At 40.4% G+C, this 72,089-nt stretch overlaps 3 protein-coding genes across 5 annotated transcripts in view; 2 read left to right on the forward strand and 1 right to left on the reverse strand.

Moving 5' to 3' along the window:
• Positions 1 to 351: 351 nt before the first annotated feature.
• CPT1C (carnitine palmitoyltransferase 1C) lies at positions 352 to 46,152 on the forward strand. Of its 3 annotated transcripts, none has more exons than XM_087713663.1 (21): positions 352 to 556; positions 3,817 to 3,983; positions 5,780 to 5,859; positions 16,289 to 16,453; positions 18,563 to 18,702; positions 19,371 to 19,542; positions 21,460 to 21,561; positions 23,954 to 24,091; positions 24,216 to 24,293; positions 24,408 to 24,515; positions 32,907 to 32,994; positions 34,973 to 35,168; positions 36,497 to 36,685; positions 37,107 to 37,212; positions 37,386 to 37,502; positions 38,634 to 38,798; positions 40,124 to 40,258; positions 43,103 to 43,255; positions 44,330 to 44,443; positions 44,635 to 44,727; positions 46,015 to 46,152. In XM_087713663.1, the coding sequence occupies exons 4-21, from the start codon at positions 16,313 to 16,315 to the stop codon at positions 46,111 to 46,113; spliced, it is 2,334 nt and encodes a 777-aa protein (XP_087569789.1). In that variant the 5' UTR covers positions 352 to 556; positions 3,817 to 3,983; positions 5,780 to 5,859; positions 16,289 to 16,312; the 3' UTR covers positions 46,114 to 46,152. The 3 variants fall into 3 exon arrangements, with proteins under 3 accessions (XP_087569789.1, XP_013921123.2, XP_013921130.2); XM_014065648.2 differs by lacking the exon at positions 32,907 to 32,994 and adding an exon at positions 33,639 to 33,723 and having other exon boundaries at positions 354 to 556; XM_014065655.2 differs by lacking the exons at positions 5,780 to 5,859; positions 32,907 to 32,994 and adding an exon at positions 33,639 to 33,723 and having other exon boundaries at positions 354 to 556.
• A 3,627-nt stretch (positions 46,153 to 49,779) lies between these two features.
• LOC148046021 (testis-specific serine kinase substrate-like) lies at positions 49,780 to 62,849 on the reverse strand. Its single transcript, XM_087711888.1, is given in 9 exon segments — positions 49,780 to 50,591; positions 53,919 to 54,056; positions 55,268 to 55,426; positions 55,515 to 55,623; positions 55,626 to 55,824; positions 57,153 to 57,236; positions 59,246 to 59,341; positions 60,683 to 60,917; positions 62,683 to 62,849. Coding segments are annotated over 9 exon segments (1,329 nt in total). The 3' UTR covers positions 49,780 to 50,449.
• Positions 62,850 to 66,287: 3,438 nt separating this feature from the next.
• Positions 66,288 to 72,089, forward strand: part of LOC148046022 (testis-specific serine kinase substrate-like) — a 9,016-nt gene continuing 3,214 nt past the window's right edge. The window contains exons 1-5 of the mRNA XM_087714444.1: positions 66,288 to 66,433; positions 69,662 to 69,896; positions 70,977 to 71,060; positions 71,357 to 71,406; positions 71,645 to 71,803. Of these exons, the coding sequence (XP_087570570.1) occupies positions 66,288 to 66,433; positions 69,662 to 69,896; positions 70,977 to 71,060; positions 71,357 to 71,406; positions 71,645 to 71,803 (674 nt within the window). The remainder of the gene's footprint in view (positions 66,434 to 69,661; positions 69,897 to 70,976; positions 71,061 to 71,356; positions 71,407 to 71,644; positions 71,804 to 72,089) is intronic.

Raw genomic sequence — 72,089 nt, forward strand, 5'->3', positions numbered from 1 at the left:
CTTCGTGCATACAGAAAGCTGGAAATCCAGGGACTGGCTTTAACAATCAGACATCACGCCGCGTCGAAATCCGGGAATCCAGCTGTCCATTTCCAAGCGCCATCGAATCTGCTCCGGGCGGTCTCCAAAGCCCGCCGCAGCACTGTTTAATTATTATAGGCGAACCGCTGAGCCGGCCTGCGAGTAATAAAACGGCGCGGGGGATTTCGGGAGAATTATTGGACCTCCGGAGTCGGCATGGGAAGCCGGGAGATGCTGCTGAAGGCCGAAGACCGAGCAAGGGGCGACGAGCTGAAGGACGCAGGCTAAGCGGGGTAGAGGAACACACACGGGGTGTGGGGGTGGGGGAGGAGGAGAGAGAACCAGGGAAAGAGAGACCGGCGCAGAGGAAGCGGGGAAAAGAAAGGATGGAAAAGAGGAGGAAGAGGAGGATCAAGAAGAAGGGACCCCAGAGGGCGGGCTGGCAGTGATGGAGGCGGTCCCGAGGTTTGGGCATGGCTGGATCCAGAAGTGAGTCAGGTTGCCCTGAAGTGGAGGTCGCCCCCAAGTCGGCAAGGTGAGAACGGCCCAGGATGCATGAGCTCTTGCTGGGAGGGGTCTGGTCCATTGGGCCCAAGATGTGAAGGGGGGGGGAGGACCCAAGAACAAAGGCATGTGTGGGCGTCCTGGGTCCCGGAGGAAAAAGGGCTGAGCTAAGAGCCGAGGATGCCGCGTTCCAGAAGAAGCCCATGTATTGTATCTACAGTAAGAAAGAGAGAAGGGTGCTGGGCAGTGGGGGTAGGGGATCTCATGGATTAGGGGGTCATGAAAGGCTGGTTTTCTGAATTCCTTAAAAAGAAGTGGGGAGCCTATTGAGAGCAGGTGGATGTCTGTCTCCTGGCTGCCCTGAGAGCAAGATGCTTTGTCTTGTGGTCCAAAGATAACACTCTGTTCTGACTGTTGTCCAGGATTTGCATGGCTACAGCATGCCAATGCTATAGCTGCTTGGTCAGTTTAGAGACAAATGGTGGGAATGCCAAGTGTGTCGCTGCTTCTCATGCCAAGTGAGTTGCTGCTTCTCGTCACTGCTTCTTCAAGGCCTAATTACATTAAGAACTAGTTGTGGGAAGGCCTGGGTCACTGCTGAGGAAGGATGGGGGGGGGGAGACACATAGGGAAGTGGAGGGGACTAAACAGTTCTATTAAGAAGATGTTAATTTTTGGTATTATGTTTCTTAGGTTACTGCTTATCTTATTTGTGTATTGATGGGAGGGGGGATAGAAAATGAATATAGTAACTTTTTCTGTACATTTCTCCACAAGCATATTTCATTCTGTGGTGTTTATTTCAAATAAAATAAGAAAGTCTGTAATATTGGTTGCTTTAGATATCTCTTCTCAGTGAATCCCCAGAGCAAATGATATGACCAGGGGGCACATAATGAAACCACTTGCAGAAATTAAATTGACTCAAGTCTATTCAAAGGATGGGAGGAATATCATTGCTTCCTGGCTCATTGAAGGATTTTTATATGTGGTAATCCGGACACTTCATCTTTTGTAATCACCCGCTATTTTCTTACTGCTTTGCTTTCATATGTAGTCAGAGCCAGTTTGGTGTAGCAGTGAATGTGCTGGCCTCAAAACTAGAAGTCCTAGGCCCCTCTTAGGCATGAAAGCCAGCTGGGTGACTTTAGGTCAGCCACTCTCTCTCATTCCCAACCTATTTCACAGGGAGGTTTTTGTGGGGGAAATAAGAGGTAAGTGTGTTAGGTACATTTGCTGCCTTGAAATGCAGGATAAAATAATAACAGTAACAATCATCATCATCATCATCATCATCATCATCATCATCATCATCATCATCATCATCATCATCATCTCTTCACTTAAAAAGTGCATATGGAGAGAAGAAAAATAGCCATACAATGCCTGGGAGTTAAGCACCATCGGTTTGGAAACATAGTTGAGAACTCCGTATTTGTCTGAAAAGTCCAGAATGAGAGAGTTATAAATCTAATGCATATGTAATTAACATTTTTCCTGCAGGAATGGTGATCTCTGCTCCTTACAACACATATTTTTACTATTTGGATTTTATGAAAATAAGAAAGTTGGGGTATACACTAAGATTACATCTTTTTTTCTGCATTAAATAACAGCATTGTCTATACAGAATTTAGTAAAAGTTACCAGTCCATAAAATATTGAGTAGTTTATCTGCTTTTAACAACTTAACTTTTTCTGGTACATCATTGAAAAGTAGAACCTCAAGTTTTTTTATGCAGTTTATAAATATTTCTGTTGAATGGTACACAGGCATACACTCTTGGTAACATATTGAGATTTCATTTTTTCTTCAGCCACAGAAGTTCATTGTATGAACCACTTGCTATTTCTTAGCTGAATCTGCTTCATAGGATTGCTGTGGGCAATAATATGAAGTAGGAATATTATATATGTTGCTTTGAGGATCTGGAAAAAAAGATGGAATATAAATCTAATAAATCTTGCAAATAACAATATGTAAGAACTATAACAAAGTTATCAATTTATTTTCCACTCATAAAGAGAAGTTAATTTAAGCCATCTATTCTGAAAGAATAAATCTAAAATATGCTTTCTGTTGGCTGTTACATACTATATACTGTATCTTTGTTGCGGCACATCTTCTCTCTAAAACAGCCATAATTCTAATTCTAACAAATATAGTACTAGGAAAACCCGAATTAAGAAGGATAGACTTGTGCTTCTTAAATCCTTCTGAACTGATTATAGCAGTACCTGAGAGATTAGAGCAGGCCAGTAATTAGAATGGGCAGGAAATTATCTGCAAAGAATTTGTGGAATTACATTATGGGAATAAGGCATCAAATTGACAAACCTTGACTTTTTTCTTTTCTTTTTTGCACTTTCCTGCAAGTAAAGGGTCCACTATTTTTTTAAGCAATCAAACGTTAATCCATTGGTTCCAATAGGAATTGGCCAACCGACTTGTTGTCTGAGCATGACATAATGGGCTGAAAGAGACCAACTGGCTCAGTCATCCGCCTTTCATGTCTATGATGGGATTAGAACTCACAGTTTCCTAATTTCTATTTGGTCTAATGCCCAATCACTAGACCAAACTGGTTGTCTAACATTGAAATTGAAATTCAGGAACAGTGACATCAGGAAACTAAAGAAATGAGACACTGACCTAAGGAGGCATAGCAGAGATCCTACTGCTACATATATTGCCTGAAAATTTTACAAGCGGGCCCCCTGAAACCTTCAGAATGATTATGGTACCATAATGTTTAATTGAAAGATTTAGGTCACTTAAAACAGTGAAGAAATAGCTGAAAAACCTTTCCCTCTAAATATAAACAGAACAGAAAAAATGACCTCATTTTTGCAAAATCATTGACACAAACACTTAAAATATTATTGTATTAAAAATAAGGCGGATGTTGTCTTGTCCAAAAATTTCTTGCTTCTCTATTAGATAGAGATTTCTAACAAGTTTGTAAATATTACAACTCAGGAATTCTAATTAGTGGATGGCTATAGAGAATATATTAGTAATCCTGAGCAGGAGTCTAAAAACAGGGAATATTCCAAATTGATTATATAACATAAAAAGATAGCACAGAGCATTTGAAATAAAGGAATATAAGTAGACTATGGCGGGGTAAAGTATTACTGTATATTTTGGAATGGATGGGGAATAGTTAGGAGATAGGCAGCATTCCTATATTTTGAGTTGCAGATTGTTTCTTCATCTGACCCTACTTGTAACCTGTGTAGTTCAATGGTTTCATATCTGTCCTTCCTTCCTTCTCTTTCCACACGTAGGGTGTGTGTGTTGAGTAGGTGTACCAGCCAATGCATCAGCTGTATCACAAGGAACAAGTCCAACTTGTTTTAAGGAGAAGATATTTGACGGAAAAGTCTGCAAGCTCATTCCCTGGAGGAGGCTGTGGGTTTTGCATCTGGCTGAAGAGATCCAATCTTCCATAGAGGTAAGAATAAGTTATCAAACCAAAGAAAACGGAACGGATGAAATAGAAATGATATTGCTGAAGAAGGACATCGAAGATGTAGGTGGTAATGTCTCTTAAATGGAATTAATGGGAGACAAGTAGCTGCAGAGGAGAAAAAGATGGTTTTTAACTTCTTGGGTGCAGAATGGAATCTAAAAAGGAGCTGATAGTTTGACTCCACAGTTCAGAACTTGTGAGCAAATTCAGATCTTTCCTGCCATTGCCCTGTTTCCTTTCTAATTTGATCTAGTTTTCTTTTAGAAATGTGCTTAATCTTCTACCTAATAAAAACACAGTCTATGAGTGGGAGTATACTTCCTGATTTCAAGTAGAAGTTATTAGGGAGGTTTTTAAGTTTGCAGGGGTTGCTTATTAATTCCATGCTAAACAAAGATGTAATAGCAATGTCTTGCGAGAGAAAGAATAGATCCGTAGCCTTTTGCAGTCCTTCGAAAAATTTGCCCTGACCTAAGGAGGCATAGCGGAGATACATAGCTACATATATTGCCTGAAAGTTTTACAAGCGGCCCCCCTGAAACCTTCAGAATGATTATGGTACCATAATGTTTAATTGATGGAAGAAGACAATAATTAGATTATTAATTAAATATACTTGTTAAAGAAATGAAATCACGTTTAGCTTTTGCCCTGAATTTGCTTGCCATTTGAGTGATAATGTTTCCAACAGAGCTCCACGATCCTGCATGCTTCTTTTTTAGAAAAAGGTATACATTTCTGCTCTAATCAATTAGCATAGTTTGTTTTCCAGAAAAATTTGCATTTTTAGTTTTAGTGCACTTGATTTATTGTACACAGGGCAGAGGTTAGATTTAGTTAATGGATGAGGATTTAAGAATACAGTCCTACTTTTGATCTGGAGCACTGGTGGGAGATTCATTCCTACTGTATGAACAGCTTTACATTTACATAATTTTTTTAAACTTCAAGGAGTTCCTAGAAATGATTATTATTTTGTTTAGGATTTTCAGGGGAGAGGAGCTACAGATATTTTCTATACTAAAGTCAAGCACTCGATATGATCAAAGGATTGTTTTCATTTTGTTTTTGGTATTTAATTTTCCTCGTAATCCAATGTTCTTTTAGGGGGGGGAAATGAATCATGCTGGGCCACAGATAATGTTTCTAATGATTACCGAGAGGAAATATGTTTTTGTCTCCATCTTTGTCTCCATTCTTTTTAGTTCTGTTTCCCTTCTCTTCTTGCAATTTTTTTAAAAATAGGAGTAGAACAGTGCAAATCAAATAGCAAATCTTTTATTGCAAGTTCAATATTTGTGACACTTCAAACTTTATATGTGATTTTCTAGTACTGTGGCAATTTAGAGTCTTGAAGGTAGGATTTTTAAGGCTCTTTAAAAACAGATAATATTGGATTCCTTCATTAGGGTTTATAACAAGATTACTGTTATTCTCTAACATTCTCTTAGAGAATACAGGTGAAGTACTTTGAATACTTAAAAACACAATATAAAGCATAAACAATTTAGTTAATTTACTAGAGCTGAAGGAAAAGGTGTTTTTTTGTTTGACATATCCTGTATGAGTAGGTGGGGCTGTGAGCTATGATGCTACTATCTTCTGCCTCTACTAAATGTTTTCTCAGGGTGGTTCTTCTGTTTCAAAACACACCCTCCTCTCTTCTTGGCACTGCTGACAGTAGAGGCCCCAAGGCAAAGAGTCAGAAGCTAGTAAAGTCTTGCACGTGGTCTGACATTTCACCTATATTTAGGCTGTTTTCCTTCTCATTGCTATAGAAGAAGATATATAGTATGCTGGCTATGGAAATATGAAGTTGAAGTCCGATACAGTGGCTGAATTTTCATGATTTAAGCAGGTCAGTTAAAGATGCGGTGACTGTATTTGTTCAACATTTGGTAAACTTGCTTTATGTGTTGTGGCAAGTAATCTGATATGAACTCAACTCACATCTTCAATATCTTGTACAAATGCAGTTATCTAAATAAATTAATTCTGTAATCAAATTAAGTATATTTACAAAAGAAAATTAATGTACAGATAGTATTGAGCTGGATATAACAATAAAGTGGTTCAGTATAGCGCAGATTCCTACGTTTGGGGGGGGGGCAACTTTTTGTAGGCTGAGTATCACACATTTTTAGTTCCTTTTTTGAGATTGCCATTGGCTGTAATGGGCAAGGCAGTGAAAATCAACCTAGTTATTTGGAAAGCTTCATAGCCAAGTCAGTGGATGTGTGTGTGAACTTAATTTCTAGGTAACATTGCAGCCTTATGTTTTCCTTTATGTGATTCACAATAAATTGCCTTAACTGGGAAAAGCAATAAGGTGAGTCAAATGCTTTATTTTTGTATTGCTTAATTGCTTGAATAAGAAAATGCAGAAGAGCGACAGAACATTTTAATCCTGTTTTTCACTTAGAAGAAATATTGGACAGTGATTGTAAATATAATATGTATGTATATATATGTGTGTGTGTGTGTGTGTGTGTGTGTTTGTTTGTTTGTTTATTTATTTATTTAGTGTCACAACCCCTGGTGTGCCCAAATATGGGAGGAAGTCTACTGCTTCCATTCTCTATCTATCAGCTCGTCACAAGAGACCATCCAGACAGAAACCCAATATTTTTACTGTTGCCTTTGTTACATTTGTGTTGTATTTGTCAGCACAAATATACATACATACATACATACATACATACATACATACATACACATACACACACACACACACACACACACACACACACACGTTCATAGCATACCTTCAGAGCGCTTGGAATCATTAACTATGCAGATAAATCTAGCTGTTGGTGCAAAATAGTAGCTAAGTCAGGTAAGACTTTTAAAGTATGTGTCCTTGGAAAGACAAGGCAACTTGCAAATGCAGGAAAGGACTCCCTGGTTCTCTGGCACAGGCTAAAAAACCTTTGGGTAGATAGAGGTACTCAATATTTGTTGGAGGTTTGCTCCAATAAACAGTAAATTAGTTTGAGGCATTTGTTACACATAGGCAGGAAGTGTTGCTCATTATTCCACAGGCAAGAATGTTTATATGAAGCATAATTTAAGGATAGGAAACTAAACCATAAATTTTCAGCAATTACCGGTATGGCTGAAGGGAAGTTCTGGAAAGAACCAAAAAGGAATTAGGTGTTTGTTTTTAATGTGACTATGTGCTCATCTTCAGTAAGATTCTCTTACTGAAAGATCCTCTTTGATAATGAGGCTCTGTAAAATATTCCATGTGTATAGCATACATATATATTATTGGTATAAAATGACCGGTCCAAAAGCAGAAAATAGTGACAGATGATAAAGTTCTGTTAAATCCAGGAGAAATAAATGGTTTGTAACCTATCCTGGGTTGACTAACCCAAGCAACCAGGCATGTTGATATCAGTGATCTACTGTTAAGAAAAGAATTGATTGTGTTCTTTTTTGTGGCACATCCCTGCTATAAATGATGCCTGTTGACATTGCATTTTGAAACTAGAGTAAAGTCTGATACAGAGAAAAACAACTGGAAGTCAGATTTTTTTTTAAAAAAAGAAATAGGCCTTTGTCCATTCTTCTTCTAAAACGCAAAGTAAAGGGGGATTTTTATTTATTTGACTGCTGTATGACAGACAACAAAGTTGGTAAATAATGATCAGTTTTCTTTTCTTGTCTTATAAATTGTCATCCAGATTTTTTAACCAGACCAAGTAAAGTAATATGAACACACAGTTAAAGACAAAAACTCAGATTCAGTTGTCTCCATCATTCCATCAACCCAGTTCAAAAATAAAACAGAACCAAAAATTGCCTGGGGCAATTCAGCACTAGTTATTGTGGACAGCACTCCAAATAAAATATTGTGTGTAACTATTTGATACCTTCTACTGGGGAAATATATCAAGTTATGCTGATGAAGCCAAAATTAAAGGAAGTTTAGCTTGGATATATCTGACATATCGGAAGCAAGACAATCTTTTTTTACGGGAACTATGAAAAGATTTAGAAAGGGTTTACAGACAGGTGTCGCTTATAATGATTCAATGAGATCCCACCCTAAATTTATATCTTCAAACTGGATGATTAGGTTTGTATACCAATAGATCTCTTTAAAGTTACAAGCTTCATAAAGCTTCATTTAAAAGCATATTTATTTCCCACCAGATCTGTTCATTGATACATTTCTCTAGTTTTATATAAGTTATTAAGAATTGGCAGTGCCTAACAATGAGTAGCTTCTAATACTTATTTAGCAGTTCTCTAAATGATTTGTAGTAAATCAAGATTGTTGAGTTCCAATTTTATTAGCAAAAACTGACATTCTCTTCATCTTCTGTTTTAAATTGAAATGAAAAATGTCTGCAAAATGTCAAGTTTTTCCTACAATAAAGAGGGTTTTTCTTACATTGAAAACAATTTTAATAGCTTTAAATTCTAAATATACTAATTTTGCCCTAGACTTTATTTATTAGATCTTGGGGTACTAGTAACACAGAACCGGACCTGATTTAGTCCATTTCCCACTTATAGAATCAAATATTTCACTATTAAAGGAGGCTTTAAATTCTAATCCTGTAAAAAGCTAACAGTATAAAACAATATATTTATGGAATCCTTGGTCCCTCTGAATTCAGCTGTTTGCTTGCAAATAACTGACTAGATATTTAGTTGGATAATTAAACTTTCACAAGCCAACAACCAAGGTTAAAGAGCACCAAGAACTTACAGTTCAACTCTGATATGTATATTCTCTTCATTTGGCACATATATTTATATAAATATCTTACTGATTCACTAGTACTTATTCCCAGACATAGAATCTTTTTTTTAGCCATAAAAGTGGTTCCTGAGTGATCAGAAAATTAAAAGAGAAAATACAGGAGACCAGTTGTAGGATTTGGATTGCAGATTTAATAGTTCACATAACAAAGTCAATTTTGTATGTCAACTTACACTGATTCAATGGGAAGTGAATTCAGTTAAGACCGTTGGACTAATATCCTGAATATTCTGCAAGTGAAGAAGATAGAGATAGGCAATTACCATGAAGCAAATGTATTTGTCTACACATGTCTTTTCCACCCTGCTAGACTCTACACCCTGCAGCAGTTATTTTTAAATCTGCTGGTGCTGCAGGCCAAGTCCAAGGCAACAATATTTGCTTATGCTGGATGGGAAAAAAGAAATCCGTTTCTTTCTTTATATATCAGCCCAGCTGCATCCGGTTCTTGGCAAGCTGTGTACAGTAGAAGTTAACCAATTAACACCCCCACTCTAAAGTACTGAACATTTTCACAACTGCTAAGATGCTGCTGCTTGAGAAGAGAAAGTTATCAATTTGTGCAAGAAAACATTATATTGGGTCTAAAGATGAGTCAGATTATTTTAATCAGCTGTATATTGCTTGATGCCTATTTCAATAATCTTGCTATGTAGCTGCTACTCCTATTTCACATAGGAAGTAGAATAGTAATGGGGAGATAACCTGGGATATTCTTGATTAAGGGGAAATTTAACAGTTTTAGGCTGTCATATTACACCATGGCTAGTTCTTAAAGAAGTTCTTTTTTCCTAAATAAAAATATGGTTTATTTGGTTTGGACTTAGCAAGTCTGAGAATTCAGCCCATTGTCATTTAGGTAAGCAAATCATGGCTTTGCAGAATGAATAAACTAAGCTTGATTCACCTTCAAATATCCTGAGCAACTTCTGAGAAAAAACAGAAAGACTGATCTGCCATGGACTCTCTGCTGTAGGCATGAAATACAGGAATATTATTTTGTGGGAAGAAGAGCGCATACAGGAATTTTTTGGCCCTCTCCCTATCTTTTTAGAATCCCCAAAAATGGGAATACGTTATAACTTGTGAAGCTAAACATTTGAGCATGACGAAGTTCTCCAGGGCTCTTTTCAACCAATCTAAGGCAAAGAGCATCAACTTTTGCCTACTTGGACTTTAGCCAAAACAGTTTGATGCACACCCTGTTGCTTGAGAAATAAATGGTTTGTTTATTTATTTATTTTCCATTCGTCATAATTATATGGCTGCACATTTCACAAACAAGCTACTCTGAAAGGTGAGCAAGAAAGACAAAAACAATACTTACAAACAAGTTGCCGGATGGCTTGAGACTCTTGATAGCATTAGATCACTGGTCAGAATCCTGACAGAAGTAATATTATTATTAAAAGTTTTTAAATTATGAAAAGCACTAAACTAAAAAAATATTGGGCAAAGAGCAGGTGTCAATTACACAGGAGCTATCTGAATGCATCACCAGTCTCTGGGGGGCTGTTGATGCAAGAAAATGTTGAGGGTCTTCTGGAAAGTTAAAAGGGATGAAGTCAGCTTCACTTTGGAGGGAGAAGAATGATCCATAAAGCAAGGACCCAGCTGAAAAGTCTCACCATCTAAGGTTCAAATGAAACTTCCTCTCTAATGTTTTTATTTGTATAGTTATAATGTACATTGAAGATGGCATTTAATATCGTTGTACCATGTGCAATGACAATAAAGTAAAGTAAATTTAACTAGCTGATTGCACCTGTAGAATGTCCCAGCGTTGGATCTGGAGGAATGCACAGATGTAATAAGGGAGATACAGCCTGTCAAATAGTTTAGCCCCATGCCATACAGGGCTTTAAAAGCCAAAATCAGCGCCTTGAATTGGATTCAGAAACAGAATGGTAACCAGTGTAGCTCCCAGAGAAGAGAGATGACACACTATCTAGAAATATATACAAGTGTTCCTGTTGCTGCCTTCTGCACCAGCTGAAGCTTCAAAATACTTTTTATGGGCAGCCCCATGTAAAACTCATTACACAATCCAACCAGAAGGTAATGAGGTCATGAATGACAGTGAGCACAGGAACAATAAAAAGTTGAGCAAAGGTTGTCCTAGCTATAACTGCTATCTACTCCTAGTGCAGGGACTCAATTACATGAGTGACAGATGAGCTCGCCCAGTGGCTTCATGTAGATGTTGAATAGAAGATGTTGAATAGAATCTAGAAGCACAGACCCTTGCATCACCTTGCATAAAAGGGAACAAGGACCATCCTTCCTCATCTGATTAGCTACTGATTAGAATTGACTCTGGAGAAAAGAAGTCAACCAGCCTACTCCCATGCTACCCACCCTCAATCCTCTGAGTTGATCCAGAAGGATACTATGGTTGAGGGTATTGAAAGCTGTCAAGAGGTCAATTAGGGCAATAGATGCACAACTTCTATCTTACCCACCATCAGAGTTCATCCAAAAATTTGACTAATGCCATTTTCATTCCATACCCATGTCTGAATCCTGGCTGAAAAATTTCCAGATCTGCTCATCTAAGGTTTTCTGAAACTGTTGCACAATCATCTTCTCAACTAATTTTCTCAAAAAAGGGAAAGTTAGATTCTGGACAAAAATTGTCCAATATAAAGGAGTTGAGCGATGGCTCCTTGAGGAGGAGGTGAACCAAGGCCCCCTTAAAATGTAATAGAACACCCCCTTCATTCAAACTTACCTCAGTTACAACTCATTCACAGGACATCCCACCCCAAGTCACTATTTGCAGACTCAATAATTGTGGGGAAGTTCTGATGCTTTGGCACCCTTACTGCTACAAATTAGGCCTTAATAACAGCTCTAACCCATATCCTATTTAATTCATCCCCCATAGAGTGCCAGCTATGTTCTAGGTGTCTTTTCTCTCATTTCAATTCCCTTAACTCCTCCATGAACCACAAGGAGGGCCAGAATCTACAACAGGGGAGAAGCTGCATAGGTATGATTTGACCTAAAGGTTCAGTCACTTTCATATTCTAGGGTTTCATAATGACTGTGCTGCATACCAGCAGGACTCCAGCTCCCTCTGAAATCTGTCGATCATCAGGATGGACAGATCTAAAGGTCTAATCTCCCTGCAGTAGATAGTGCTGGTGAATACCATGTAACAAGGGCATGATTTGATCAGGACAAAGAGTACATAAAAGCTCTCCCAATTTCACATAGCACTGCTTTAATAGGAACATCAGATCCAGTTTGTGACCACTGCTCCATTTCAGGCTCTGGATGACCTGGGATAAGCCCATGGCTCTTGTGACAGCCATGAATTCCTGAGCCACCTCAAACCTTATCCCCAGAGAAGGCGGGTTAATAGTTGTTTCATATCACTATTTCTTGTAGATAATGTGATCCTGATTTATCTAGATATTTTCTCCAAGGCTTATATCTCTCATGACTTTTATAATCTATTTTGCAATCCAACAGATGGATGGAAGATTGCAAATTGAATTTTTCTATCCCCAAATTAATATGCTCAACTGAACTCAACTGCTCCTATGAAGCTTATATGCCATTCTTAACTTTTGCTCAGATTCTAATAATTTCCTCTCACCAATGACATTATCACTGGTTCATTCAATCTACTGATTAGAATAAAATGAAATTGAGTACTTTGTGTTTTATGGGAATCTGAACATCGTCTTAATCAAATAGGATGTGTCACATAGTACATCATAATATTAGTTGTTTGCATGTAGCGTGTTATGTGAACCCTTTGGCGTCTTATTTTATAAGCCAGGTTTAGAGTTTAGTAAGCTATGTGAATATAACAATAATAGCACAGCTGTTCTTCTTTTCGGTCCACAAACTACAGAAACCTTTTGTTTAATAGAGTCCGATGGTAGAAAGCTATTAGATTCCAACTAAGAGTTCAAAATGGAATAACAACCAAGAATGAGAGTTTTCTGTATTTATTTAAAATGACATGTAGTGGGTTTATAGAGAAATCCAAAGCTGGAAAGTGATGAAGCAAAGGATTAAAGTATGGTAGGTAAAAAAATAGCATTGCAAGCAGGTAAGGTAAAATATGTAGTTGTTTACTTCAAACTGTGAAGTAAGAAGACCTGTTGAAATCTCAGTGTACAACCTTTGATCATCAAATACTTTCCACCATTAAGAAACTCTTGATTTAAATCTCAGTTTTTGATAAATGTGTTAGGTGACTTTAGGCAACCTACTATTTCTCAGCAACCCTTCACTTAACTTGTATGTATGGGAATAACAATTCTGACCTATTATATAAAATTATATTCATTATCTAGGATATCTCAAAGCAGCCACAAAAGATAGCAGCAAAAATGCTGCAATTCTCTGAATTGCCAGGGGTGCATAATGGTAGTTGGTGTGTGAATATCTTTATTTAAGTGAGGAAATTCTTCAGGATTTGCCTCACAATTCTTCATCTGAGATAAGGTGCTGTCGCAGATGAAATCCCTCCAGCAGATCCCAGTGGCTTTCACTCAGAATTTGAGAATCTTTAAGATTTTGATGCATCTCAGGAATGTCATTGATCAAAATGGTGGGAAATAATGGAGACGTGGGGTGGAAAATTGGGAAATGTTTTGTCCACTTCACAACAGAAAGCAAAAAATAAATCTAAATTAATATTTTGCCTGTTATAATAGAAAAAACATCTAATAAAACAACAGAGTATTATGCTTCTGTGTTGGGTGTCATAACCTTTCCCTTGAACTATTGTCCCTTGACAATACTGTTCTCCTTACTGTAATCTGTTCTCACTCTGGTCTATAGAGCTACAGTATGTGGCAACTGGGTGGTTTGAATGATGACTAAACAGGACTCCAAGATGCTGTCAGCATTCCACAGTATTTGTTTGATACATTGAGTGAAATCTGTCATTTCTAATCTGCAGCTTATCGAAAGAATGGGATAACCAGAGAATATGGCAGTTGTAGTCCAAGTTATGTAATGGAAATGAGATTGTTATTGGTTGGGAGTGTCCCCTAAATTTTCACTTGTCATGAATTGTGTCAAATAAGTAAGCTTATTTGATCCTTTCCATCTCTTCTTTCAAACTTTCCAGACATTATATTGTGACCTCATATTGGCATAGTGCTGACATCATGGGTACTCTCACCTGTATTAGGTAAACAAAGTGGCACTCCTTTCAGGGGATAGGAAAACTGACTATGTACAGCTGGTGAAGTAAGCTGGGTGGCACCTTATGACTTCAATTTATGTCCAGAGAATTTCTGATATTAGTACCAATAGTAGCTTTGAGAACTGATATTCCTAGATTTTCTTTGTATAAGATAATGAGGTTGAATTGCAGGTGGTAACCAAGATTTTATGTTTTATTTATTGACTCCCTTTCTGTACTGTCTAGTTGTACAACTGGGCTTAGATAGAACTGAATAGGGTCTTTTCATGAAGAAAGGAGAGAACTACTGAAGCTGCAAGCAAAGATCAAGTTAAAACTATTCAAACCAATTGTATCTTTAAATTATTATACTGTTATTACTCCTCTTTTTACTTGCTATTCCCTTTTAATTTCTTGGCATAGAAAAAGGTTGCCATAGCAGCCAAATTTGCAACTGGCAGGATGTAAGTAGAAAAATAGTGTGCAGAAAACCTAAGGTTCTCTTTGGAATTTTTACTCTCTCAATGAAAGCTGGCATCTGTTGGAATAACCCAGATATTTAGGGATTACTTCTTACGCTGTATATAGTAGATCCATTTTGTAGCTATGGATCTTTTTCCTGCCGGTTTTTGTGATAGGAAAGATTAGCTTTATTTTATTTTTCATCATTAAATACTTCCACAAGCAGCTTATTTAAGGAGGTACTAAGAGGTGTAATGGGCCCATACCCACTCCAAAGGACCTCTGAATGGTAGCATATTCTTATTAAACACCTGCTATAGTATAATGGCTTTTATTGTGTCATTGGTGGCAAGGTCACAGCATGTTCTGTTCAGTGTGGACTCTATCTATTTTCTATTGATTACCCACAGGGGGCGGCATGTTAAGTCCTTAAACAGCTATGAATAAGCAAATGAAATGCCCGTAGTGTTTGATTAGTTAATGCCAGGATGAAAAATAGAAGGAAGATTAGGAGACAAAATTTTGGGAACTGTATGCAGAACTATTGTCCTTCTTTATTAATGAATATTAATTTGGTGAAAAGAGGGTCTTTGTGGGTGCAGAGCTTTTTCCTTACATAAGTATAAGTATAATCTTTATTGTCATTGAACAAGATAAATACAACGAAATTGGTTTTAACCTCACTGGTGCAAAATTATAGCAGAAACGAAAAAAGAAAGAAAAAGAAAAAAAACCTAGCAGTTCATTAGTCTTGTATGCTGCCCACTCCCGGAGGACTCCGGGCGGCTTACAATAAAAAGGGGAAAGGGAATAAATAAGACAAACAACAATTTAAAATACAACAACATTCATAGTTACCGTGGGGCTGGATACTTCAACAGCCCCCGGCCTGCCGGAGCAGCCAGGACTTAGTGGCTTTACGGAAGGTCGGGAGGGTCGTAAGGGTCCGGATCTCCACGGGGAGCTTGTGTGCATGGAGTGATTGTGGTTGTATTTAAAAGTCTGACAGCCCAAGGATAGAAACTATCTTTAAATCTATTTGTTTGGCTGGCTGTATTTTGATGTCTTCTGCCCGATGGTAGAAGTGCAAAGAGGCATTGACCAAGGTGTGAATCATCTCTGAGTATCTTCCTTACTCTGCTAAAGCAGCAGGATCTGGCGATGTCATCCAGTGGTGTCAGAGGGCAACCAATGGTTTCTTGTGCTGAATTGATCACTCTCTTTAATGCCTTCCTGTCCGCAGCTGTTAAACCAGCATACCATACTGTAACGCAATATGTGAGGATACTTTCTATGGTGGACATATTGGTTACATATTGTTTAACTGACGGTCTAATGGTTCTTTTATCAGATAAAATGGAAAGAACTATGTTTTTATTCATCTCCTTTCAGATTTTAAATGTTCTTTTTCAGGGTGTTCCCTTTTCTTCTCATTAATCCATTATAATTTCTAATCTGTTGAAAATTAGTAGTTTTAACTGGTAGTTTTATTTTTGTTTGGAAGATACTGCATGCCTTCTTTGCATTGCATTATTATTATTATTATTATTATTATTATTATTATTATTATTATTATTGGCTAATGGTAAAAGCTGAGTTATAAATTCTGCAAATAAATATACATTTGGAAACAAATTTGGAGGAATATTAGGGGTGGGTTTGTATCAGCCTTGTTCAGAGTTGCTTAATTTTGTCTGAAAAAAATCTTGTTGGCTACTAGATATCAATGATGACATATAGAAAATAATTTTTGCACCATCCAGGGGTTGCCTAAACGTTTTGTAGATCTGATAACCCATCAGTGACTGAGCAATGGTAGACGTATTTTCATCACACCTCGACTGTATTAATGAAGGCTAATTATATCACTTGTTTCTGTTTCTTTTAACTGCTTAGCCAACAACTTAATATCCTCCCACGATGGCAGAAGCTCACCAGGCTGTGGCATTTCAGTTCACTGTCTCTCCAGAGGGTATTGACCTTCAGTTGAGCCATGCAGCTATCAAGGAGATTTACCTTTCAGGCCTGCGTTCCTGGAAAAAGAAATTCAACCAACTACGGGTAATTCAGGGGGCAGTCATAATGTTAAAAATACAACTCAAATGCTACTTGAAAATCTGGCTGTGAAATCTTAATTGGGGATTCTCAGAAGGGAACAGAGTTCTGTGTACAGGTAGTCCTTGACCTACAACAATTCATTTAATGACCATTCAAAGTTACAATGGCACTGAAAAAAAGTGACTTATGGCCATTTTTCACAGTTACAACCGTTGTAGCATCTCCATGGCCAGGTAATGAAAATTCAGATGCTTGGTAATTTACTCACATTTTGGCAGTGTCCCGGGGTCGTACGATCACCTTTTGCAACCTTCTGACAAGCAAAGTCACAGAGGAAGTCAGATTCACTTAAGAACTATGTTACTAACTTAACAACTGCAGTGACTCACTTAACAAATGTGATCATGATCTTTCTTGCCACATTTCAACAAATGTCTCACTTAGCAACATAAATTTTGGGCTGAATTATGGTTGTAAGTCAAGGGCTACCTGTATTAAGGGTATTAAAGTTGGGTCTTGTTGATTCTTGCTGACACCAAAGTTGTCATCTCTAATATTTTAATAGTAAGGATTGGAGTTCAGTCAAGAATATACCAGAGGACAAAGAAAGAGTTCTTAACAATGCAAAAATGAGATCTCACTGTCAGTTCTTAAGTAGCCAAAGAGCTGTGATTGCTTGGTTCTTTATTAGAGAGTCTAAATTCATTACACTATTATCAACTGCTATACTATGCAATTAATCACATTGATTTTATGTAGAAGATTGAGTAAAATTGTATCACATTTGGCCAATTGGTGGAATAAGTGATTGGTGTTAGAGGGGATTGGAGTATTGTCTGTAGAATGTAGCTCTCTGTTGGGTTGATGGGTTAGGGTTGGAGAATGGCTAGGGGTTTGGGAATAACGATCAAGAGAATGACAAAGGGAAACTGGTGGGAGGCAGGAACAAACCACTCCCAGAGAATGAGGTACTGAACATCAATTCCCACTTGTGGTGACATGACTTTCAGAGTGAGAGAAAAGTTACAGCATCTGTAGAGGCCCTAATCTCTGTTACTGTTGAATGCCAGGTCTGTCTATAATAATTTTCCCTTCAATTTCACAGAGATTTACATTTCCAGATAGCCCAAAGACCATGCATAATGTTGTTCCTAGTACTTATCCCATTTGGCTGCAGGCATACAAGTAGTCCTGAATTTATGGCCACAATTGAGACTAGAACTTCTGCCATTAAGCAAGTCAGTCATTAAGTGAGTTGTGTTAAATTTTATGACCTTTTTTTGCTGTGACTGTTAAGTGAATCAAATGATCATTAAGGAATCCAACATTCCCCATTCACTTTACTTGTTGGAAGCCCAGCTAGGAAGGTCACAAATTGTGATCATGTAATCTCAAGACCGTTACATGTTGGTTGTCCAGTCCCTAAATTTTGGTCACATGACCGCAGGGATTCTGGAAAGGTTGTAACATCTAATGGTCAGTAAACAAATGGTTGCAAGTTGAGGACTACCTGTATTGTATTTGCTTCAATTCATATAGCAAAGCTATTAATGCATGATGTGGCAGGAGTTTTATTTTGCAGCTGGCTTGTTCCAGAGCCTGATGCTGATTAGGGCTGAGAGGAAGTGATGGGCCTCACTGAAAGAAAGCAATTGGCTTTCTTGTCTAAGGGAAAACTAGAGTCTGGGTTTCCTACTGCTAGTGCAACACCTTAACCACTACACAGACTGGCTCTCAACAAAGATCACTAATATTCGAGTAAAAATTATCCTTGAAGAAAAAAATGTAAGTGCCAGTAGATTGGCTTTTAATGCTGGAATTATTTAAATGTGTTGAAATATATTGAAATAATGTAAATAATGTAAATATTTAATATGTAGACGTTCTTGTTGCTTCTGCAAAAAAAAAAGGACAGTTTCGCCTAGGAGGAAAAGAAGTCAGAGGATAATTTGCTAATGTAGGCAAAAGTTCAACCTGTGAGTCAGAGTTCCAAGAAAAGGATTTTATTCCTTCAGAAACAGGTTAGAGTGCCAACGTAGCAGAAAATCAAAACTCTCAAATTCTTTGTTTTCCTACCTCTCACCTCCATTTCCTTATATTGCCTCCAAACAGAATGGTTTTGTGACAGGTGTGTATCCCGCCAGCCCCTCCAGTTGGTTTTTCATGGTTACAGCTATCCTAGTAACCCAGTTCTCTCGTCTTGACCCCTCCATGGGCATGATTGACAAAATAAAGGAACATCTGCCAGTCAGGTAATTAGGGGAGAAAAGGAGGCAAGTCTTCATGATGAACTAGAAACTGAACTAGAAACTGTTAATTTTGTCAGAGTGGAAGAAGCTAAGATCCGGTCAGAGCTAATGGTTGAGTTCAGATAGCATCCTTAACCTAGCCAGGTACAAACTCACATAGTGCCTTAATTTTGGCTCTAGCAGCACACAGTTTCTGTAACTGGGTAAAGAGTTAGCCTTGTGGGGAATACAGAAATCCAATGTTTCCTGATTCCTGTCTGCATTAATGCTTTATTATCCTGCATTATGGGGATAATATTGTGTTTCATCACTCCAGTTATCTTTTTCCTATTAGCAAGGCAGACAATATTGTGTATTAGCTAAGCAAAAGAATTAAAAAGTCACTCTCAGCCTACCAAAATGTCTATCCTGGCATAGAAAGCTCTTATACTGAATAAGACCAATAGCCTAATATTTTCTGTACAGAGACATGCTTTTAAAATTAAAACTTTTTCAGAGATTGTACAGTTAATTGAAATGTAAACCAAACAGCTGAATTACTATAACATGTGATCATTCATCCCCCCCCCCAATCTTTAACAGTTCTTAAGTTAATTTGCAATCTACAAATACAGGTTAGTTTTCTTGAAATGTTGACTTTGTCTTTCTGCCATCCTCCTCTTTTTCTCCAGCGATTATCTGTCAGATCAGGGCCTGAATGTCCTCAGTGTCCTGGCCTTTTCCACAGCACTATGGCTGGCTCTCATTATGACCATGCGTAGCATTCTTAAGATGCTGCTATGCTATCATGGATGGATATATGAGGAGCATGGTCGGGTATCCAACATCACAAAGATCTGGTTGGTATGTACTTACAGGAGAAGTGTACTCTTAGAGTGGACATGGGGCCAATTGTTGGTAGACTCAGCATACACAATGTCCTAGTTACCATAATCCTGGGTGGAGTTGAAGCAGGCTTATAGCACAGAGCAGATAGATTTTTCTAGCTAAAAATATGGGAGTTTTCAACACATCTGCTGAGCACCATATGAGCAAGGCTATCAGAGGAGAAACTATAAATGTTGAATGCATTTATTGCAAGTATATCTTCCCTCTCCTCTATAGCACAGGTTACCATATTTATTTGTTTAATTAAACAGTTATGAGGGCAAAGATTTCACACTGGTTTTAAAAGTTAGGCACATTATTATAAAAGGCAAAACCCCTTTTTCAAGTCAAGCTTGATTTCAGGTAACTGTGTGTGTATATATTCATGCTGTTTTATTGGCAAAATTTCATGGTGCCACTAATTTTTTTCTGGGATGCTTTTTATCTTCCCAGTCTAACTTGCAACCTAGCTATTCCCTGAAAGTTTCTCATCCAAATACTAACCTTAGTTTTTGAGCTCAGTCACATTTAATCAGATGTTGCTACCAAATGCTTGAAGAAAAGAAATGTTGCAATTAACAAAAACTAAAAAACAAATGTTCCAGAATACTCCTCCAGGATGTCAGGGAAATAGTTCTGTAATAATATTTTTATAAATAGGATAGGAAAGAAAGAAGGAGGGACTTAAAGTCACCTAATGAGTAGGTTCTCCCTAACATTCTCAGTACCATGCCATCTAGGCAGTATACAATTCACCTACAGAGGGATACGTCCCTGAACTACTTACAATAGCTATGTTCACAATTAAAGAGCAGATGAACAGGTTTAGCTAAAAAGTTAATGATGGTTTATGGTGAAAAACACCACGGAGCAGCTTTTCCCAATCCAGTGCCTTTTAGATTTGTTGTTTTATCAGAATTCTCATGGTCTGGCTGTATGGGATGATAAGATTTCCATTCAGCACATCTGAGAGGTACACATTTGGAGAAGGCTGCTGGAGAAAAATGAGATGAAATATTGGGCCATATCAGTTGAGAAGAAGCCAAACTGAGGAGCACAGATACACATTAAGACAGAGCAGCAGGTGTGTCTGTAATTCCCACCAAGGCATTTAGATGAAAGGGTGATTATACCTAAGAAGATCAGATTAAGATTTAGGGAAGATGTGAAAACATAAATATCCTTGGGGCTTGGTTCTCATATGATTGAGTGTTTTTGCAAACAAACATATAACCAGCTTCCAGACATGTAGTAAACTATGTCAGAAAAGAAGGAAGTTCCATCCAGAGTACAATGGTTTCACTACACCCAGTTGGCATCATTTTTCCTGGGGGGGACGGGACACAGACCTACCACATGAGTCCAGAAAAAGGTGCAGTTTCATTAAGGAGATGAAAGCCATATTCTTGCTTTTCCACTTTGGATCCAAAAATCTGCAGAACCCTTGTTATAACCTTTAGATTAAACTTCTGCGCTGTCAGTAACGAACCTCGGTGGCTGCAGTTTGTAGTAATCCAGTGTCAGAGAAATCTTAGTAATTTGTATTCTAATAAAAAAAACAAGATGGACTTTCTGCTTTCCCTTTTTTTCATAATAAAAATAATAGAACTGGCAGTTGAATTTTGCTTCAGCATAATTTATTGAAGGGTGTAGGAGGATGTGGGACAGGCTACTAAGCATAGATAGCTGAGCCCCACAATATTTTTACTAGTATCTGCTACCTGAAGCAAATATCTCACTCTGTTTTATAGCAGGATACACCATGTCCTATTCCAATATAAAACAGGCCACTTTATTGTGAATTAGGCCAAAGAAAAATGGTGGAGGAAAAAAATGAACACGTTGAAATGTGGGGGTCTTGCTCACTTCTCCCTTTATCCCCTCACCTCATAGGCTTTGGTGAAAATCTTCTCTGGTCGTAAACCCATGTTGTATAGCTATCAGGCGTCACTACCTCGTCTGCCTGTTCCAGCTATTGCGGATACAATGAGGAAGGTGAGTCTGCAGCTTTTGTCCATATACTTCTTACTTACAATAGGGCATTCAAAGATTGTAACATTTCTTGGACATTTTGGTTTGAAAGTGAAGGAATGCATCTTTGAAGTAGTGGTGTTCACAGGAGAAATTGAAACAGGGAAGACAGAGACCTACATTTGCCTCCATCCTTTGTATTCCAACCGTAGATTGTGATGTTATAGTTAGGATAATACCACCATGCATTGGCTGATGCTTTGAAAGTCTGCTACTTGATAGAAACAACTATTTGTGTAAACTAACCATGATAGGTGTTCCTTTGAACTAAAGCAGGGAAGGAAAAAGATCACACATTCTCCCCATCCCTGGCAGCTGATCCTAATGATCACTAATACAGGTAGCCCTGGAATTCCAGTTTTCAGCAAAACTGCATCCATAGCAATCATTGATTTACTTACTGATTGCAGTATTTTTAATGACCCCTGCAAAGATAATAATAAAATTGATTCAGTCATGTGACTGACCGATTTTACAATCTTTGCAACATATGACTGTAATATACAGGCTCCATTATGGATATATCTCAAGAACCATCTGTAACTCCCTTTCCTCTCTCCAGAAATGCTAGAAACTATTGCCCATTGCAGCAGGACCCAAACAAAGAATATTCCATGTTGACTGATTCCACCTCCCCTCACTGGTCTTTGGATCTTATGGAAAGGGAGGAAAATCAAAAGTTTTGCATCACAGTAGGCATCTCATTATTTTAGCATGCCTGACATTTCTGGTACTAATTTTTGGTCCTGACATTTGGCATACCCTGTGAACTCTTTTTTAGTAATTATTTCAGATGGTGTTCATTTCCTAGCTCTGATTATAGGTTCCTAATGTGGGACTCTTTGCTGATTATTGGAAAGAAAAGTTCTGGCTAGAGACAAAGGAAGAGCTGTAAAAAGGGGCCTAACATGAGAATCAGGTTTTTCCATTGCTTATTTGCTGTGGGAGTGATTCATTTGCATTCACTTAAGATAACACATTTGAGTTATTCATTGAGTTAATTAGACAGCATTTATGCATAGTTACAACAGTAAACTTCTGTAGATAGATTTCATAAATTAACAAAAACGTTAACATGGAATTCTTATTTCTATGATATGAGGTAATTTATAATCCAACATTGTCAAATGCGCTTAACAGTGATCTTAAACTCTCTTAGGAAGAGAAAGCATTTTCTATTTTGACATGGGAGGATTAACCATGTCATAATCGTAAGAGATAAAAATTAGTATCTGAAGCCCTAAAATTTGCATTAAAATAAAATGATAATCTTTTGTTAAAAAAAGAAATACTGTCTAACTCCAAAAGCAACTGAAGGAGTGCTAGAAAACTGTTTATAGGGTAGAAATGGGCAAAGTGAAGAAAGAATGCCATACACGAAATTAATAAATAAGGGAAGAAAGAATGAAGGAGAACACAAGGAATGGAATATCCTTAAGAAAGACAAAGCTGAGATCTTTAAAAAATGTATTTTGGAACTATTGTTGCATAAAAGCCATGGTGGCAGGGTGGTTAGAATGCAGTACTGCAGACTACTTCCTCTGACTGTTGGCAGTTCAAGTCTCACCAGCTCAAGGTTGACTCAGTCTTCCATCCTTCCAAGGTTGGTAAAATAAGGACCCAGATTGTTGGGGACAACCTGATGATTCCTTAAACTGCTTAGAAAGGGCTGTAAGCACTGTGAAATGGTATATAAGTTTGTGCTATTTCTCTTGCTATCTATAGTAATTAAACGAAAGTTTTACATGCAGGGCATAGCAGTTAGCAATAGCAATAGGCTACAATGGGATTTCAACAAAAACATATAATACCAGGGTGACTTCAGATGCTGGTGAGCTGGGAAGGATACCTTGAATGTTTCATGTTCTGATAGACTGTTGATTGATAGCTTTTTCTAGCTGAGCTCTCCAAATTTTGGGGACTACAAGATCATAGCATCTCGGGAAGGGTCATGGCGTCGCAGTGGAACAGTCAGACTTTCCTGCAGTCCCAGGATTGCTGCCGAATTCTGGTCGTTTGGACGGTCCATTCGAACCTAAACCGTCCTGTAGATACGGTGATAGGTAGGGGTACATCCTGTTGATCCCAGAGACACCCGCAAAGTCTCTGGTGACCCGGGAAGAAGTCCCTTTTCCAGCGTCTAAGAGTCAGCCTCACGGCTGCTGAAACTGCTGACTGTCCCGAACGTAAGCGCTGGAGAGAAGCATGTCGATTTGTGAGAGTTTTAATTTTTTTTGTCTTTGGAGAGAGAATGAGAACAAATGTCATCTTGAGTTTGGAATGAGGAAGGCTTTTGGATAAAAGAATGAACTCTGCACTTGCCAAGATCTAATTCCATATTTTCTTTCTCCCTTAGTATCTGGAATCCATACGACCGCTGATGAATGATACAGAGTTCTATCGAATGACAGGTCTTGTCCGTGACTTTGAACGGACCCTTGGACCACAACTGCAGTGGTATCTCACACTGAAATCTTGGTGGGCATCCAACTATGTGAGTGGGCCTTTTAAAGGGGAGAAGGAGCTCTTTGGGAAGAACAGTGTAGTATACTGAGAATATGCATGTGGTGCTGTCTTTTTAATGTCTTCTTTTCCACCCTCCTTCCATCTCTTGCTAGGTAAGTGATTGGTGGGAAGAGTATGTGTATCTCCGTGGGAGGAGCCCCTTGATGGTAAATAGCAACTATTATGCCATGGTGAGTTACCAACGCTAAAGAAGAATACCAACATTGAACAGGACATTTTTTCTTCCAGCATTTCTGACCGAACCTTCTCCCCATGTTTTCATTTCTTCTGCACTCATTTTGCAGGATTTCCTTTATGTCATACCTACTCCAGTCCAATCTGCTCGTGCTGGGAATCTTGTTTATGCCATGCTGCTGTACCGACGCAAACTCATCCGAGAGGAAATCAAACCAGTGAGTGAGATCAAAATATAGGGAGGATAGGAAATATGCCTATTAGAGAATGAAAGCTTCCTCTGTGTTAATTAGTTAGTTGGAGTCAGACCGAGAACAAGATTTATTATGCAGGTAGTCTTGAACTTACAACCATTAGAACTTCTGTTGCTAAGCAAGATGGCTGTTAAATGAGTCACACCCAATTTTACAAGCTCCTTTTGCTGTGGTTTCAAACAAATCACTGTGGTTGTTAAGTGGTTGTTATCATCCAATGGTTAAGCAAATTCAGTTCTCCCCACAGCCTGTGCTAGTTGGAAACCAGCTGAGAAGGTCACAAATAGCAATCACATGAACCATCATTAAATACATGCCTGTTGCCAAGCATCTGAATTTTGATCACCTCACTATGGGGATGCTGCAGTGGCCATAAGTGTGAGATCTGTCATAAGCATGAGAACCAGACTATTTTTAGCATTGGTATAATTTTGAATGGTTGCTAAACGGATGGTCGTAAGCTCGTTTTACTTTGTAAAGTAGCTGTTATGCCTTCTCCAAACTGAGACTCTCCAGATGAATTGAACTACAACCGCCCCCACCAAACCACCATACTTAGTAGGTTTTGGAAATTATAGTCTCAAACACATGATAGGTTAGAAAAGGCTGTTTTTTTCTGAAAGGCAGAAAAAATACAGGCAGGGGTGGCCTGCTACAGGTTCGTCTGAGTTTGGGAGAACTGGTAGCTAACATTTTGGCCAGTTCGGAGAACCTCCAAATCCCATCCTAGCTGGCCCCTCCCATCTCTCCCCTCTCAGGAGTCCCAATATGGGCCATTTTTGATGCGAGGTAAGTGCAGGGCCCATGCAGAGGCTCGGTGAGGGCGGGGAATGGGTCTCTCATAAGTTCCAGAAAACAGCCTATTTCCAGCCTCTGTAAGGTCCCCAGAGCCTGGGGGAAGAAGACGAAAATGGCCCTCCTGCCATGATGCAGAAGGCTGACTAGGCCACATCCACCATGGCCATTCCTATCCAGCAACCAGGCAGAGAACTCATTGCTGAAATTTTTGAAGCCCACTCCTGAATACAGACATATTTCTCGTACCATTTGATAGTTTTGTCCTTATGGTCAGTTTAGTTTGCTGCTGTGCTTTCAAAAGTGGAAGAACTTATAAACTAATGTTAATGATAAACTAACCATATCATTTGTGTAGCACACATCAATGAAAATTTTTCATTTGCCTAGACTAGACAAAGGGGAAGTGGACATGTAGAAAGAGCCAGGTCTGTGGTGCAAGCATAGTCTACAAAATCACAACGAATCCCACATTTTCTTCCAGGACTCATGCTAAGGAACTTCTGGGGTATGTTGGTGCCCTGGAAAAAGAATAGCCATATTTGCATATTATAACATCTCATTTGCTTATGAGACTAATTTAAAACTAAACATATACAGTACGGTTTAGTTTCACATGCTGATCAGGCCAATTATTTGCAAAGGATCTCAGTGAAATTCACAGATGAACATCAATTTTACTCCTCGCCTTGCTGATCCAAGGGCTAAAATGATAATACATTCTTATGCTACATGTTTTTCTTTAGTATCAAGACAATTGCATGATATTCCAGTTCTGATGAGGATGGTTGTTCTTTTCCTAGACCTAAACTCCTTAGTTGTTCCTCCAGAGCAAGCAATATATATGAATTTCTCCTACTATGGGGGCAGGAGCTACTCTGGATTGATATTTCTATAGTTCATTGGAAGTAAAAACAAAACAAAGGAAATCACAACCAGGAGATCAAATCCTGTATTCACCGTGTCACAACTGTTTTGAGTTTGTCTTAAGCGCAACTTAGTGTTCAAATACTGAATTGATTCTTTGCAAGTATGCAGCAAAGAAAAGATCAGAAAAGAGGCTTAAAGCAAAGCTAAAGGGGAATAAAGATGGGCCTGCCCCAATGTATTTGGGCTGAGTATTATACATGCTTAAATGCACAGGTAGCTTTGCTTTGTTTATTAAATGTAAGATAGCACAGCAAGCTACATTGTAAAGTCCAAGTCATGCTTCTTTTTCTCCAAAGTTGGGGCAGACAGCGGTCATGCATGGGTTAACTCAGCCAGTAACCAATAGAACTGAGTCTACCAAAGTGATGTCATCACCTGTGAGGAGTGTCCTCCCGCTTTTTTTAGACTCAGTTCATCAGAACTGGCTGTGCTAATTGCTCTCTCCTCAACTTATCTATTTAAAAATACTGAATTGGCTACTCTAATTGGTTTTAATTGGCCTTCCTCGAAAAATTTGGCTTCTAAATTACTGGTGGAGGGCGGATCGTTGCTGATAGCTCCTCTCGGAGCCAGGGCTACTGAGAGGACTGCCAGGGTTTCTTTCGAGGCTTCAGCCTCCTGACCTTGCCTGCGGCTTACAAAGGCTTCCCTGGACGCAGCACTGCCTAGCACTGGCCATTGGTGGCTACGTCAGTGCTGCTACCTCTACTGGTTCTCCCTTGCCACCAAACGCCGCCAAACGCTGCCGCCGGTGGGAAACTGCCGCCGCTGCTGCATGCTGCCACTACTACTCACCATTTCTGCCACTGCTAGATCACCGCTGGTGCTGCCATCACCTCCGCAGCCTCTCCGCAGGGCCATCAATGCCCTTATTTCTTCCGTGGCCTCGGCTACCTCATGGCGCCCCACTCATAGGCTCTGTAGCCTCAGTGGCCATTTTGTTTTGGTGCAAAAAAGCTCCAGCGGTCATTTTGATTCCCTCCTTCGGACAAGAAGTCATGCGTACAAGCCACAGCTTTCTCTCCTGTCCATGAGCCACAAGTGTCTCCACCTGCCTTGGCCCCTGCTCCCCACCACCGAGCCCCCTCCATCCGGAACCCATAGGTGCAGGCCTGCCCCAGAGGCTCCCCTCACTGAGCCCACTTCCAAGACTCCCAGGTCTAGTCACAGGAATACAGCCAATTCACCTTCTTGGGAGGATGGCGATGTCACTCAGGCTCCTCCTAAAAAGGCCAGGGCAATACCAAAAACACAGAATCCCATCTGTTTCAGCCCCAGAGGTCTATTCATCCTAGTCCTCCTCCTGACCTATCTTCTGATTCGGAAGATGATCTCTCCCCTGCTGCATCTATTATCCAACCTGAAGAAGCCAGGGGCATGTGCGATCTGGCCTGCAGTGGGGATGAATCCGAGGGTGGCAGGAACGTCACTCATGATGAGGAGCCCCTTTATCAGGAGCACATCTCTCCCCCATCCCGCTGCCATTCTTACTCTCCTGGCATGGCTGATATCATTTCTGAGGCCATCGAATGAGGCGTAGCAGCATTACTTAAACACAGGTCTTCTAACCATTCCACTCCATGCAGGTCTGCTTCTTCTTCTGGTTCCAGACGCAGAGATGGTGATCTCTTGGCTTCTTCATCGCATGAGTTACCAGTCAACCATTGGTTTTCAGAGCGGAGGAACGTCCGGCAAGAGATTCAGATATCTCAGAAGACGAGGGCCTTCCCCTCCGACCATCCTACTTTTGTCAGTCTCTTTAAACCTTTCGGTCCCTTCTCTTTAAGGCCAAGAAGATCGCTGGCATTCCTTTACCCAAGATTCCTCAGGGAATGGAAACAGACAAGACTGATACCACTGACCCCCTCTTCATCCAGCCTAAGGTGGAAAAGGAGGTGATTTTATCGCCCAGACTCTTCATAGATGTGGTCCAGAATCAATGGGCATCACCAGATACAGGCACCCTCCCCAATACCTTGGACAAGCGCCTGTACAAGGTGGGACCAGAACTCACCAAGGCTCTAGAAGTATCTTCCATTGACTTACCTATAGTTAGCCTCTCCTTTCCTAACGCAGCCTCAGCAGCTCCTGAGGAAGCTCTTCGCCCTGAAGACAAGAGAATAGAACAAACTCTGATCAAGGGACATCAGGCCTCGGCCTGGGCCATCAGGGTAGTTACCTCTGCTTCTTTCTTTAGTCGCTTTGCTCTCTTATGGCTGACAACTTCAAGGGAGACTTCCGGCCCGGAATTCTAGGCCTCACAGGGACATTAACAAATTGAAAACAGCCCTAGAATACATCGCAGATACCTCCTTAGACGCGGCTTGTTTGGCGTCCAAAGCCATAGCATCCTCTATCACCACCCTCCGGCTCCTTTGGCTGAAGCAGTGGCAGGCAGAAGCCTGAGCCAAGTGGAGGTTTGCCTCCTCTCCCTATTCTTCCTCCCTTCTCTTTGGCCCTCCTTTAGAACCTCTGCTAGTAGAGTCCAAGTGGAAGGTCCTGTAACCGGCCACTAAGAAGCAGGAGGGTCAAAATCAGTCCTTTTATCATAGGCAGCCCTTTCGTGGTCAGGATGGGGGTTCGTCCAACTCCCGTCCACAGCGTCAGGCTCCTCCCAGACAGGGCCCCTCCTTCTCCAACAGACCAGGCAGAAACAACTAGAGATTTCATCCCAGAAAGTCATTCAAGGACAATACCAACCACCCCTATAAGATGCAGAAGTGGCTGCCTGGAGGATCTTCCGATCATGGGACGTCTGGCAAACTTTGTAGATCATTGGGACAACATCACCAACGATGCATGGGTCAGGTCCACTATCAGATTCGGCCTTCTCTTGGACTTGCTTTCCAACCCTCCAAATCACTTTGTCACATGCCCTATTTCCAGGGATCCTCACTAGAGGCTCCTAGTTGAGCAGGCCATCCATCATCTGCGCCTCATTTGGGCCATTCAACCTGTGCCTCCAGGCCAGGTGGGGTGGGTTTTTTACTCTCATCTCTTTATCATGCCAAAGTCTCTGGGGGGCTGGAGAGCAATCCTCGATCTCAAATTTCTAAATCGATTCATCAGGTACAGGAGATTCAAAATGCACTCTCTCCTGTCAATCCTAGAGAGTGTGCACAAACACGATCTCCTCACATCAGTGGACCTCATGGAGGCTTACCTCCACGTGCCCATTCACAAGCAACACAGATGATTCCTACGCTTTGTCTATGTGGGCCGTTCACTTTCAGTATTGGACCCTCCCCTTCGAGCTGTCATCAGCCCCAAGGATTTTCACCAAACTCCTGTCAATCGTAGCAGCCCACTTGCAAGCCAGACTCATTCGGATCATATGCTACCTGGACGACATCCTCTTGTTGTCCAGGTCACACAACCAGGCTCTTCGGGACCATCAGGACACCTTACAGGTGTCTCAGGGGGGTGGGATTCTCCATCAATCAGGAGAAGAGTCACCTTGTCCCCACCTCACGTCTAGTACACTTAGGAACCCTCATCGATTCCTCCAAGGGGAAGGTCTTCCTGTCTTGGGAACGCCAGATCAGCCTCAGAGACTTGGCCAACAAGGTGCGGAGGAGATAGCTGGTCCCTCTTCTCCAGCTGTCTCAACTGCTGGGGAAGATGGTCTTATGCTTCTCCATTGTTCCTTGAGTGTGGCTTCACAGCCACTGCCTTCAGTGATTTCTTCTGCCATTCCAGAAAACCAACAGCAGCTGGTTGACTTCAGAGGTAATACAATTTCTAGACTGGTGGATTTCTCCAGCCATTTCTCGGGGATTCCTCTTCAGGAACTTCCACGTCTCGTAATCACGACGGACGTGAGCTTAACAATGGGGTGCTCACTTGGAGGATCAAGTGGCTCAGGGTCTCTGGTCCAATTCCGACCTTTCCCACAGTATGAACTGGCTAGAGTTGAGGGCCATTCATCTGGCTTTCCTTCATTTCCAATCCTCACTTTGCAACACATACGTGCTGATTCGGACAGACAACAGCCAAGCACATGTCAACCGCCAAGGGGCGATGAGGGCGGTATCTCTCATGGAGTCTGCCTTTTGCCTAGGAATCTGGGCAGAGGCCAATCTTCTCTCTCTCCATGCCGAACACATCTTGAACACTGACAACACTCTGGCAAACTGGTTGAGCCGCACAACAATCGACCTGCGGAGTGGAGCCTGAACCAGCACATCTACAAACAGCTGTCATCCAGGTACAGGACTTGGGTGCTAGATCTATTCGCAATGGCATCCAACATGCAGTTGTCCTTGTACCTGTCTCGTTACACGACACCAGGTGCGAAAGGGACGGACGCCTTAAGGTGCAGGTGGCCTCATGGTCTCCTATACGCTTTCCCTCCCTTTCTCTTGATACAGAGGGTGATTCAGAAAATGATAAAGGAAGAGGCCGAGCTCATCCTAATCGCCCCTCATTGGCTGCGCTGACCCTGGTATGCGGACCTGATTAATCTCTCAGTAGGCCCAGTGTGGTGCCTTCCAATGATAATGTCCCTTCAGCAGGGATCCATTCACTGTCCTGGCTCCGCCTAACTGCATGGAGGCTGAGTGGGCGGTCTTGAGGGCGGCTAATCTTTCTGAGACTGTAATTCAAACTATTCAGGCTTCTCACCGCCCAGCCACTAACAGAATCTACGAATCAATGTGGCAGATTTTCATTACTTGGTGCCTTTCTCGAGATGCCATCCCACTGGAGGCTTCGGTTCCCCAGGTTTTGGAGTTCTTGCAACACGGGCTTGATAAAGGGCTCTCGCCAAACACCCTTCGGCGACAGGTGTTGGCTCCGCCCTTCGAGCCTCTCAGATCAGTCTCATTGCATCATCTTACACTGAAGACAGCCTTTCTGGTGGCCATCACGTTGGCATGGAGGTATTTGGTATTTGTTTATTTGTATGCCGCCCTTTTCCCTGGGAGGACTCAGGGCGGCTCACAATCCAAGGGGGGGGGGGAGACAAACTTTTACATATAGGACAATACATGATTAAAACGCAACATTCATACCATTCGGGCGGGTTACAATCTTTAGCCCCAGGCCTGATGGGATAGCCAGATTCTAAGGGCTGTGCGGAAGGTCTGGAGGGTGGTGAGGGTACGAATCTCCACAGGGAGATCGTTCCATTGGGTCGGGGCTACCACCGAGAAGGGTCTCCTCCGTGTGGTGGCCAGTCGGCATTGGCCAGCGGATGGAACTCGGAGGAGGCCTAAACGATGAGATCTGATGGGTCGTGTGGAGGTGATCGGCAGTAGGCGGTCTCTCAAGTACCCAGACCCACTACCATGGAGGGCTTTATAGGTGGCGAGTAGCACCTTGAAGCGTATCCGGAGATCGACAGGTAGCCAGTGCAGCTCGCGGAGGATAGGTGTTACGTGGGTGAAACGAGGTGCACCCACAATCGCTCGCGTGGCTGCATTCTGGACTAGCTGAAGTCGCCGAATACTCCTCAAGGGCAGCCCCATGTAGAGCACATCTCGGAACTGGCGTCCCTCTCCATCCGATCGGATCTATGTGTATTTCACCCAGACCATGTGGTCCTTTGTCTTGATCCCACCTTTGTTCCAAAGGTAAATTCAGCCTTTCATCAATCTCTAGACTTCACTCTTCCAAATTTCTGTCCTAATCCTTCTCACAGACTTGAACGCAAATGGCACAGGTTAGATGTAAGACATGATCTTAAGATCTATATTGCCAAGACGGTCATCTTCAGTCGCACTGAAGGTCTCTTCGTGTCTTTCCATCCCACAAATAGGGGACTAAAAGCTTTTCCATCTATGGTTGGGCACTGGATCCGATCTCCCATTTCAAGTGCCTACCTGGCACATCACCTCACTCCTCCATCCGACATCACAGCGCATTCCACACGCAGTGCGGCTACATCGGCAGCATGGACAAAGCAGGCCTCAGTGGAGGAGATCTGCAAGGCGGCTACCTGGACTACTACTACTACCTTTATCCACCATTATAAGGTGGATAGATACACTTTGGCGGATGCGGCCTTTGGCCGGTGGGTCCTTCAACAAGTTTTTCCCTCTTCAGACTTCTAGTCCAGTTTCATTCCCATCTGGGGACAGGCCTAGCTTTGGTACATCCCATGCATGACCGCTGTCTCCACCAACTTTGGAGAATGGGGTGTTGGTTCTTACCTGATATGCCCCTTCTCTGGCAGGTGGAGACAGCGGTCATCCCCACCCTCTAAGGATCTGGCCTAGTTCGCAGAAGGAGTTCTGGAAGAAATGCTGGAGCATCAAGGAATTGAGAGCAATTGAAAAGTGCACAGCAGTCTACTTATCTCTTTGTCAAGAAAACGGGAGGACACTCCTCAGAGGCGATGACATCACTTTGGTAAACTCAGTTCTATTGGTTACTGGCTGAGTTAACCCATGCATGACCACTGTCTCTATCTGCCCAGAGAAGGGGCGTATCAGGTAAGAATCAACGCCCCATTCTCAGTTATCTTTCTAAAGTTTGTTCATTGGGTTTTTGCTTGTTACATTTATTTATGCCTTGATTTTAAATGTTTTAGGGTCACTGAGTATATTAAAGATAACAACAATAAATCTCTTCCCTGTTTGGTTTTCTTTTCCCCATCTAATTTTGGGGTTCCTTCTCACCTGATATCAGAGTATGGTTCCTAATTCCACCATCCCCCTCTGTTCGGCCCAGTGGCAGCGCCTTTTCAACACCACCAGGTTGCCTGGGGAGGGGCAGGGTAAGTGAACTGGAAGACCCCGAGAAATAATCTCCTTCTCACATCTGGCTATGGGAGACTTGTGCAAGATGAATCTCCTCTATGGGGTCTTTTGCTGGCTTGTCTCATTCATATCTTCAGTGTTGCATTCTATGATTTCAGGACTTACCCATAATTCTCTAAATCCTTCTATCTTAACCATCCTTTGACAACTTGGTGCCTCTGTGAGCGTTGTGTCAAGAACTTTCATCATCTCCAGCAGTGCAGTGTTATTTGGCTAAGAATGATGGTAGACTATTGCAGTCTACTTCATATTGGGTGGTAGAAGTCATTCAAAGGTACCAAGTTGGCAATCAGTCCCCTGGCTTTAAAGGAAATCTGGTATCTCTTCTTGCTCTTATCAACATGGGTAACTCACACCTATTCATGAAGTTAGAACCGGAGCTTGGCTACCTATTGAAGTTAGAACTTTTGGAGCTTGGCTACCTATTGGATTCCTTTCTTAGCAGGACTGTTCGAGTTGCTAAGAGAAATAAAAATTCTCCTTGGGTTCTTTTCTACTTCTTTCAAAGCTTCATGGCAGGCAAAGCTTCTTGATTATTCTTTCGGTCTCTCTCTTTCTCTCTCTCTCTTTCTTTTTTTTCTTGCTTCCCTCTGCTTCTCAGATGCTGCTTCAAGGTTGCCTGCCAACGTGCTCAGCTCAGTTTGAACGCATATTTAATACAACTCGTGTGCCTGATCTGGAGGGAGGTAGGACGCTTCTGCATACCTTGTCCTCCTTTTCCAACAAATTCCTGTACACTGTCATGTGGATCGTAGGGGGGATGAATGGACTCCTCCCCCCACCTGCAGCCATGTTTTGTCCTGCAGCCATGTTTTATTTTAAAGCAGGGTGGTGAACGTATGCTTCTCCAGATGTAAAGACTTAAAAGGTGAGGGATGGGTCCAAACTTCTCAAAGGTCTTTTTGATAAGACTTTTAGAGAACCAATCCTGGTTACCATACTTGAGAATAGTTCTTAATAGCTTCTTTTTGGTATTCAAAACTTGGACACCTGAATCAGCTTTTACTGTTTCCTTAAATTAAGAGTGGGCAATTATGTTAGTAGTTGGAAGCCCCCCTTAATTGATAAAAGAAAGGCTGTTGTGGGCAGAACACAATGATGCAAAGTAAAAGAGCTTTATGAAGCAAAGTTATTCTAGTATTTCCCTTTTGTTTTTCCTTTCTGGATTTTCATTATTTATTTGTGGGCTTCTAAGATTTTTAAATTAAGCCTAGTTAGTTTAAGTATTTAACTTCAACAATTGTTAGATTTGTGTATTGTTTAAATCGGACTGTTGCATCAATCATGAACTGCTCAGAATCTTTTGACTAGAGTAGTGTAGATGTCTGAGCAAGTACATTTGCATGTTTGGCAAAGTGTGGCAATGTCCAATAAGGGGGGATTGCTACCAGTTTCCAGCAACTATGTAAAGAGGGTCCAAGAATTTTTTTAAAAAACCCTCCCCGACAATATTAAAAGATTGAAGGTTTTGTGTGCGCAGGTCTTGGACACAGGACGGCAAAGAGAAAAATGGGGATTTGTTTCAGCCCGTATTAATTCTGTGCGGCCTTCTTTTACTAATCTTTGACTACTGCAGCTTTCCTTAGTTGGTGCACTTTAGAGGTATAAGAATTTCCACTCACATTTTGCTGGCTGGGAATTTTGGATATCCCAATGCAAGGTTTCACTTTGTGAAAATTTAACACCAGAGAAACTGCAAGGGTTTGCTGCAATTGCTTGAATGTAAGGTGCTTGACCTGTTACTATTTTTATTAAAATTAGAACTATTAGCTTGGGATGAGAGATAAATTTGAATTACGGTACAGGACATAACCTTTCACGGAGTTATGACTTCCTTGGGGAGCCTTGGGGAGGAGGCAGGTGGTTAGGCTGCCTATATACGTATTGAGTGAGACCCAGTGGAGTTTTTATTTTGTTTATGTCCTTGCTTCCCAGATAAGATCCAACATCTACAAGACAGTGATCACATTGCAGTATACCATGCAGGACGCTTATTCCGGGTATCGTTGTATTACAAGGGGAAGCTGCTGGAGCCCTGTGAACTTCAGGCACAGTTTGAAGCTATTCTTGAGGACCCTACACCCCCTCTGCCTGGGGAGGAGAAATTGCCTTCAATGACTGCAGGTGAAAGGTAAGTTGGACCTGTGGCAGCTAATACTATAGATGGGCTGATTCACACTATGCTCTTTTTCATTCAATGGGCTTGAAGAGAGTAAGTTTAGATAGAAATTCAAGTGTGTCGCGGGAGCAGAGGTGGTATTCAGCCAGTTCTGACTAGTTCTGGCGAACCAGTAGCGGAAATTTTGAGTAGTTCAGAGAACCGGCAAATAGGCTGGCCCCGCCCCCGCTGCCTCCCAGCTGATCTTCTTTTGTTGCCCTGAACAGGAGAATGGAGCTGTAAAGCAGGTTAGTAGGGTGGGAAGGGAATAGGGATTTTGCAGTGTCCTTCCCCTGCCACACCCACCAAGCCATGCCCACAGAACTGGTAGTAAAAAGAAATTAATCCCACCACTGCCCAGGAGTGTTGTGTGGTGTGACCTTCAAGGCCTCTACATCCCATTAGTCATCCTGCCTCTCCACTTAACTGTCCTGCTCTACCCTCATGCCATGCTGCCTTGCTTCCCTGCCCCTTCATGGCCCTACTATTCTCTGCCACTTCTTTATGCTGTTCTTTACTTTTGCTCCCCACCATGTGGGTATAATTATATATTTGAGTGTGCTTTTAACATCTTTATTTCTTATTTAAGGAGTACTTTGCATACCTGGTTTGCACTCTCCCTCTTAGATGGCTCTGCCCACTTCAGGAGGGTAACTCCCATGCCTCTCAGAAGCGTCTGGGGCCCTCCATTCACTGGGAGACGGTGAAAACCCTAGCTTAAGACAAACTCATCCTTTTTCATGTTTCCCTCCTTCTGAATAAAATACTACAGGGCAGTCTCTCAGAACCCTTGCTGTGGTCCTCATTATGGTATTATGCAACCCACAGAGCTAAGGTGGCTCATGCACTTCCATAGCTGACTTGGTAGAGCGTGAGAAAGGGAATGGCAAAAAGATGGTAGAAAAGAGTGAATCAACCTCTGCTCGCTTTGGAATCTCTACCATCTCCATATCTATCTTTCCTCCTTCCGGAGGAAAATGAAAATTGGGCTTGGAAAGAATCTGTTGTTCCTTTCTTTAGCCCTGCCATAAGAACTGATCTTTGGAGTTCAGATAATCCTCTTTTGCATCTTTTCACTGTTGCTGCTTATGAAGCAAAAAGAGATACGAGTCCATGCAGTGACTTCGAAGGGGGTAGAAGAAGGGGTATCCACTATGTCCTTCTTTAATATGGAACAGACTATGTTAGAATTAGGAAATGACTACCCATTCTCACCAAAGTCAGTTGTTACTTTTTTGGATCAGGACATCCATAATGGCCACCTCTCGTAACTCTGATGGTTTAATGTTTTTTTTTTGTAGAGATGCCTGGGCCCGGGCCCGCCAGACCTACTTCGATTCTGGGATTAACAAGCAGTCCTTGAGTATCATTGAGAAAGCTGCTTTCTTTGTCACTCTTGACACAAGTGAACAGGGCCTGCGAGGGGACAATCCAGGTCAGGCTTTGGATGTCTACGCAAAATCCTTGCTACACGGGCACTGCTGTGACAGGTAGGTATATCCTCTCTGCAACCAACCTGCAAAGATGGTACAACAGAGGTCATAAGGATCTTGGGTCACATATCCCTTGCATTTCTTGAACACAGAAATCGTACCATAATATCACTTCCTTCATACTTTTCCCATAAGGACTGGTTTTGTTTGCCAAATAATTTTCTGCTGGCTGTGATACCCTTCACAGAACCCTATTAAGTTCCTTGTATGCCAGTAAACATTTTTCCAGTATCAGTGGTAGAATGAACATTTTGAAGTGCAAGAGAGAGAGAGAGAGAGATGTCATGATCTGCTCTGTTGCCAGGGCCTTTAAACACATTGTTTTGTGCCCTCATGATGGAGGCATACCTGTCCATGTGTGCATCTTTGATTATGAGAAGAATAGGGAGCAGCCTATGGAAAAACTCTTTTCTCACAGGTGGTTTGACAAATCTTTCAACTTGATTGTTTACCGCAACGGGAAAACCGGAATCAATGCAGAACACTCATGGGCTGATGCACCTATTATTGGACATCTTTGGGAGGTAAATCTCCAGTTGGGTTCTCCAGCATAGGATTGGTCGGAAGGAAGGGGGTGAAGTGGAGAACTCTTGGATTCCCCCGGGGTGCTAGGGAATGGGGTGCTAGCTCAACACGAATGATGCCGCAGGGAATCAAAACAGTTGAGCTTTCTTTTGGCCACCCTTTTTTTGTACAGTACACACTTGCCACAGATGTATTCCTGCTGGGATATGATGAAGATGGGAACTGCAAAGGCAAGATGGACCCCAGCATCCCTCCACCCCAAAAACTGGAGTGGGAAATATCACCAGAGGTAAGTTTAGGCTCTGGTGAAGACAAAAGGGTTGACACACTTACATGCGCGTGCACACACACTCACACAATGGTATGTCAACTGAGTTGTGATAGGACAGTGTTTATTGATGGAAGTGGCCTCAGTGAAGGTATTACAGGAAGAATTGTAGTTGAGGCCCTTTTTAATGTCTGGGAGTGGCCTTCTTTATTTTGCTGCCTTTCTTCAACAATGCTAATTGAAAATTTATTACTTAAAAGCCTTTCAATTAAGTTTGTACAATATGCTAAACCGGGTTCTAACCCTTTGATTTTTTTTTCTCATTTATCGTCTTGTGGTAAACCTAGCTCTTAAACAATGTACTAATTTTTTTTTCTTGATACAATTTGATGGTTTGCTGCTGAATTTAATGATGTGAAGTTTGGAGACCAAAGGATTGCAAAGAAAAAAACAGAGAGAGAGATTTGAGATATACATGCTGCCCATCCCTTTACTTTATTTATTTTTGATTTGATTTGAATTGAATTGGAGCTGCTCCACTCTGTAGTCACTCTAGGCCAGTGTTTCTCAACCTTGGCCACGGTTGAGAAACACTGCTCTAGGCAGTTAACAATACATTAAACACAATGTACAGGATATAAGCACATTACCCATTGCTGGTTAATTTAGTTACCCCTGCTGAAGACTAAAGTTAGTAGACACTTTAGACCAGGTGTGTTAAACTCGATTTCATTGAGGGCCACATCAGGGTTGTGTTTGACCTTGGGGTGGTGGTGTGGGGGTGGGGGATGGGGTGGCCAGGATGGGCATGGCTAGCTCGAGATCACTCGTGTTGGGGGTGCCTGTGGTGGCCTGAGCACTCTGCCAACAAAAACGGGCTCCGGTGTTCTGTTTTTGACTGCAACAGCCTCTTGCAACACTCTGCCAGTGAAAACAGAGCTTGCAAGGGCTACACAAGGCCCTCCCTAGCTCCATTTTTGCTGGCAGAGGCTGGTCCTTCACTGTTTCCAGGACGTCCCATGGACCAAATCTAAGTACCCCATGGGCCAGTAATGAGCTATTGCGAAGGGAACTAGAAATAAGGGAAAGCTGATTTTCCCATGACATCTGCTCTATGCTTTGTTAATCATTTCTGTTTCTTATTCTTGACAGTGCCAACAGGTGATTTTACGGTCCTTTATTGTGGCCCACGCTTTGGCCAGTGACGTTGATTTTCACGTCTTTACCTTTAAGGACTTTGGCAAATGCGTCATCAAGAAATGTCGCACTAGTCCGGATGCTTTCATCCAGCTTGCCCTTCAACTAGCACATTTTCGGGTAAGACACTTGATTAATCAGTTGTAAATATGTTGTTTATTTTGAAACATTATAATTAAGAAATTATTGGAGAAGATAATTGAAGAAAAAGTCTTTTTTTCCTTATAGCAGAATAAGTAGTAACTTTGATTGCATTTATACAGAAGAAATGAATTGGAAGTACCGTATTTTTCAGAGTATAAGATGCACCTTTTTGCCTCAAAAAAAGGCTGAAAATCTGGATGCTTCTTATACACCGAATACAACATTTTTTGCCTCCTGAAACCCCGCCCCTTCACCAAAATGGCCATGCATAGCCTTATAGAGGCTTTCAGAGAGCTCCTGGGAGCTGGGGAGGACAGAAATGAGCAAAAAACAGGCAGTTTTTGTCCCCACCCCTGGCCCCAGCAGCACTCTATAAGCATCCATAAGGCTATGAATGCAATTTGTTTGACAAAAAACAGGCCCGTTTTTGCGAAAAATGGGCTGTTTTTTGCTCATTTTTGCCCCCCCTCCAGGAGCACTCTGCAAGCCCCCCCAAGGCTATTCATGCCTTTTTTTGAAAAAAACAGAAGCCCATTTTCGTGACAAACGGGCTGTTTTGGGGAGGTTTGCAGAGTGCAAAAACTTTTTTTTCCCTTTTGGAAAGCTCTTTAACTGATTGATGAGAATTATATTGATCAAGTGCTGTGCCAGCAGAAACACCTACCTATCTACTGTATTTCTCTCTCTCTCTATTTCTCTCTCTCTATCCCTCTACCTACCTACCTACACACACACACTCCTTCTCTCCCTATCTACCTACTGTAATTCTCTCTTTCTTTTTCTCTCCATTTATCTACTTACTTACCTAACTACTCTCTCTCTCTCTCCCCCTACCTATCTACTGTATTTCTCTCTCTCTATCTCTATTTCTCTCTCTATCCCTCTACCTACCTACCTACTCTCTCTCTCTCTCTCTCTTTATCTACCTACCTAACTACTCTCTCTCTCCGTACGAATCTACTGTATTTCTCTCTCTCTCCCTCTCTATCCCTCTACCTACCTACCTACTTTTTTTTTTAATTGCCTCTTCAAAACCTTGGTGCATCTTATTCTCTGAAAAATACGGTATTCTGATTCAGGGTTGTTCAGTGTTCTTGTAATCTCAATTTTGTTAATGGAATACCTTGGGCTCTTGCTTCCAGAAGAACATTTTGCCATCTCTGGTACAAGGGGTTGTATTTTTCCATTATATTTTTCCACCTCTATGGTATCAATGTTTTACTTTGCTTAATTTTCAGAACCAATACTCAAATAGAGAGCCCTTTCTTGTTAGTCTATATGTCCTCCTCTTGCTGTTCTAGGACATGAACAAGTTCTGCCTTACTTATGAAGCATCTATGACTCGTCTTTTTCGGGAAGGCAGAACAGAAACAGTTCGTTCCTGCAGTATTGAATCTTGCAACTTTGTGAAGGCAATGATGGATCCTACTCAAAGTGTGAGTTCTGATGTCTAGTAAGAATGATTTTGGAGAAAGTCAGTAAGTTATAATGATTTATAACACTATGTTACAAATGGGAATGTTAAGTTTGATGCTTCTACAGATAGTCCTTGATTTATGACCATTTGTTCAGCGATTGTTTGATTACAGCCAGAAGAACAAAGAAGGAATGGAGATGGGAGGCAGTCCCTCATCTTATTCAAGATTAGGGTTGAGAGAAATGACTAGGATCCTCTGATAACAACTGATAAAATCTACTTAATGATGGCAATGGAGATTGCATTATAATCCAATAGCCGGGGGATTGGAGAAAAAGAAGAAAATAATTAATGAGGGAAAAGGAAGAAAGATACCTTTAGGACTGCTCCATTGAGACCTAAGACCTGATATCTTCGAGGTCCTCTAAATTTAATAAACATATTTTTTCTTCGCTCCCTTGCTAAATATCTGTTTCTATCATCATTTCCCCATTCCTTGATCTTTCCTGTGGAGAAAAAAAGGTGGCTGAAGGTGGGAGTTCAGGTTGATGTTGGAGAATCAGAGCAATTGGACAATAAGTGGGCTACTGGAATAAATCCGATATAAACAAGACAAGAGAACCTATAATTGATGTAATACTAGACTGAATACAGTAGAATGTCAGCGTTCATGCAGGATTAAATCAGAGTCCAAGGCAGAGTCATCCTTAAAGTTCCAATTTAATAAAACAGACATGTTGGCATCATGCTATGAAATCCCAATTCTAAAACTTCCTGGGATTCCACCCAGTTTAAAGTTCATGATCTTGTCCCCCCACCTACAAATCCATCACATGGTCCAATCCTCTTCTTCCTCACTAGGACTCCACCCAGCTTCTTCTGGTCAGGTGCAAAGGTGTGGAGACAAAGAATAACCTTGAGCTTCTAGAAAGGATTTTTTTATTTTGAAAACAACACATTCTACCCCTTGCTATTCCCCCCACTTAATGAGAGTGTGGCAGGCCAAAGATTCTTAAAGGAACCGCTGCAGGCCTGACATAGACCTAATGAGAGGGGAAATATAAATATATGAGGAAACTATGGATGAAGTAAGATTTTCATCCACACTAACTGAGAAATGGCTAAGCTCCAAATAGTGAAAATGAAACTTTCCAGTTGCCTTTTGAAAAGATGCTTTTCAAAAGGCAACTGGATTTCCTTGGGTTTTTTTTTCCTTGAAAACATTTCACTTTTTAGCTTCTTAGATGAGAATTGAAATGTTTTCAAGGAAAAAACAAAAAAAAGTCCAGTTGCCTTTTGAAAAGCACCTTTGGGACAACCATGACTTGGATGACATCCATAAAAAATGTTCTAGCAAATAAAAATGTCTTATTTTAACTTTCAAATAAGCCAACTTGATATTCCTTCCTTTTAACATTCTTAATTAAGTATTGCCACGGGATTTGATTTGTCTTCAAGTCTTTTTCATCTCATCATATAGATTTTATCAAGGTTTAACAAGTCTCTTTTGTGGATGCTGTTAAAAACATTTCCAGAGCATTTTCTTGATTCAACATTTTTATTTCCCTTTTTATTTTTAAAAATTGAGTAATTTTCTTTTGTTGTCCAGATAAGTAAAATTTGGCAGCTTTCATTTCCTCATTAACATATTTTAGACATAATCTAGTCATAGAAACAGAATCATTGCTGAAACTGTTGATATTATGGTTAGAATTTCTGATTCAATCTTCAAAGACTTCCCTTAATATTTCCAATTTTATAAAATATTGTTTTGTATGTCCCAGTATTAACTGACATCAATTGCAGGCTTTTTTTTTTGCTGTTTAAAACCTATAGTTGCTTCTAGTTCCATTTTCTAAAATCATTACTTATCTTTTTAATCGCAATATCCAGAAAAACTAATCTACTTATATTTCTTATAGCAAAAGCTTATTTCACTTTTTGCTGTTTATTTAAACATCAAACCTTATAATTAATTTTTCTTTTGTTCAAAGTTGAAGATAAATTCACCAATGAACACTTTGCAATATTGTCGTTCTGAAGATCTATAATACATTATGATGGTTGGTAGGCAATTTCTATAAAGTGAATAGAGGTTTACCATATCTTCCTTGAAAGTCTCATTTACATTTTGAAAATTAAATACATTTTTTAAAACAGTAACTATATAATAAAACGTAATGCAGCATAGGTTTAAGAAACACTGAAAAAGTTGGGAGAAGTAAAAAGTGTCAGAATATTCGTGACTGGCAGAGACATGGTAACAAGGTCAGCTAATGAGGGCTGTTTAGAAGCTGAAACAGTATTGGCTGCAGACATCTAGGAGCCTGGGCATGGTTTAGGCTTAGCTTAACTGCCCTGTATAGAGGAGGTTCTTTTTGTCTGTATTATGCTCTGAACTGAAACAGAATACCATGTTCTCTCCTCTGCCTGTGAACCAGCTCTTGGTATTGGTATTGTGTATCTTACTTCATATGTTGATATATATATAAAGAGAAGTTAATGAATGCCACTGAATCAGTTATCTGTGTGTGCTTTCTGGATGTGATTTCTGCAACAAACTGACAAAAAAACCCTTTATTTTGGCAATGGTGGGGGGGATGGGATGACGACAAATAGAACAAGAAAGTAGATTCTTGATAGGGAAGCAATTCCAGATATGCAGTGCCACCACTGAAAGTTCCTTCTCCCTAATTGCCACTGGACCACCTGATAAGGTGAAGAAAAATCTAATAGTTTGGGCAGCAGATATGTGGAGTGCTGGTCCTCCAAGCTAGATTTGAAGGACTATTCAAGGGGGTGTAGAATATGAAGATCTACAGTAAAACCTGTTAGATCATGCCAAATCAATTTCTCTTTCCAGGATAGTTCAAGGTTACGTCTCTTCCGAGTGGCAGCTGAGAAACACCAGAATCTTTATCGGCAAGCCATGATAGGTGATGGCATCGATAGACACCTTTTCTGCCTCTATGTTGTCTCTAAATACCTTGGCCTGGATTCTCCTTTTCTACGTGAGGTAAATTCTGCTGGCATTGTTTATGTGAAGATCCCCTAAGACAATTGTTCTCAGAAAGTGAGGTGAAGAATCAGAAAAATAAGTCACTTTTTCCTCTCAGGTTATATCTTGAATCTTGCATGTTTTTGTCCATGCATTTCTATTTCTAGGGATAGAACTTCCTATAAGTATGGTCAAGGTTGTTCCCCTTTTAAAATAGGTGTTTATATTTTTATCACTAAAGGAAGTGAACTCAGCCAGCAGTAGTCCTGAAGACTTTGTTTTAAAGCTCAAGGTCTATGATTTGACTCATTGTGAATGCCATGTGTCAGAATATTTTATCTGCTGGATTTTTTAAAACCTAAAGCAACTCTGCTGATTTTTATTCATCTATTATTCACGATTAACTAACCAAATAAATATCATTATAGCAGTCCATATGGTTGTTTGAGGTTTAAATTTCTATATTAAAATATAACTATGACATATATAGTTTTTCGGCAGTGAGTGTGAAGGATTTTAACCGATTTTGCATGTTTTAGTACTTAGTTTCAGTGATTTTGAAACATGCTAGAGTTGATATTTACTGCAGGTAAATTGCTAATTTTCCTTTAAAAGTGACAACCATCAATTTGGAGATTTCCTAATGTACTGGGGGGGATGGCTTGATCTATATATATTTTCTTAAATCAATACAATACAATAGCAGAGTTGGAAGAGACCTTGGAACTCTAAATCCATTAGAATCTGGGAACTATTTTATCTATATGTATCTAAACATCCTTTTGCAGTCTAGAACCTCCAAATCTGACAGGTTCTCCTATATTAATTTAGAACCCCTTATTCTAAATTATTTTTAAATGTTACCTTTTAATTATATATTCACAATAAATATGTATGGACTAAAACTGTTCACCTTTGGATAGGGTGTTGGTTTTTATAGAGACGTTTAAGGCTGAACATGTTTCTAAAGCATGTTTTCTCTATATTTGCATAGTTTTCTTTGAAACTCTATGCTGCACAAGTGAGGAATGGAGTACAGTCAATGATAGTAGAGCTCCCTCCTTATTCCCTGATTTCTTTCTTCTTTGTCAGGTATTATCTGAACCATGGAGACTCTCCACTAGTCAGACTCCCATTCAGCAGATAGAGCTATTTGACCTCCAGAATAATCCTGACTATATTTCTTGTGGTGGTGGATTTGGACCGGTAAGCAGTGCCAAGATTCCTGGATTTTCTTGAGGGAAAATCCATGGTTGGGTTAAAGTTGGAGGGGATGCATATTTATAAAACCCAGGTATACTGGATTCACTAGGAATGCTGGTTTGATATGGAAAATAGTGGGGCTTTGGAAGCAAAGGTCCTGCCTCATGTTGCTTTTTCTTCTGTGCCAATGAAAGGTCGATGACAATGGATATGGAGTATCTTACATCATTGTCGGTGAAGATCTCATCAATTTCCACGTGTCATGCAAATTCTCCGGCCAAGGGACAGTGAGTCTGGACTAATAGTTTTCCTAGCAGGGGAGATGATGATGTATTGGGGAATAGGATACTTTGGTGATTTGGGTAGGGCATCAATGGTTTATGTACAGTAGGTAATGGTTATGGTGTTATGCCCCCTAGCCCCCTGCCAGTTGAGTGCCAATAGAAAATGCAGTTTAGTTTTAGACAAAAGACAGTTTAAAAAACTCTAATACACATATGCAATCATCTGTCTCAACTGTAAATGTTCATCGGGATATGCAATGGCAAATGCCAGATTTATCATGAGCTTGCTGAGCTTGCTTATTGCTGCCTAATTCCCATGCTGATTTCATGACCTGTTTCTTCCTCAGAATCAATTGTTTCATGGATTATTTTTCTATTGTTGCTTGGGTCTTCTAAAAGGCTAAAGCAGGGGTGTCAAACTCATGTCGTCACAGCGTGTCACGTGACATATTGGGACTTTTATTCCCTTCGCTAAAATGTGGGTGGGGTGGCACGGCGTGACGCATCCGGCCCACGAGCCAGGAGTTTGATAGCCCTGGGCTAAAGTGATGCATGTTAAATGCATCTCAGGTGTTCTCAGGCCCCAAGAACAATTCGTAATTGCTTCTGAACAGTTTCCTTTATTGTTGCCAAACTAAATTTTGCCAAACTAAAGCAACTGCTTGCATCATTAAAGATATAATTTGAGAATTGCTGGGGAAGAGCCCTCTTCACTCTCTTTCTCTGGTCAAACTATCTAAACTATCTACTACCTCTTGGCCATGTGGAATGCAATCCAAAGTACATTCCCCCATAAGTGTTGAAGTATATAGGTCTTTTCTTATGACAGCAAGATGTTGGAAATAAATTGCTAGGTTCTTTCAACGCACTCTTACTTTTTGATGAACCATGAGCCATGATTTGTTGAATAAAGCAAAGTGGGGTGAGTTCATATGTTATGCAAAGCATAAGCAAGCATCTAATTGTTTTGGTAGATATTAGGATTATATTAGATGGGATTGATTAGCTATTAGGAGCCCATACAATTAGGGTGCATAGATAGGGATTAGCTGTCTGCTCCCAGAATTCCAAGTCAGTTTGTCTGAGGAACCACCACTACCTATCCCCAGCCGCAAAATATGAAACTGTTTGTCTGCCTTCTAATGCTCATCTCCTATTAAGATGATACAATTTGAATCTTGCATGGATGTTTTTATCTATGTAATGCTACATCTATGTTTTGAAATTTCATTGATATGCGATTCTATTTTCTTAGCTAAATTTCTTTATCTTTCTTCCTCTTTCCTACAGGATTCACACCGTTTTGGGTTTAATATCCGGAAAGCCATGAATGACATCTTGAATCTTTTCCAAGAGAACAAAATGGCCCATGCCACAGCTGGCAAGTGACTGAATAAATGCCAGCAATATTGTACAGTTAGTTATCAACGACACATGTTGAGTGTGTTTTTTTGTTCGCTAATCAGCAGGGATTTTTTGGAAAGCGGGGGAGGGGAAGCCCAAGGGCCAGTCCCGAAGATATCTGCAAGCACAGTGGAATTCACCTTTGGATTTAGAGGCCTGAATTCTACTGTATATCAAATCCCACAGATCTTTAGGCAAATAAGAGTTCTTATCCACCCGTCCCACATTTCTCTATTTCCTAAAGATCTGATGGGGAAGATTGCTAACTAAGGCTTGTTTGTGGATGAAGAAGCCATCCGTTGCTGGATTAGAATGGAAAAGTTGGGAGCTTAGCTGATTGTGGTTTCTGCTCCAAGCTCCCACATGGATTTTCTGAAGCTGTTTCTCCTCATCCATTTGCAACCAGCTGCTAAGAATCTCTTCTCCCTGTGCTCCAGCCACTTTAAGACCAGTGGTTGATTGCCTGCCTATTCTGTACTTCATACATGAAGGACTCAGTCCCTGTGGCTGTGATTATACTATTCCTATATAAAGTGCTTCAAATAGGTTGATGGTAGGTGATATTTTTGAGAACTGAGTTCCTCATTCTCACCCTTTAATTCCTGAGGTAATAGGAAGTCACTATAAATTCATTGTAGGGGAAGGGAATCTTAATGTAAGCCAATCAGTTGGTCTATCTCTTAGCATTATAAATGTTAATAAAACTCCAGAATGGGAGTTCTTGCCAAAAATGTCTGGTTTTGGTCAACTGAAGGGTTAGAAAGCAATAAGGAGCATGTTTAAAATCCAAGAGGTTTTGAAGAAAGCCCTCCGTTGCAGAAGTGCTTAATACTGCCTCTTTTAAATGTCCTTTTATCAGACAAGCCAGACTTCTCCCTTCCAGAGACCTTTAGTTTAGTTTACCATCCTTTTGCAAAACTTCTGTCATTTGAAGACCATTCTTTAAAAAATATAAGGGCTGACCTGTGGAACATACAAGAAAGAACATTAGGGAAACTATGTGAAAAATGGGGCACGCCCAGACTGCAAGTTAGAAAAGTAGACAGTGTTATGACCACATATTCAGATTTTTCTATTTTCATGCAACTTCCAAAAAAGCTTTTGCACTTCGTTGTCTCCTAAGAGTTGATAGCAAGATGGGGAAGTTTTTCAGCTCCTTATTGTGTTGAATGCAAACTTATTAGATTGGGACAATGCTTGACATTTGAATGGCATGCTGCAGGACATACTGGTTTAAGTTGGGTGGTCTTACAGCAGGGCTTCTGTTTGTGCATGAGCCTCCAAGGCTGTTCCAGATCCTGCTTCCATTGATCAGGGCAAATGGATGTTGGAAAAGGGAGAGAAAAGGAAGGCCTACAGAGCTCATTAACCCATTGGGGCATCAAGCCAAACAAACAGTATGTGCAATACTGGTAATCATGACACTGTAGGTCAACAGATAAACAAGTTCAGTTGATTTGATCTAAGGGAGCAAAATACCACAGGGAAAAGCACCCTGCATTCTCCCAGGGCTGCCTCCACAGGACTCTACTGCCTCCTGATGGCTTGCATGCATTGGGTCACAAGGCATGGTCAGGCCTGTGACTGTAGCAAGTGATGGGAACAGCAAAGTCAAAGAAAAAAATACTAAGGGATAGATTTGGATCTAATGACTCAGATCACTTTCTAGAGTGGTAATGCTTGAGGCAGAGAGCTATTGGCTCCTGACAGTCCTTACAAGGGAAACATCAGCTCCCCTCCCACCACCGGTCACCTGAGTTTAGTAGGTAATGTGTAAAAAAAAGATAGTAACCAAGGAGAATCTAAAGCAAGTGTTTACCCATATATGTGAAGCCCAGTCCTGAAAATTCAAAGGTTGTGCTATGAATTACATACTATAGAGACTGAGCAGGAAGCTCTTTAGAATATAATAGCAATAGCAGATTTATATACCACCACACAGTAGTACAGCCCTCTCTAAGTGGTTTACAGAGTTTGCATATTGCTCCCAGCAATCTGGGCTCATTTTACTGACCTCAGAAAGATGGAAGGCTGAGTTAACCTTGAGCCAGTGAGAATTGAACTGCTGAACTGCTGGCAATCAGGAGTCAGCAGCATTAGCCTGCAGTACTGCATCCTAACCACTGCACCACCAAACTATAAGATGGCTTAAAAACAAAACTATTCATAGTTTAAATCTTAGGGCAGGGTTGAAAACAACTATTAAGCAGCTGAAAGATTCCCTTTTAGTTTATATTTTGGATGGCTTGAGAACTATCATAGACAGAGAAATGGCAAGGAATATCAAATGGGGGTGTGAGAATTGAGTTTATTTTTTAAATGACTCATACCTTTTAGCTGAACAAAAACAGCAGATACAAGTAGACTTCAACTGACAATCACAATTGGGACTGGAATCTGCATCGTTAGGTAAGGTAGTCATTAAGTAAGGTGCACCTGATTTTAAGACCTTTTATGCCCTCAACTTCCAGGAAACTGCAGCTGTCATAAATACATGCTGGTTGCAAAGCAGCCAATTTCAATCACATAACCAAACCACAGGGATGTGCAATTGTTATGTGCAAGGATCAGAATAAATCACTTTTTTTAGCACTGTCGTAACTGAATGATTGCGAAATGAACCCAAGTACCTGTAACTTACATATTTCTGACATTTGGCAATTAATTATAGCCAACAGAAGTAGCATTCTGTTCTAACAGAAGTACATGTTTATCTCTGAAGAGGGGAAATACACGGAACCACCATTTTTGTGCCTTTCCATCACTGGTCTTAACTTGTGGTTTATCAAGGGATTCATTATAGCTCAGTTTGATTTGCAATAGCTGATGTTCAGGGTTTTTTTTTTTAAAAAAAAATGCTTCCGACATAAAATAACAATTTGCTGAAGACTGCTAGCCTAGTTACAAGGCTGCAGAAGGATTTGAAATGATTAAACAAATAATGCCTGCCCCAGCCAAATGCTGGGGTTCTCTTGAGAATTTCAGCTACATGACACAAAAAGCTGGAAGGGAAAGAAAGAGCAAAACTAAATTTCTCTTCACATACAATTTCATTTAGCAACTCCTCAGTGATTCTTTTTCCTTTTCTTCCACCCTACTGTTTCTCAGACTCCCCCACCCCTTACCCATTTTCCCTTATAGAAATACCTGGGAAGAGACAGATCAATTACAAAGGATTTTTAAAATTAGGCCATGTAGAAATTGTCCTTCATAAAGCCACCAAAAGACTAAGATACTATGTCCATGGAATAAATAAGAGTGCAAAAATGATGGCTTTCCATATATGCAAAATATGTGTTGATAAATAAAATAGAACAAAACTGACATTCTAAACTTGCAGTAAGCAAGTTTCGCAAGAAGAGTGAAGAGAAAACTGGAGAGACACATATGCTAATTTGCCTATTAATGAAAAGGAAAACACTGCTTCTGAGCTCATGTATCCCAACACCTGAAGCTTGAACAGGCAATCAGCTATAATTCACTATTTTTGTGAATGCCCTTAGATTTATTCAGCTGGACGTGGGAAGGTTTTTTTTCACTCCCCAAAGTTAGTTCACTGTACTACACCAACCTCAGTGCTATTATCCTTCCTACAAAATACAAAAAAATATTTATAGGAAAATAGATGGAAATGAGAAAAAGAGCAACATGGAAGTAGACAGGAAGACCACTCAGAAGCTAGTGCAAAACTATAGCTGAGCAATTTGTAGCATTATTTCCCTCTCAGTCACATTTGGACTTGCAAAAAATATATGGAGGTTGCACTTGTCAAAATCAACAGGGCCAGGACAAAACAAAATTTAATTAACACATCATTACAATTAATATTGTTCATTATGACTTTCATTTTTAGTCACATTAAATTTACCATTCAGCACTAATGGAAGTACTCAGGAAAGTACATTAAGGATTTTCAAAGGCTGCATTTAATTGTTGGACTATGTTCTCGGACTGTGGAATTCCCTTTATTAGCCAAGATCAGAGGAAGAAAAGTTTAGTGTCAAAGCTATTGTGCTTTGCCCACTGAAGATCACAGGTTCATTTTTCAAGGTCTCAAAATATTTTTAGCAGTGTTTAGAAAAATTTCTGAAAGAAATTTTGATGAACTAATGTCCGATCAGAATGGGAATAGAACTCAGGGTAAGGCAGTTTTGCAGATTGTATATCCATAGCCAAGGTGGCCTGTCTCCAGACTTCCCAGCATATGGCCATCTCAATCTGGCCTGCATCAACTTAGGATCAGAAAATTGCTCCAGAAAGACTGCACTCTGGAAACATTTTATTGGGGGCAGGGGGGTCTGGGGTTAGTCTACTCTGTGCCTCACTGTGACATCGTCTTCTGCAAACGCTGGCAGCTGGGGCATTTGCCTTCTGATTGGCCCCGCTGCTTCAGCTCCTCCAAAATGGGTGCCATCGCATGTTCAAACATCTTCCTCAGCACCTCTGTATTCACAATGCTGTAGCTGTGGGTGGGAACCAAGAGGTGATAAAGAAGAAAATAAAAAAGATGCCATTTGCACAGTCATTCAATGTAGAAAATATGATAGGTTTAAATCTTGAAAGAGAGAGTAACAGCCCAGGTACAGCATCAAGGAACTCCCTCCATGCAATATCAGAAGAGTGCATTTTGTTGCACTGAAAATAACATTTAAAAAAAAGACATCTCTGGAAGTGAGCTTATTTAATAAAAATATGACAAAGAAGCACTGGTCTAACTTAATATTGCTTTAGGACAAATTCCCTTTTTTCCAGAACTAGTGAAAGGAGTTTCAAAATATCATTAGAAGAAAAGAGAGGAGGTAGCCAATATATGTACAAAACATCTAAACTGGAAAGAGTTTTAAAAAGCATTTTAAAACCCAACTCTTCTTGATTGTTTTAAATATGCATGCCAATTATATGAGTTTTAGGAAATTGAATTTGAAAAAAGAAAACAGATGTTCTTGGGAATCTAAAGCCAATGCCAAAAACTGGATTTTGTAGAAAACTGCATTTTCAATAGCAGACAATTATCTGTTCATGTAAATAGTCAATTCACTTACTTCTGTAATACTGAACCTTCTCTTCTGTGAACTGGAAAACTGCAATTACCTGCTGGTCTATGAAAGGAAAGCTATAATATCAAATCAGTCTTTCTAGCTGACATACTGTTCATAGATAAAGCAAAAATTATGGATAGTCCTTGATAGAAAAATCATAAAGTTTGTAACTGTCCTGATACATCATGGCCATCCAATAAGAGCATTTCTCAACCTTGGCAACTTTAAGCTGGGTGGATTTCAACTCATGCTTGGCTTGGGAATCAGGAATTGGCTCAGGATTCTGAAATCCATACAGCTTAAAATTGTCAAGATTTGGCTTCTTCCTCAAACATGGGATGGAAGATTTTGTGCCTTTGGACTGTTTGTGGATTGGTTTTGATTAGATGAAGCTACTTTGGGACTGTTTTACCCTGTTTTAATATTGTGGATTTTTTATCGACGTATACTGCCCAGTTCCATGTGCCAACTGGGAAGCTGTTAAATTGATATAATCAGTCTATCAGGCTAAGCCATAATATGCTATTTTTGGTTTTATCTTAGCTTTTGTGGTCCTTGGAAATTACAAACCATAGGTTATGCCAAGACCCATATGCCAAAAACAATCCACAAATATATATTTGAGTAAAAAAAAGCCAAATGACGTGGGAATTGGAACCCGACTCCCAGAGGTAAAAGATGTTGCTGCTTTTAATAATTTCATCTGTCATCAACAATCTCTCTGACACATCCCTTCCTTGGATAAGAAAGTCATTGAAAGACTATCTCGATCCGTTCCAGTCTGGCTTCAGACCTGGCTGCAGCACAGAAACCGCTTTGGTCGCGTTGACTGATGATCTCTGGAGAGCCAGGGATGGAGGCCACGCCTCCATCCTAGTGCTCCTTGACCTCTCGGCGGCTTTCGATACCATCGACCATCGTATCCTTCTGCGACGACTGCGGGAGGTGGGGGTGGGAGGCGCTGTTTTGCAGTGGTTCTCCTCTTACCTCTCGGACAGGTCGCAGTCGGTGTTAGCTGGGGAGCAGAGATCGACCCCTAGGCCCCTAACGTGTGGGGTGCCTCAGGGTTCGGTCCTGTCCCCCCTTCTTTTCAACATCTACATGAAACCGCTGGGTGAGATCATTCGACGGCACGGGATAAAGTACCATCAATATGCGGACGATACTCAATTGTATCTGTCCGCCCCGTGCCAACTCAACGAAGCGATGGATGTGATGAGCCAGGGGCTGGATGCTGTTAAAGACTGGGTGGGGGTCAACAAGCTTGTGCTCAATCCAGAAAAGACCGAGTGGCTGTTGTGTTTCCCTCCCAAGAATTGGCCAAGTACTCCATCTCTCAGGCTGGGGGGTCAAACTATACGCCCCTCAGACAGGGTTCGCAACTTGGGAGTCCTCCTGGACCCACAGCTGACCTTCGAACATCATTTGTCAGCTGTGACCAGGGGGGCATTTGCCCAGGTTCGCCTGGTACACCAGTTGCGTCCCTACCTGAACCAGGAGGCCCTCACAACAGTCACTCGTGCCCTTGTGACCTCTAGGCTGGAATATTGCAATGTGCTCTACATGGGGCTGCCCTTGAAGAGCATTCGGCGACTCCAGCTAGTCCAGAACGCGGCCACGCGAGTGACAGTGGGTGCACCTCGTTTCACCCACGTAACACCTATCCTCCGCGAGCTGCGCTGGCTACCTGTTGATCTCCGGGTGCGCTTTAAGGTGCTACTTATCATCTATAAAGCCCTTCATGGTAGTGGGCCTGGGTACTTGAGAGACCGCCTACTGCCAATTACCTCCACCAGACCGATTCGATCACATCGATTAGGCCTCCTCCGAATCCCATCGTCTAGCCAGTGCAAACTGGCAACTACCCGGAGGAGGGCCTTCTCGGTGGCTACTCCATCCCTTTGGAACGAACTCCCCGTGTTGATTCGGACCCTCACCACCCTCCAATCCTTCCGCGCTGCTGTAAAGATCTGGCTGTCCCGGCTGGCCTGGGGCTAAGATTATAGCCCCACTCGAATGGTATGACTGTTGCATTTTTTCTCTTTTAATATGTTGTATTGTTTATTGTTTGTTGTTTCCCCCTCCCTTTTTGAATTGTGAGCCGCCCTGAGTCCCCTTAGGGAAAAGGGCGGCATACAAATAAAGGCAAACCAAACTAAACTAAACTTCCTGGAGTCCACCAGCAAGTTGGGAATTCAACCAGCAGTCCAGGCCCAACTATGATTTATGGCTTAATGTGTGAATGTCGCCAATAGGGGGAGTCCCTATTGGGGACTTAACAATGGCATCTCACATTTAGAATTGCTTGCTCTAAATTTTTTCAAGATTTTTGCTGATTTCTGACATTTATATCTGGTTACTAGCAAAAAAAAGCCCAAATAAATAAAATAGATTCATTTAATGACTATGGTTTCACTTAATTACCATAGCATTTCCTTAACGACCTCTGCAAAAAAGATAAAATTGAGTGCAGTCGCACAATAATCAATTTAACAGCCACTATGACGTGCAACCATAATACCAGGTTAAGTTATAGTCATAAGTTGAGGACTACCTGTAATGCTTTGTTTAATAAATTGTGATTAAACAAAACATTTCTTGGAGGCTTTATGACACTGACCTGTGTGAAATCAGGGAAATCAAACCCAACTTTGGCTTAATCTCCATATCCTTCCTTAGTTTAGCCTTCTGAGTCTCATTAAAAAGTTGGACTGTATTCTTCAATTCTGACCCAGAGGTTTAACTAGGTACCTGGAACATCTAGCACAATTAGGAGGCCGGTCGGATGCTTCCATATTCTTCATTGTTGCAAGATGTCGGGATATGTCTTCCAGGAGCCCATCAAGGTCTGCCCGAAGCTGAGTGAGAGATACTGAAGTCCGTTTTGCCCTATCAAAGAAGAAAGTAGCTGTAAGTAAAAGGGAAGATTTCCAAATTCATAGCCCTGTAACAATTCAGAGAAATGTAACTTTGACTACCACATAGACTGATAAAGTTCCTTATCTCTCGATCAGGTTTTGAGATTGGAGCAATTCCATTTTACAAAGTCATGGGTTGGCAGAAGATTAGTGACTTTCTGATTTGGGGGCATTTGTCTTCCAGGAGTCCCTGTTCCCCTGCATTTTATTCGCTCTTACTCTTCATTACAATGGGGCATGGGGTGGGGAGCTCGATATGGAATTTTATCTAAAATTGTAGGTCTTTATTAAAAAACATACTGGAGGACTCACCCTCTTTTATTCTGAATCTGAATTTTTGCACCTCCTGGTATTTTTTAAGCAAAGAATTTGGTAGAGTTAAGTATATATTAATGTGCAAGAAAACCTGCTGAAGAAAAAGGCCAAGAGACCATAGGCACATTCATGAAGATCGCTGTTGGAAGATTCATAAACACTAGAAAGCTTCACTTTTTAAAAGGAAAATTATAGTGATCAGGACATGTTCCAGGACAACAAGGCCATAATATACTAATCTTCCCTACTGGATTACAGAGCTACAAATAATTATAACTCTTAATACAAAGTGATGATCATGGAAGTTGTAGTCAACTTTTCTAAAACCAAAACTCTAGGAGGAAAAAGTTCTACTATAAGAATGTAGGGAACAAACCCCATCACATTAGCGAACGTTATCTAATTGAACCAGTGATAGGATTCAAATAATTTAACCACCGATTCTCTGCCCTAATGACCAGATGGGTAGGCGGGGCTCAGTGGGCATGGCCAACTCAACGTCACACAGTTGATGGGCGCTTTGCCTTAGCTGTTACAATGTAATAAGGGTTAACCGGAGAGGCAGTTTATGTAAGCAGGACAATAAAGATTAGGCTAGAAACTGGAAAGTGGGAAGAAACAAAATGAGATTTCTTCCAACAACTGGTTCTCCGAACTGCTTAGAGAGTTAACAACCGGTTTTCCCAAATAGGTGCGAACTGGCTGACTCCCAACACTGAATTGAACCTCTGGTATTTTAATCTAGGATACAATAAATAATGGGTTGCATTTACTTCATCTCTAAAATCTGGAATTTTCTTTGCTGGGAAAAAGAGGGCTCCTTGGAGGAGAGAAAGGGAAGCCTGTTTGCTCAGGAGAAGCACATACGTGGTAGAGACTTCATCCAGTTCCTCTCGCAGCATCCTGAGCTCCTGGCCTTGTTCCACCTGTGTCCTTTCCCGCTGGGGAAGAACACCCTCCAAGCGCACCCCCAGCTGGGCCAGCAGCCGCAATGCCTCCTTCTGGGCCAGCTCCAGCATACATTTCCTAGAGTGGGGAGTGATGGAAAGAGACCAGGTTGATGGGTTGGTGCCTCTAGCAAAACCAAGGCTCTTCCACTCCCACTTCACAGTACCTGATCTCTCCCAGCAGAGCAAGGCAAGCCAAGGTGGAAGCCATGCTTGGCTTTTCAACTATGCCCATCTTATCCCCAAGACCTGCTCGCAATTGCCCACTTCCCATTATAGGCCATTGAGGGATGCCAACCGAACAGCATCACTTTCTTCATAGATGATTGATATTGAGGGTATCACTACTATTCTGCCTATTACATCCAAAAGCTGTTTGGAGACCCCACTTGCCACCCTTGTTCTAGCAACTGCTATGAGGTCTTACCAACGAAAGTCTTCTACTTGAACTTGTTGCTGCAAATTACGCAGTTTCTCCTAAATGGAGTGGGGGAAGTGATAGGGAAACAATAGCATTAATTCGGTATTGAGCATAATTATTATAACACTCATAATTCCCAATCAGTCTAGCTGGGTTAGCTAGAAACTTTAGTTGTTGTAATCCAGCAGATTTGGAGGAAAATACAGTGCATCCATAGAAGAAAGCAGTTTGATGTAGATCCCATCCTTTTCAATTTAATAAGATGGTAAATAATGGGGCAAACAGCTGAAGCAGTTGCAGCATTTAAAGAAGAAACAATCCTATGGAGAAATGTAGCAAGACAACAACACTGAGTTTGCAATATTGTTTTATCACCATTGCACCTTTCATCTAAGGATCTACAGAGAGAAGCAACTTGACTAATTCTGACAGATATGGACAATCAAACCTGTAGTACTCAGCCCATCAGGAATTCTTATGGCAATAAATAATGATTTATTAAAATTCTACCCCAACTTTTATTCAGAAGCTCCAACAAGTAAATTTAGTTCTCATTCTGATTTCTGGCAACAATACCCCTGTGAACTAGCCTGAGCTGGAGAGAGAGAGAGAGAGAGAGACTGACAAAATGAGCTTCTACAGGTAAGAGTGGGATAAGATTTGAGCATCTTTCCCTTCAATGCCAATCCAAAGCTTAACAATGCTGGTGAGACACAATTTAAAAAGAAAATTCCAGAAAAGATAACAACGAAACACCTTCATGCTGTTCCAAAAACATTATGCCAAAAGATATCAAGCATGATTGAAGAAGCTTATTTTTCTGGTGTACAGCTCTTCAAATTTCCCCTAAAACAATTATCTTGTGCTATAAGCCAGCCTGACAAAGAGTAAATTATTATAGTTGCCAATGGAACTTAATTGCAGTCTTAATTTAATCCCTATGTGACAGTGGCTGTCTTTTGCTAAATGGTCCATATTTTTTAATATTTGAAAAGAATCCCTTGACGAAGATGAAAAGAGGAAAATATTTAAAAGGGACAGACGGAGAGATGATGAGTGGCAGCGAGATGGTCAGATGACCAACCCAGCCCAGTAGTCTGACCTTTGAAAATCTGCACATAAAATTGCTTTTGTTTCTATTTTGCTACCAAAAGATGTAGAAACTTGAATCGCAGCCTCTGTTCATGCTAGAGGAAACCAGTCTTGGTTCCTTATGAGTGGTCACTCAATATAATAGTTTCTGCTCATAATCTTACTTTCTGACAACTGTTCTCCATCAATCTACTAGCTCATAGCAGCTTTGGTTACCTTTCCAAATGCTGTGAATTACTTGCACTGTTGATACCACCCCATATTCCTGCAAGTCTCAAATCTTCTCCCTCACCTCCAAGAGGGCTGAATTTTCTTCCAGCACACTGGTCTTAATTTCAGCATCCTCCACAGATTTGGTCACCTTTCGACAGCTTTCCTATAAGAGATTTTAAGGAACGAGGAAACTTAGAAGCCAAGAAGCAAATAAATGGAATCAGCTTATATGGATTTTCAACTAGTGTTGCGTTTCATTTTTTGAAAGTCTTTTCAAGAAATGGAAGCTGGGAGAAAGCTGAAAAATCTCTCTTTTTTTTAACTTGGTATTCTAAGGCTGATTTTAACTGCTTTACATTGGAAATGTGATTTGTCACAGCCAAATTCCTAGGTCTGAGAGAGTGTGACATCCAAGGACACCTAGCTTGTTTTATGCATGGGTCAGGATTAGAATTCATTCTCCTGGTTCCTAGCTTGATGCCTTAGCCCAGTGATTTCAAACTCGATTTCATTGAAAGCCGCATCAGGATTGTGTTTGACCTCCGGGGAACATGGGGGGGGGGCATGGCCAGCTCAACATAACTTGTGTCAGGGGTGCCTGTGATGACCCGAGTGTTCTGCCAGCGAAAACGGGCTCTGAAGCTCCATTTCTGACTGTGACAGCCTCCTGCAACCTTCTGTCAGCGAAAACAAAGCTTGTGAGTGTCACACGCAGCCCTCATGAGCGCTATTTTCGCTGGCAGAGGCACCGCGGGCCGGTCATTCACTGTTTCCAGAGTGGCTGCGTGGGCCAGATCTAAGCACTCCATGGGCCGGATCTGGCCTGCGGGCCTTGAGTTTGACCACTACCTTAGCCACTACACCAATTGGCTTTCACCCTTAACCACTACACTGGGCTGTCACCCTTGATCTACATGCCTCTTCCGTTACTTTTCTAGCGGGTTCAAAACAATCAACAAGGTTCTTCTTATCCCTCCTTCTTTGTAATGAAGATTCAGCCAAATGAAACCGTCTGACTCGAGTGTCCTTTCATACCTGTGGGGCAGTGGAAGGATTCAAAAAATTTTGCTACTAGTTCTGTGGGTGTGGTTTGGTGGCCATCACATGGCATGGCTCAGTGGGCATGGCAATGGAAGGATACTGTAAAATCTGCATTCCCTCCGCATTCCAGGGGAAGGTTACTGCAAAATCCCCATTTCTTCCCAATCAGCTGGGATTCGGGGGGCAGAGAATAGATGGTGGTGGGGCCAGTCAGAGGTGGTATTTACCAGTTCTCAAACTACTCAAAATTTCCACTACTAGTTCTCCAGAATTAGTCAGAACTTGCTGAATACCACCTCTGCTATGGGGACTTCTTTGACACAGAAGCACCTCAGCTGCAGGCTGCCTTGACTTTAGTGTAGATCAGATGGAACAAATGAAAACTCTCTTCCAATCGTCTTAGAAAATCTCTGCCACGCTCATCTAGAATCTTCATAGCATTGTCCAGGGCCACTACATAGAGCCATGCTCATTTTTGGGTTTTGGGGGTTGGGCAATTCTAGAAAATGCTCTACCTCGTTTCTGACAGTTACATGTGCTGCCACATTATTTGAGCAGAGACATATATATATAAAATCCCAAACCAGTAAGCCTAAGTGATAGCAATATCACTGAAAACTAAAATGAAAATTGTACATAATCTGACTAAAGCAAACCAGCAAATGTTAATCTTGTAGATAACATGCATAGTCTACTTTTAAATCTTTTTCCTCATTCCAACCCTGCCTTTCCCCACCCTTTCCTCTGTTTTTCCCCTATAATTCTGTCTGGATTAAGAGTACTGAAAAACTCAGATGCTTGCACAATAAATGGTTCTAGGCAAAATACTGCCTAATTCTGAATTTATTTTCTTAAGGATCAACATACCTTGCTTTTCAATTTTTAGCTAGACAGTTTTTGCCAACAATATTGTTTTTAAAAAATTAAACAATAAAGCCAAGGCAAAGTCAAATCTGATTTTACAACAAGATGGACAGAATTTAGCGCCTTCTACCTCAAATTGGCCCAGTAAGTCAGGCTGAAACATTCTTGCATTGGCAGCCTTAAAAAAAAACAAATTAATTCTACATTCCTGACTATTAAAGCAGCTATACCTGTTCAGCTATGCAGTCTATACAAACAAAAACAGACCTGCAGATTCTGAAGATGGTGGTTGACCTTAGATGTCCTCTCCTTGAGACTGGTAATGGAGTCCTTGGCTCGCAAAAGGCCACTATTGCTCACTTCCTATTGGGAGAGAATATAAGAAGGGACCAGATCAAGCAAATCATCATCCACTTACTCGTGACTTCTTCACACTTTCCAATAATTTATTTCAGTCTCAGTGTCAACTGAAAGGTCTTTATAAAGACCTACGAAATTCAGTGGCGGATTAAGGCTCACTGGTGCCCAAAGGACTGACAAATCTTGGTTGCCCCCCCCCCATATTTGTACATACTGTACAAATCTTCATTGGGTTTTTTTTCTTTCTCAACGTTGTGATACCTCCTTGGGTCTAGTCTCCTAAGCTTGTGCTTAGTCCGCTTAATGGTTAATACACCACTGACGAAATTCATTACTGAAAGTGACAGAAGTAGTTAGTGACATATTTGAGGGACACAAGAGACATAAAGTAGAAATTTGCTTGTTGCAATGAACCTTTTGCAACTGCGGGTCAAGGAAAATAAAGGAAGAAATACTTCGAACAATATAAATGAAGCAAACAAAATGTTAAAAAATATATTTGTGTAGTTACTTATTAAGCACATTTAAATTATATTAAAGTAATCAAAATATATTTACAATCCTCAAGGCATATCACAACTTTTGAGCACCCTAATGTTTGGAAATTGAAAGGGGAAAAATTTGATATGCCCGAAAAGGCCATGCACAGAAAGCAAATTAGGAATGAAAAATGACAGAAACAGATCACAGCAGAAGGAGGATCTCAAGAGAACAAAATCTTCTAAAAAAACTAACATAGGCTCTGTTTGAAGGGATTATGTCGGGAAATTCTTTCCTAGTCCTAAATAATCAAATGATACGAAGATTTTTTTAAAGGGATATTTTTTCTTGAAAAGAATAATAGCAAAAAAAGCCCTTGCTATTAAAAAAAACCCCTTGATTTTCTTTAAATTTTGCCTAATGCAATATTATCAAAGATAAAGAAAAGGAATGAAATAAAAATAAATTCAGAATTTTATTTTTATATCAAAGGTTTCATTTAGTTTTTCTTTACTCCAAATTACTCTATCATTGAAAATACATTGTTTAGTTCTGACTGCCACTCCATTTTTAAACCACATTTAGAATTTATTTTACAGCCTGATGGAAGTTTTGTTTTACAACAGGAAAGTGCATTTTTGGATTACAAATTTATAAAAGATTTAAATATTTAATCTTTAAACATACTTTGCAAAAAAAAAGCTTGACAAGGAATGATGGATGGAAAATTTGACCAGGAATGAATTAAGAAGGTCTAACACAAGGTTTTCTTCTTGTCTATTATTAGAACAAGACTAACCCAAGGCACGTTAATTATCTAGGAAAGCAGCAACAAATACATGAGACTGTGACTCATTGCCTCACCTGCTGGCTAGAAGTATCATCTTCATCTTCTGACCATGCTGGCTTGATGGGAAATAGAGGATCCCGTCTTTCGCCTCCTGCTCCCCCTGGTAAGCCTCCATCATCTGTTGATTCATTCTCAGTGGTAGAGTCATCACGTTCCCCATCAGTTAGATTCAGAAGAGAAACATTAGTGCAAGCAGAAGAACGCTTCAAATTCAGATTGGGACTTTCACTGGTAAAATGGGGCTCGACTCTGGGTGGGAAAAGGGGCATATGTTATCCTTAGATTCAGCTGCTGACTATTTTCTTTCCCACATAATATATGGCAGAGAGATTGCAGCATTACTTTAATATAGCACGGAGCCTTAGGATGCCTCAATGACTAATATATTATTTGACACATATTCTTTTGAAAACTAAGAGCGACCCTTGGCTGGTCTTAATTTTATTATCGTCTACTAAATTTTCTAAACTCCTTTCATGAGCAAATAAATATTGATATATGAAGATATCAAAACAATATGAAATCCTAGCTCAGCTCTCCCAAATATGATGTTTTTATGTGTGTGTTGGTCTTCAACATCCTCAATTTAAGGGATTACTGTATTGAAATCGTAGAATATTGCTCTGAAAATTTTGAGAATTAAATTGCAACATATTGATAGGGTATCTACTCTTATTTATTCTATAACTTACATCCTGCCCCCAAGTCAACACATTAGCCAATAAAATCAAACAGAACAGGGGGGAGAGGGGGCAGGCTGTTCCAAAAAGATATGGTAATGATCAAAAAGGCTCTCGTGCCCATCATTTCTTGAAGTGGGAGAGAATCTAAAGAAGCTCCTCCCAAACGCACTGTACCTATTTCAAGAAGATGGGTCATAAAGCAACATAAAGGCCTCACAGATCAAAATCAGCATTTTATACAAAAAAATGAATTGTTAACCAATGCAGAGCCACAGGACAATGCTATCCTATTGAAACGGATTGCACTCCCAGCCAATGAGCACCAACTAGTTTTAGGACACCTTCAAAAGCAGCCCAACAAAGAATATACTGGAATAATCAATGTTATAAAGATGACTTATTGCCAAGATCTCCCATCCCACAAGAAATTCAAATGAAACACTAGACAACATTGTGCAAAGTCTTCTCCGATAAAAAAAATATTCCACCTGCTAATCAAATAGCAGGATCTCCATTTTCACACTAACCCCATCAAGAAATATGGTCCTCTCTAAACCCAATACAGGAGCTCAATTGTTTCCAAAGAAGCAGTAACACCCTCTTGCTTTGATTCAATTTCACCTTGTTTCCATCCATTCCATTCAATCCCTAACCTTTCACACCCTGGGAGAAAATGCATCTCCTGCTTAGTTCAAAGCTAGCTATCAGGAAGATATTGTTGAACTCCAAGCCAAGAAATGACCTTCCCCATTTAAATATTAAATAGGATAGGGGAGAGAATAAAGTCCCGAGGCACTGCATATAAAAAATGCTCCAGGTTTTCATTTCTTCTCTTGGCATTACCAAGTAGAATCACTCACTTATGAAACAGTGAACACTGCAATTAATGCCACACATCCACCCACTCACACACAAACCCATTTCACAGATAGTTTAGAAAACATCTAAATGATTTTTCACAATGCTTGGCCAGAGTTGTCAGCAATAACCACTGTGGTAGTACCTTATTTAAATCAGATGAGAGTCATATCCACTTAGCCAAGTGTTGGCCTACAAACATTCATTATTTTTGGCCAGCTTTATGCAGACTACAAGTTCTGTAGTCCAACCAAGGTGGGGTCTCATGGCAGTAGCTCTCCATGAACTTAAGGAGAAAAGGAGGGGGGTGTTGCATACTCTCTTCCCAGAGGCCTTTCCAGATATCTGGAACTGAATCCGAACCCATCTATGAGCAAAGCAGAAATTCTACTCTGCATCCCCCTTTCCTGTAGGTTTTTACTTGCTACAACTATTGCACTGAATTTCACTTCTACCCTTCACAGGTCACTCACCCATGGAAAGAGACGGCTTTCTTTTTTTTGGGAAAGCCCTTGATGCTAGCAGACTTTCCAAGCTGATCCTTGCTGCTCTGGGCCCGACTTTCAATACCTGATGGTGTGTCTCCGGCCTCATTTATTTCCTTGGATTGCCAGATGGTCTTCACCACAATGTTGGCCATTATAGATTGGGAGTCGATATCTGGTATGAGCACAGATTTTCTTGCCTGTACCACACCAGGAAACATCTACTATCTACAAGCCAACTGGCTCTCCAGGTAGGGCAAGGATCTTCTAGTTGATCTCATGACCTCACAATGGCTGCCACGGGGATGCCAATCATATGACCCCATTCTTCCATCAACAATTTGCACCACTAACATTCTATGGCATTAGAAAACTAATCCAATGATGTAATGCTGATATTGAAATAATTGCATTGACTGAGCTGAACAAATATGCTGTACAATGAACTTCTCTTTTATACCTTGTCCAGGAAGGCAATGTCTAGATTCAACTGCTACACTAGTTTATAAGTTTTCTACGAATGATAGTTAAGCAATCAGTCATACTTATGCCACACAAAGTGAGGTTCACACAGTACAATGAACCTAAAACAAAAATACATTATGGCTTAGTTATAAGTAGACTCAAATATTATATAAACTTTCAAGCCAATGTATCAAATGAAATTGTTTTTTATGCTTTACAAATAATCTGTCTGTATGACTTTTGTGTTGTTTGCTGCTTCCTACCTCTTCCACAAGCTTCAAGGATATAACATCCTTACAAACCTACAAAGATAAAGTATTCACATGCCCATATTTTCCATGTCTACTTGGTTTTTTTTATTTTCCAATCCTATGGCCATTAGCTGATAGGTAATCACAAAGGGAATTTGGGAAATAAACTTTAAGATCATATATAATTTAATTACTTACAGCTGCAATTCAGTAAAGATTATAATCTCCTCCTCCTCCTTATCTTTCTCTTTTTTTTCTTCTTTTGCATCAAGCTGATATCAGCATTTGTCAGTAAAAAGCATGAAAAAAGTCACAGCTGAGATTCTAAGTTGGGTTAAAAATGAAATAACACTATAGGATGCTATCAAAATGTATTATCTTTGAAAGATCTAGCTATTTGTTAAACAAAAAAGATAACTTGAAAACAATTCAAAGCATTTCACTGATTGCTCTGGCTACGAGATGGGTCAAATGCAATTCTAAACCAAAGGCTAGTATTGTCTACAGTTAATCAAAGGAAACATTCGTAATTTCTTTCTTTCTTTTTGATCATCATGAGGTGTCAACTAACCACAACTGTTGAGTTGATTAACTATTATATATTTATAAATAGCTTAACTATTATTTACTGAATCAACCACAACTGAATCAACCACATCTGAGTGATTCACATTCCACAAGATACTTGGATCTGATTTTATCAAGTTGTTCTTTCTCAGCTTAACATATTGGACATGATTGTTGTGTTGGATATAACATGGAAAAACAGCTCCATACATGTCAACTTGTATTTCCAAAGAAAAGTAAGTATATGAATGCAATAACTATATTCATTAGTTTCCACATAACATTAAAAACCACACACCAATGTTGGTTTTATCCAAGCAAATAAAAATGAAAAATTAGCATCTGGTTCACCCAAATCGGTCTGAACCGCCAGAATCTCATTCCTGGGAACAGTCCCAAGTATGTGGGAGCTTGCTGCAGAGGGGTACCTGTTTCCATGTTCTGGAGTAGATATAAACCTGCTCCTTTGCCTCAAGGAGGCCCAGCTCTTGAGCTGAATCCCATGCCCCCTACCCACCCAAAACAAGAAGAGGCAATGCCTCCATGGTTTGTTCTATTTGTTGATTGTAAGCTCCATAAGGTTGAGAAGAATTGCTGCAAAACTGAGTTTCCTGAAGTGGACCACTAGACTTCTAAACATCTTAAAAAACAAACTAGTAAAAAGAAAAGTCAACCAAAAGAGCAACATGGAAACAAAAGCAAATAAAACATCCCCCAGGAGCAAAACAAATTAAAGTTTAATTTGTGTGTATTGTTTAATGGACTGCTAAATTGGCAAAATGGACTGCTAAATTGGCCACACCCATCCAGTCACATGACCACCTAGTCACACCCACTGTCACATGACCACCGCCATGCTACCAGCTGGTCCAGCCCCCCCCAACAGTCTGAGGGACCGTGAATTGGCCCTCTGTTTAAAAAGTTTGAGGACCCCTTCAGAAGAGGAGATAATAAGGAAGATATTAGTCTGTGCAGAAATGGATAGATTAAAAATAAAAGACTAAGGAGAGACAGAATATTATGACACATGGAACAGATTCTATCAATGACTAGAAGTATGAGGTGGAAGTTGAGATATAGAAAAATTAGATTAGGTGGACTCGGAAAAAGATACTATATATGCATCAGTGTATTAGAATAAATATGATGGTCAAAATAACTGGCATACAATACTAGCACTGTTTAAATAGTATATATTGTATTTGGTTTTCACTTTGGTTTTCATGGAAAGTGAAATGCCAGGACAATCACACAATATATATATACATACATATACATATACATATACATATACATATACATATACATATACATACATACATACATACATACATACATCATACATACATACATACATACATACATACATACATACATACATACATACATATATATATATATATATATATATATGTGTGTGTGTTTTTATTTGTGCTGATAAATAAATAAAGGAAGACTAGTATAGATCTATTTCAAGCTATTTAGCTCTCATCAGCTAGCCATATCCTTACTGGGATTCGAACCTGTATATATAAAGTCACAACCCCTGGTATGCCCAAATATGGGAGGAAGGTCACTACTTCCATTCTCTGTCCATCGGCTCGTCATAAGAGACCATCCAGACAGAAACCCAATATTTTTACTGTTGCCTTTGTTATATTTGTGTTGTGTTTGTGCTGATAAATAAATAAAGGGAGACTAGTAGATAAATAAATAAAGGGCGATCTATTTCAAGCTATTTAGCTCTCATCAGCTAGCCATCAAATCCCAGTAAGGGTATGGCTAGCTGATGAGAGCTAAATAGCTTGAAATAGATCTATACTAGTCCCCCTTTATTTATTTATCAGCACACGCACAACATATATATATATGTGTGTGTGTGTGTGTGTGTGTGTGTGTGTATGTATGTATGTATGTATGTATGTATGTATGTATGTATGTATGTATGTAGTTTAAGGATCCCCGAGCTATATCAATGCAATTCCTTTGATGTCAGCATTAGAGTCTTGGATTAATTTTCTTTCTATTGAATGTTATGCTGTGGTTTCTCTTCAGATCGTATAAATCATTTGCCTATACTGACATCATAGAATGTTGGTGATATAAACTGTTGGTGGGAAAATGGGATCACATGATTGTCAGCCCCATAGCAACTGTTGTGAGGTCATAGCAGCAGCTGGGAGATCCCTGCCCCCACTTGGCGAGCAGACTGGATTATAACTGATAGATGTTCCCAGGTGCAGACAAGAAAATTTGTGCTCATACCAGGTATTGACACCCCCCCCCCCCCCAAACCCAGTAATGGCCAACATGGTGAAGACCATCTGGCAATTCAAAGAAATAAATGAGGCTGGAGACACACCGACAGGAATTGAGAGTCAGGCTCAGGAGAGCAAGGATGAGTTTGGAAAGTCTACTAGCATCCCCCAAAAGAAGAAAACTATTTCTTTCCATGGGTGAGTTACCTGGGAAGGGAAAGCATGGAAGTAGAGTTCAGTGTATTTGTTGCAGCATGTGGGGATATACAGGGAAAGGTGTGAGTATGCCCAGTAACACACCTGTTTGCCTACAAATGTTTTCAGATTCAGTCCTAGGCATCTTCAGGTGAAAAGACCAAAGCAAATGATACAAAAAATATTTTTCTCCTATGGATTATGAAGAGCTGCTGCCCTCAGATCCCAGCTTTGTTGGACTGTAGCTTCCAGAATTTGTAGCCTGTATGGTCAAGTTGACTGAGAATAATGAAAGTTTTACTCCGACGTTAGGCTAAGTAGAATAGAATAGAATAGAATAGAATAGAATAGAATAGAATAGAATAGAATTCTTTAGTGGTCAAATGTGATTGGACATACAAGGAATTTGTCTTTGGTCCATATGCTCTCAATGTACATAGAAGAATAAAATACTTCCATCAAGAATAAAAACATACAACACTTAGTCATAGGTTATCAATAAGCTATCAAATCATACTAGGAAAGAAATAAAAACAATACAAATTAAAAGTAGATAACGAATCTCATCTGATCTACGGCAGGTTCCATAACCATAGTTATTGCTGACAATCGCGGGGTAGGTGTTGTGAAAATGAATACAGCCTGGAAGGGGGGGGGGGCGTATTTGGCAGCAGCAATAATTAGATTCTATCAAATCAAATTGGTTTTTGGTTCCAACAACATGAAACTCAAAAGCCAGTCAGCCCTTCTACATACATTGTGCTGATTCAATCTCAAGAGATCACACTTTAGTTTACTTTTCTAGTAAAGCATATGAGTTTGAGTTTTGAGTTTTGAGTTTTGAGTTTTATTAGAATTTGTAGGCCGCCCTTTTCCCTGAGGGGACTCAGGGCGGCTCACATAAAACTGGGAAGGGGGGGATACAGACAACAAAATAGAGACATATACTAAAATGGTAAGCAACATACATTCATCATTCGGGAGGGGTAACTATCCTTATCCCCAGGCCTGGCGGGCGAGCCAGTTCTTCAAGGCTGTGCGGAAGGCTTGGACGGTGGAGAGGGTACGGATCTCCACAGGGAGCTCGTTCCAAAGGGCCGGGGCCACCGCTGAGAAGGCCCTCCTCCTTGTAGTTGCCAGCCGACACTGGCTGGCCGATGGAATACGGAGGAGGCCTAATCTATGAGATCTTATTGGTCGCAGGGATGTAATTGGCAGAAGGCGGTCTCTCAAGTATCCAGATCCACTGCCATGTAGGGCTTTATGGGTGATTAGTAGCACCTTGAAGCGCATCCGGAGATCTGGATCAGAATCATTGCTTCTTTAAAAAACTCATTTCTGATTCCTGCCCAAGCAAGTGGTGGGATGAAAGCCCTCTTCCCATTCTTTTCTTCATTTTCTGGTCCCAATTATAGTACTGGAGAAAAATCCAGGTTATATACATGGCGGTTAAGTACTGCTTTCCTAAGTGACTCATTTGTTCACTCAGCTAGATAAAAAATTGCACCTTGATTGTCACTGAGATCTCAGAAATCCTGGCTTTGTATGTGCCTGATTTATTTTCCCCAGTGACTTTTTCTAAACGTAGCCTTTTCTATAGAGTTTGACTCCCTATGGGTAGAATCCAGCAGAGTGGCTGAAGCGGTATCTTAAAATTTGGGCTTGGTTTGATCTTCTGAACTCTGAGGTAGCAGGCAGGATTCTCTGTGACGTTAATTTTGCGACCAGCAGCTCGAAATCCTCGTCCAATTAAACTCCTCAGTAATGTTCTATACCACTGACTATGAAATTTTTCTGAATTATCTGAGAGTTGGATGGATGTGATGTGAGTGCATGCGTGGGTGGATGGGTAGGTGGCATTATTTTGCAGTGGTTCCACTCTTTGGTTATATTTGTAATGTCAAGAGAAGTGACACCATAAGTCACTTGGATATGTAGTGCCCCAGGACTTGATTCTCTCTGCTGTTTATTATTTAAATGAAACCTCTGGGATAGGTCATTTGTTGGTTTGGAGGGAGAGTTCAACAGTAGGTACTATGCATAATGACACCAAACTTTATAGCCTGAACATAGCAGGAAATGCAGAGGAGATCCTCACCCAGGGTGTGAAAAGTGAGAGATTGAATGTGATGGCAAGAAACTAGGTTAAACTGAATCACAGCAAGCAGAAGTTATTGCTGGTTCAGAAACAATTGGTCTTATTTTGTGCCCCAGTATTGGCTTTCCTTGATAGAGTTAGGATAAAAATAGGGATCCTTCGGTATGATTAGCAGGTGGATTCTGTTACCAGGAAAGCCTTTCCAAGTGTTACCTAGTGTTTCTGTTGTGTCCTTTGGGAGTGGAAGACACTGACAGTACTCTTATCTTTATTACTCAACATTGTTTATTCCAATATATTATGTGTGGGCTGTATTTGAAGATTACTTAAAACTTGTGTTGGTGCCCATAGGCTGTGAGCTGTGATATGCTTCAGCAGGGTAGCATTGGGCTGTGAACTATGAATTGGTTAACAATAAATTTCCCTGTATAAAATCCTTATTTTAATCGATAAAGCCTTCCCCCTGTTGGGCTATATATGCTACTTTATGAACCATCTTCTTTACATAGATATTATGGGTCCTATCTGGGAAGGGCATCTTTGGACTCCCCCCCCCCACTTTCAAAAAGTGATGGGGATGGGAGCCTTTTTGATAATTGCCCTATCTCTTTGGAATAATCTGTTGTTTAAATTTATTGCTAGAGGGATATGATAGTATATGAGTCACTCAAAATATGTTAACTTGGCTGCAGTATATAAGTGATGCAATGCATAAGTAAAACCGGGTGCTCTAACAATGCATTGGATTTCAATTCTCAAAATTTCCAGAATGATATTTCAGAATTTCCATTTACTAATCCCATAAATTGAGGATATTAACAACAAACACCCACTTAGAAAGCATCATGTTTGGGACAGGCTAGAATTTTGTCATTATTTTAATATCTTCATGTATTAACATGTTTGCTCATGAAGGGAGTTTAGAAAGCATAGCAAAAAATGATAAAATACCAGCCAAGGTTTTTTTTTGGTTCCCAAAAGCTTAGGTTGCCAGGAAATATGTTAGCCATTGAGGCATCACAAGGTTCTTTGCTGTAGTAAATTATCAAAACTACCTCACTGTGACATATTATGTGAGAAAAAAGTCCATTACTATTATCTAAGGATAATATGTGTACTTTTTCCCAACCCAGAATTGAGCCCCATATTACCAGTGAAAGCCCTAATCTGAACTTGAAGCGTTCTTCTGCTTGTACTAATGTTTCTCTCCTGAATCTAACTGATGGGGAACATGATGATTCCACCAGTGAGAATGAACCCACAGATGATGAAGGCCTGCCGTGGGGAGCAGGAGATGAAAGACGGGATCCTCTGCTTCCCATCAAGCCAGCTTGGTCACAAGAGGAAGATGATACTTCTAGCCAACAGGTGAGGAAATGAGTCACAAGCCCACATACCTGTTTCTGCTTTACTAGATAATTAATTTTCTTGCCCTGAATTAGTATTGTTCTAATAATAAACAAGTAAAAATGCTCCTTTTCCCCTCCCCCCCAAAGATAACTAACTTATGGCTCTTTAAATAATAAGGTGGTTATCCCAATAGCTATTGTATACTATGATAGTTATTTAAGTGCACAAAAGACTAGTCTCCTTAGTGCTACAGTAGATTAACAAGTTCTTTTGCAAATGTTCCCAAAAATCATTTGTACTTTTCATGTGCTTGGAGTCTGTATAACTTTTAAGTGTACAGTATATTCCACTTGGAGATGCAACTCCTCATATTTCTCTAGTGAAGGGAAAGTGTCTGTTCTGTTGGAACATCTAGTCTTCTCTGTGTCTGCTACTTTAGATTTATCACATTATAACTTCCATCCTCCATATCCAGAGGAAAAGCAAGCTGATATTGAAATACAGCAGCCAAATTTTAAGTCAAACGCAGAAACCATTATGGCGTTTCTCTAACTTCAGGGATGCTTCTATAAGGCACGCTGGATGTCTGCCTAAGGTAGCACCTGATTCAAGGGCCAAAGAATCATAGTAGTATAAATGGAAGCTGTACTATTTAGCTCCATGGTGGATTTCATGTAAGGTCCCAGAAAATAATTCCATTGTGGGCTTCCTATAATACTCATAAAATAATTCCAATGTCTTTTTGTTGGGCCTAGCATTTATTTGGGCGAGCAACCTTAGATGCTCATCTGAGTTTGCTTTTCTTTTAATTTATTATTAACTTCATGTGCTGCCCAATCCAGTCCTTCCTCCATAAGGGACATTTTGCATCTCAAACTGAGAAGTTAGTCAGAAGTATTTATACATATATTTCCCAAATTTATCATTAGAAAAAAGGGAAATGGGAGAATGTTCAGCTTCCTCTGTGCCACAACTTCTTAAAAGACTTTTATAGAAAAGGAGATGTACCACATTTAATGCAAATTTCATGCTAGCTAATTCCAATTGCTTAATGCCTGGCCACCTGAGTTTCTTCCCCACCCCTGAAATTTCTTGAAGGAAAGCTGCCAAAAGGTGACAAGATCTGTGGAGGATGCTGAAATTAAGACAAAAGTGCTTGAAGAAAATTCAGACCTCTTGGAGGTGAGAGAGGATATCCAGTTTGCCCCTAAATATCTCTTTTTTAAGCCTCTTTTTTTAGTTAGTCCAGCTATGTAGTTGGGAATTAAGAGAATTGTGATCTATAACATCTGGAGCGTGCCTGGTTGGAGAAACATATTTTGTTGCCTCTGTTGCTCCCTGTTACTTTCTTTGTGGATATGAATTCTAAACCATTTTATTCTATCGGAATGCTAATTGGAAAAGACAGCAGCACATAAATATATTCAATCCCCAAGTTAATCTTATCCTTTCCCTGTCACTTCCCCCACTCTGTTTAGGAGAAACTGTGTAACTTACAGCAACAGGTTCAAGTAGAAGACTTTCGTTGGTAAGACCTTGTGACAATTGGTAGACCAGGGGATGGTGAATAGGGTCTCCAAACAACTTTTGTACTTAATAAGTAGCATGATGGCAACATCCCCAAGGTTGCCCATCTTTGGGGAGAGGGAAGTAGTGCACTGCTGCTCTTTTGGACTTCTCTGAGGAGGGAATGGAAGGGGAGGAACATTGATTTTGATAGAGGCACAAAGATATCCCCAACCTGGTCTCTTTCTATCACACTCTAGGAAATGTATGCTGGAATTGGCCCAGAAGGAGGTGTTGCAGCTATTGGCCCAGCTGGGGGTACGCTTGGAAGGAGTGCTTCCCCAGAATGAAAGGACACAAATGGAACAAGGCCAAACACTCAGGATGCTGCGGGAGGAACTCGATGAAGTTTCTGCCACGTATGTGCCTCGCTTGAGCTAGAAGGCTCCATTTTCTTGAAATTGGACTGCCATTTCTCTCCTCCAATTCCAGTTGTGGCTTCTTATTACAAGTGAAGTTTCTGCCACATATGTGCCTCGCTTGAGCTAGAAGGCTCCATTTTCTTGAAATTGGACTGCCATTTCTCTTCTCCAATTCCAGTTGTGGCTTCTTATTACAAGTGAAAGAAGTACCAGATTTAAGAGATGATGGAGAGAAGAATAATCCACTGTTTACCGTTCCCTAGAGCGAAGATCTATGTGGAGA

This window comes from Thamnophis sirtalis, unplaced genomic scaffold (genome assembly GCF_051295495.1).
Source record: "Thamnophis sirtalis isolate CommonGarterSnake01/CBP01778 unplaced genomic scaffold, rThaSir2_p1.2 scaffold_4, whole genome shotgun sequence".
NCBI classification, from domain to species: domain Eukaryota; kingdom Metazoa; phylum Chordata; class Lepidosauria; order Squamata; family Natricidae; genus Thamnophis; species Thamnophis sirtalis.

Excerpts from the sequence above, each read along its gene's own strand:
- CPT1C (XM_087713663.1), top strand. The coding sequence starts at position 16,313 with ATGGCAGAAGCTCACCAGGCTGTGGCATTTCAGTTCACTGTCTCTCCA. Across the intron at positions 16,454-18,562 it reads AGAAATTCAACCAACTACGG|AATGGTTTTGTGACAGGTGT; the intron begins GTAATTCAGGGG and ends GCCTCCAAACAG. Across the intron at positions 44,444-44,634 it reads GTGGTGGTGGATTTGGACCG|GTCGATGACAATGGATATGG; the intron begins GTAAGCAGTGCC and ends TGCCAATGAAAG.